This window comes from Urocitellus parryii, chromosome 11 (assembly GCF_045843805.1).
Source record: "Urocitellus parryii isolate mUroPar1 chromosome 11, mUroPar1.hap1, whole genome shotgun sequence".
Classification (NCBI taxonomy): Eukaryota; Metazoa; Chordata; class Mammalia; order Rodentia; family Sciuridae; genus Urocitellus; species Urocitellus parryii.
In genome coordinates this window covers 19,264,857-19,333,365 of record NC_135541.1, presented here as the reverse complement: position 1 = coordinate 19,333,365, position 68,509 = coordinate 19,264,857, and the positions used below count along the sequence as shown (strand labels likewise).

General features: G+C 56.6%; 2 protein-coding genes across 2 annotated transcripts in view; both read left to right on the top strand.

The window, feature by feature from the left end:
- Spocd1 (SPOC domain containing 1) overlaps nt 1–6,192 on the top strand; it is a 23,363-nt gene extending 17,171 nt beyond the window's left edge. Inside the window, exons 9-15 of the mRNA XM_026391585.2 lie at nt 396–521; nt 2,840–2,951; nt 3,150–3,300; nt 3,595–3,730; nt 4,191–4,280; nt 4,535–4,721; nt 5,534–6,192. Of these exons, the coding sequence (XP_026247370.2) occupies nt 396–521; nt 2,840–2,951; nt 3,150–3,300; nt 3,595–3,730; nt 4,191–4,280; nt 4,535–4,721; nt 5,534–6,192 (1,461 nt within the window). The remainder of the gene's footprint in view (nt 1–395; nt 522–2,839; nt 2,952–3,149; nt 3,301–3,594; nt 3,731–4,190; nt 4,281–4,534; nt 4,722–5,533) is intronic.
- Nucleotides 6,193–30,441: 24,249 nt separating this feature from the next.
- Adgrb2 (adhesion G protein-coupled receptor B2) lies at nt 30,442–65,390 on the top strand. The gene is made up of 30 exons (XM_026391689.2): nt 30,442–30,503; nt 37,167–37,980; nt 48,595–48,678; nt 48,971–49,135; nt 50,260–50,424; nt 51,057–51,221; nt 51,305–51,472; nt 51,549–51,650; nt 51,793–51,899; nt 52,608–52,802; nt 52,958–53,026; nt 53,111–53,219; nt 53,532–53,865; nt 54,125–54,230; nt 54,422–54,465; nt 54,726–54,852; nt 55,263–55,366; nt 55,456–55,558; nt 56,261–56,411; nt 56,560–56,629; nt 57,047–57,113; nt 57,271–57,356; nt 57,654–57,752; nt 59,783–59,954; nt 60,271–60,366; nt 60,687–60,726; nt 61,381–62,000; nt 64,161–64,196; nt 64,489–64,587; nt 65,144–65,390. Exons 2-30 carry the CDS (start codon nt 37,182–37,184, stop codon nt 65,327–65,329), a joined length of 4,668 nt encoding a protein of 1,555 aa, XP_026247474.1. The 5' UTR covers nt 30,442–30,503; nt 37,167–37,181; the 3' UTR covers nt 65,330–65,390.
- The last annotated feature ends 3,119 nt before the right edge of the window (nt 65,391–68,509 follow it).

Sequence of the window (68,509 nt, the reverse complement as noted above, 5' to 3'; positions counted from 1 at the left end):
AAACCAAGGTGTAGGGCAGCTTGGTGGTGGTCCCAGGCCACACTGCCTCATGAGTCTTTATTAACGGTCCAGCAGGGACTCGGCACCTGTGCTCTTTCTCTCCACCACAGCCTCCCCAGGGCAGTGAGAGGCAGAACTGACTGTGGGTGAAGGTGAAGTCTGGGAAGCCTTCCTGGAGGAGGCAGGATTAGCGTGGAGGGTGAATGAATGAGTGGAATCTGGAGAGGTGGGACTGAGGGTGGTGGGCTTTCCAGGTGAGGGGAACCAAGGAGCCAGTGTGGAGGCAGGGAGAGGCCTGGCTTGGAAGGGGAGCCACAGGAGAGGGCCCTTGAGGCGGGGAGGTGTGGCTGGGCCCTTGGTGGCCAGAGGCCCCTGACTGAGCTCATCCTCTTCAGGGCCTAGAGATCATTGAACAGCAACAGAAGGAGCCTCGTGGGCTTCCGGCCTCCAAGTTGACCCACAAGGGCGAGGTGGAGATCCCGAGGGATGTGGACCAGACGCTGACCCTGGAGGACCTGGTGGTAAGTTGGGGCCACTAGCTGTGTGGTCGAGAGCAAGTCACCTGTCTACTCTGAGGCCCGCCTTGTTCATTGTAAAGCAGGGACCGTGGTTCTGACTGCGCAGGGTCCAGGTGGGCACGGAGGCAGTGCCACCAGGCTGCGGTGTCCATGCTTTCTTGGTGCTGGTCTGCTTTCTTTTGGTCTCACTCCAAGGTGCCCAGGCGGGTGGCACCAAGGCCTAGCGACAGTCTGCCTCAGCCTTAGCCCTCCTGCCCAGGTCTGTGGCGGGGAGGCAGGAGGGCCACAGGGCCCCGGCAGTGTTTTCCGGATGTCAGGGACAGGGACATGCTCTACTTGGTGCTTTTGGAGATGCCCCAGGCAGGAAGCCACCCATGGCTCAGGGTGGTCAGGCCAGAGGGCCTCCTGGAACTTGCCCTGGCATCTGGAAAACCAGTAGGAGAGTCCAGAGTCTCAGCGCCTCCCGTCGCTGGGGACTGGCTTTCCCTCAGGCACACCCCACGCCTCCCTGCCCCGGCCTCCTCCGTCTTGCGCAGATCCGGCCCCAGGGGCTCAGCAGCTCCAGAACCTCTTACCTGGGCACCTCAGCCTCCTGCAGCCGAACAGAACTTCCCCTTGGCGCACATCAGTCACTCTCAGAAGAAGCCCACTGGCTTGGTTTGCTGTTCCCGTGGGGTCACTTGTCCCCTGGCTCTAATCAGCTGTGAGTCCAGGAGAGAGAGCTTCAGGGCTTCAGGCCTCTTGACCATGACCATTCACTCAGCACACACGTACTGAGCACCTACTGGGTGCCAGGCTCTGGGAGAAATGGCAGTGAGCCTGACAAGCTGAACCCCCAGCACCCCACCTGTCACCCCCAATGCTCAGGCCAAGGAGAGCCACAGCCCAGGTGGAGAGGAGCCCTGGGAGACGGTGGCTGCTCCCCCACCAGAGCCCAGCCCTCAGAGTAGGGGACTGAGGGAGCCATGTGTCTGCAGAGGAGAAGGTGGGAAGACCCAGCAGGAGTCCTCAGTCCCCAGAGAGAGGCAGAGAGAGGGGAGGTGGCGGAGTAGGGAAGGGAAACCACACACGGTACACTGAGCTGTGCCCCTTTACAAACAGCACCTCATTCAGCCTCGGACCTCGCAGTGACATACACGGTCTGTGCTATTCTGGGATGGAAAACCTGGAGCCATTGGTCTGAGGCCCCACGGTAGTGGTGGAGCCGAGGTTTGAACCTGGGCTGCCTCGCGCAAAACCCGAGCTTCGGCACTGCTCCCGAGGTGGCTATAAGACAAGGACAGAGTTTCAGAATCTTTTTTTTTTTTTTGTGCTGGGGATTGAACCCACTGAGCCACATCCCAGCCGTTTCTTATATTTTATGTAGACAGGGTCTGGACAAGTTGCTTAGGACCTCACTAAGTTGCTGAGGCTGACTTTGAACTTGGGATCCTCCTGCCTCAGCCTCCCAAGTTGCTAGGATTACAGGCATGTGCCACTGTGCCTGGCAGTTCAGAATTTTCTTAAACCCTCCTAAAGCAACATGTTCTTTTTAGGTGTGTATTTTAAAGGGAACAATAATTCGGCAGGGGACATCAGGAGTCCATGGAACGCCAGGTGCGGCGGAGCACACCTGTAATTGCAGTGACTCAGGAGGCTGGGCAGGAGGATCTCAAGTTTGAGGCCAGCTTTAGCAGGTTAGCAAGGCTCTATTTCAAAACAAAAAATAAAAAGGGCTGAGGGTGTAGCTCAGTAGAAAAGCACTCTGGGTTCAACTCCTAGTACCAAAATATAAAAAAAAAATTAAAATGTAAAAAAATTTAAAAATCCAATGAAGGTGGCTCATTCTCTCTGATTCTGCCCTCTGTTTCTGAGACTGGATCTAAGAATATAAAATTTAGGAAAATAACTTCTGCACAAAGATTTCCTCAGTGCTATTCAGAATAGTGCAAGCCAGCAAATGACCCAGACAGTAAGCAACAGAGGTGATGGGGACACTTCAGCTCAGTGCATCGAATGCCTCTGCTATAAAATGAGGATGTCAGGTTGAATGCTCCATCTCAGCTGTTTTAACAAAGGGCCCCAACCCCTATGTGTGGAAAAACTATGATAAAGGAATGACTGCCTGGAATATCACGAATTGTATGTGTGGTAGGATGGGGAAGGATGTTTCTTTTTTCAACATTTTTTTGTATTTTCAAATTTTTCTTTGAGTTCACAGTAATTAAAAAAAAAATGAGGAAAGTAAAATAAACCATCTCTCTGAGGCTCCCTGCCCATGGAGGGCCGCTGACTTCCCCAGCCACCTTTCCATTTGCCCCCTCTGCTCCTGTGCCTTCCAGGGACCCGTGGTGTCTAGAGAATGCAGCCCCCTGGCCCTGCCTGCTCCCCTGGAGGACACCACGGAGCAGCACCATCACCACTTCCTGGACCCCAACTGCCGCATCTGCACAGGTGGGGGTAGGTGGGGCACTGGGTGGGGTAGGGCTGGTGTGGGGATCAGCAGCAGGATGGCGACCTGGCGAGAAGGGGCAGAGTGGGGGTGCCTGTGCCCAGGTCACTGTGAAATGAACCTGGTGCAGCCGCGGCTCTCAAGCCCGAGTGGCCTCCTCTTCCGCCTGTGGTTTGAGCTCCTGCCTCTGCTGTTTGCAGACTGTGAGGCCTTGAGCGGGCTGCCAGGCTTCTCCAGAGCCACCAGAAACAGGGAAGACCAAGCCTCCCAGAGAGCTCCAAACCCAGCTTCTGTGTCCTCTCCAGAGATGTCCCAAACCAGGGACACCCCTGTTACAGAGCCCCAGGACAGGTGTGTGGGAGCTGGGAGGAACAGGCTGGGAGGGAGAGGCATACCCAGCATGGACTTGTCTTCCTGTATGGTCTTGGGCAAGTCTTCCCGCTCCATGAACCTCAGTTTTTCCACCTGTACAATGGAACTAATCATTCCAGCCTACTAGATTCCCCCTGCACGAGGCCACACTGGGACCAATGTTCCAGTCTCTGCCTTGGTGACCCAGCACCTGCTCTGAAAAGGAAGGAGTTGCTGGGGTTCAGTTCCGATGACCTGCTCTGCCTGGCCCAGTCTGTTTGTCCCTCCCTCTAGGCCACAGATACCTCCTGGGCCCACAAAGGCCTTGCCCAGCCCCCCGCCCTGGGAGGGTGCTCTTGACATGTTCTCCATCAAGCGGTTCCGAGTGAAGGCCCAGCTGGTCTCAGGACACAGCTGTCGGCTGGCCCAGGTACTCCCGCTCTGCTGGCTGGCCCTCCCTCACACGGCCCCTCGGCTGCTCGCCTCCCTTTCCTTCCTTCATCCATCGTTCTGTCACCCTTGCTAAAACAACATGGCATCCTGTCCGTGCCTGGCTGGGGGCAAATGAGACCCCAGCCCCCTCCCTACAGGGACACACAGGGTAAAGCACTCCCTGTGACCCCAGGCTTAAAGCAAAGGAGGGTTTTAGGAGGGATTGTCCAGTGACCCAGTGACCAGGGCGCGTGTTGGTGAGGGTGGGGAGGGGTTGTAAGAGATTGGCTGGGACAGGCTGGAGGCCTCCAGGGCAGGTAAGTCCTCTGGCAGCCCCTGAGGGTCCCTGTCCACTACCTGTCCACCTTCTTCACCCCAGGCCCTTTGGATGGCTGGGAACCAGTCTACCTATGGGGGTGGGCAGTTGGGGGGCTGACTGGCCTCCTCCCTGCCCCCAGGCTCTGCCTGAGGTGATCCGCTCAGCAAGCTGCATCCTGCCCAATGTTGTCTGGGACCTTCTGGCCCGCGTCTGCCCAGCGGAGGCCAAGGTGACTGCCCCTCTCGGTACCCCGGCTTCTCCTGCTACTTCACCCTCTTCCTGAGTTCCCTCCCCTCCTGCTCTGCTGCAGGAGCCTGCCCTGAGAAATTGGGTCTAGTTCCTGTGTGACTGAGCCTCATGGAGTGACCCTCAGCAAGTCCCTCTGTCTCCTTCCCTGGGTTCCCAGAGACTTGGATGAGACCAGGGGCATCTGCAGGCCCAGGGGACAACTGTTCCTCAGCTGCTCTCCTTCTGTGACTGCAGGACATCTGTGTGGTCAGACTGTGTCCCCTCGGGGCTCGGGACACCCAGAATTGCCGCCTGCTGTACTCCTACCTCAACAACAAGCAGCGCCATGGCCTGGCGGCTGTGGCGCACGTGGAGGTGGTCCTGCTCCCGCTGCCCGCCTTCCAGCCCCTGCCCGCCAGACTGCGCCCTCTGGGGGGCCCAGGTGAGAGCTCACGGCTCACACAGCACCTTGCCTCCCTCCCAGGGGACTGACTTGTTGGTACGGGTACCTCTGTCTCAGGAGAGGCAGGCACATCTCAGAAGGGAACTCCAGACTCGGGCAGATGGGAAAGGAAAACAGCCCTCTCAGGACGTACTGTTTGACAGATGAGGAGACCGAGGCAGTGAGAAGGCAAAGTGACCTGACCAAAGTCAACAGCAGAGCTGGGCTTCCCATCCAGGCAGCCTGGCTCCAGGAAGTGGGCTCCTAAGTACTACCCTGCACTGCCTGTGCCATTAGGTACCCCCTGAGTAGAAGCTTCTGGAACAGCCACATTTGACTCAGGTGCAGCAGGACAGAGGCAGGACCCACAGATAGCAGTCTGAAAACATCACTGAGGACAGGAGGAAGGGAGGGGTCCTTCTGCTGCAGCTGCGCTGGTCAAGTTTGGGTTCCATGCAGGGATCAATCCACAGTGTGCCTTCAGGAAAGCCCCTGGGGAGGAGGGCTGAGGACTCAGGGTTCCACTGTACCGGTTCCCTAGTAAAGTGTTTGAACTTTCTGGGCTTCATGTCCTGGGACAATGAGGTAGACTTTGAATTCACAGAGCCTTGAGGTCAAACATCCATGCCCCATCCTCAGGTGGACCTTGGTCAAGCCAAGACCAGCTCCTCCGAGACAGGCTCACCCTCCCATTTACTTTGGGGGGCTCTTCTTGGGACCTCATCTCCAGACCTGCTGTAGCCACAGTGAAGCTTTGGGGGCTCCGTGTTGTCCCCTACCAGGCCTTCCATAGCTCCCTATTCTTTTCCCAGGTCTGGAGGCTACTCACTCAAGTCTCTTGCTGGCTGTGCTGCTCCCCAAGAAAGGACTTCCAGACCCAGCTAAATCCAGCCCTGTGTGCAGGAAGGTTCGCAAGATGGTCTCCTTCAACAGGAAAGTGGAGATGCGGTGCTACCAGCAAGAGGACGGGAGGCAAGATGTGCCCCTGAGAGGCTCCCCTCCCCCAGGGAGTTCCCTGCAGCAGAGCCAGGGCAAGGGTAGCCCACCTCCAAGGGGAGCCTCTGCTTGGCAGGGGTTTCCCAGAGGCAGGGGGAGGCTGCTGGCAGAGCCTGAAACCTGGCATGGTCCTGGGCGAGGGCAGAGGGCCCCAGCACCAGGATGGTTCCAGTCCCAACATCCCTTTTCAGTTATACCAACTGTCCGTGGCTTTGGCCATGGGCAGCACCTCCACAGGGCCTCCTGTCCCCACCAAGCCCTGCTCCAGCACCTTGAGTCCCTGGTTACTATGACTCACCAGTTCCAAGCCTCATTGTGGCCCCCAGGCCAGAACCCCCACCCCCCATCCTCTGTAGCATCTGCCCAGCCCCCTACAGCCCCAGGGATTCTTGGCTTCCTCTGCCAGCCAGCTGCAGTTCCAGAACCCCCTGGCCCAGGCCCTGACCCCTCTTTGGGCCCTATAGATGGATCTTGATGAATCAACAGGGATCTTGATTCCCTTACTCCAGACAGAGACAGGGTGGAGGAAGAAGAGGGTCAGCTCTCCCCACCTCTCCTGTTTGTTTCCTGTCCTGCAATCTGTTTGGTGTTGGATTTTGGTTCAATAAAGAATTTGGAAAAGTTAGTTTTGCATCTGCTGACTGGTCAGGAGAGACCCTAGTTCCAACCAGATGTGGTTTGGTGTGTCTGGATTTTTGTGTATAGATTTTCAGCCTTGCTGACTGCTGGTCTGGAATTTGGAACCATCACTTTGCCCCAGGGAAAAGCTGTTGCCCTGGGTAGTTTCTAGAAGCATTCTGCAAGTATTCTGATTAGGGGGAAGAACAGGCAGTGGGAAAAGGCAGGACTGGGGTGGGGGGAGAGAAGTGGGCAGTGGCTTTTGAAGGTGCACAGACATGGAAATTGCTAAGGAGCAAAAGGAGAGCAAATTTCAATGTTTTTTTAAGCTTCTCAGTGACCAAGATTTCTTCCTTTGGATAGATGAGGGGTACCACAAAGTGCCACCATATTCCTGTGTGTATGTATCTTTGAGTGTCCCTGTGCATGCATGTGTGTCCTTATGCTCGTCTATATGTCTGATTGCCTAGCATTGGGCGGTGCTACCTTGCCTTGGCCCTGCAATGAGCTCGTCACAGCAGCTCTAATGATAAAGTGTCTCCGTGTGTGTAACTTGAGAGAATTGAGTCTGAAGACTGACCTCAGAACTAGCTGCCCTGGCTAGCCAGCCCAGTGTGGGGAAGCAGGGGCTGGCCAAGGGGAGAGAATTCTGCAGAACCCCCCCCCCACCCTTCGCTCCAGAGACTAAAGGTATGTATCCTCTACCCACGTTTCCACCTCGCTCTGGACCCTGATGGACTGGGAAGGAAGGGGCCACGGTGGTTTCCCTCTTCCCTGCCCCTTGAGCTCTGCGGCTGCCCTACCCGCGGCCGACAGCAGAGGGGGCTCTCGGCCTTGGGATGGAGGTCGGGGCTGGCAGGACAGAGGCTGAGCTGGGGGCGGGGTGAGTGAACTTAGTGGAAGGGGTTGGAAGCGTTGGCGCGGGGGTGGGGGGGAGGCTGTAGGTGGGGGGCAGGGAGAGGGGGATCGACAGGTGAACCAGGGAAGGTAGCAGGGCTCCTTGGAGAACTTATCTGGCTCTGAGGGACAAGGGAGCACCACAGCCTCCGCACTATATGCAAATGATGCAAATTACTATGCAAACCTGCAGCTCGATTTGGAGTCCGCAACTTGGGTGGTTTTCCTAACGCAGTGGGGCGGGGGAGACGGGCTGTGCACCCCTCCCCCAGGCCAGTGCTCCCCTCCGCCCCCCGGGAGACTCAGCGCTTGCTGCGCTCCCGGGAAGAACAAGCACTAGCCTCCAGACAGGGCCTTCGCTTCTGAGTTTTGGTTTGCCTCTCTGTAAAGGGGGGTACTAACGCGGCCCTCTTACGCCTCGCAGGCGGGGAGGGGGTCTATGTGAGGATCCCGTCGCCTGTCTGGAGGTGGCGACTGGGTGACGTGACCCCCACCCACCTTTTAGCCCTAGTCCACTGTCCCTTCCCTGTCTCTCTTTTGGTAGGGGCCGGGAGCGCGGCTTAGGCCTGACGTTGCTAGGGGGCGTGGCCGGGGTTGCTAGGCTCGAGGGATGTTGCTATGCAACGCTGGGCGGAGCTCGCGTTGCTAGGCCGGAGTAGGAGTCGTCCTTTACCCTAAGGGTTTGGGTGGATGGTGCCCCAGGCCCACAAGGATCGAGATGGTGCCCTTCCTGCGACTTTCCCCGGGTCTCAGCGTCCCCCGGCTGGACACAGTCTCTGAGGGTCCTTCCGGTTCACACCCTCTGCCACTCCGTGATCCTCTGGGCGCCAGAGCGAGGAACCCTGGGTCTTTGTGCACGTGTCTATGAACCTGCTGGTGCAGGAGGTGGGGGGGCATCATTTTTGGATTTCCATAGCAACTGCTCCTGTGTCACCCCATTGCTACTTAAGGTTTGAGCAGTTGCTTGTGCAAATTTGCATATCTGCATGTCATTAACATAGAGGCGGGGCCTGAGCTTGTTTGGGTAACTATCCCCAGGACGGTTCCCTTTGCTTCTTTCCCATTTTATCTGATGAGTACGTGGGAGGTGCATGCGTGAGTGTTTTGCACATCAGGGATCCCAGGTTTGGGGTGGGTGGCTTGAGTTGATAGTGACCACTGCCACCCAGTCAAGTATCCCTGAGGGAAGACAGCTCCCTAAGCAAAGCCAAGACTTGTTGGAACCCAAGTTCAGCCCTATCCTGCCTGTATGGTTTTTCCCTCTCTGTGGATCAGTTTCCTTCTTTGTAAAGAGGATTACTAATCCCTAACCCACTAGTTTATGTGAGGTGAAATAGGATGCCTCTTTTACACACATTTATTCCTGCTTCTGGCACACAGTAGGCACTCATGGTATCTTCCTCCCTCCCTTGCTGAGTCCATAGCCTTTCAGAACCCAGCTAAAGCAAATCAACTTCCTTTGCAGCTCAAGATATGACAACTAAACACCAGGAAGAACTTCCAGATGAGAGGACAGACTGGATTCCAGGCACAGGATGAGGATTATTGGTTTGCCTGTTTTTCCTTCTTGGAGGCTAGGGGCCAGGTTGGTGCAACATGGACCCTGTCCCCTCACCACTTACATCCTTACAGGGACACCAGTGTTTCCAAAAATCTTTCATTCTTAACCCAAAGACACTGGAGCCAGAAGCTGCTGCAGCGGTGACCGCTGAGGTGGGAGGCTTGAAGACTAAGCGGAAGAGATGGCGGCTGAGAAGGTACCCTCTGGGACTGAGATGTCTGGGATGGAGCAGGGCCACAGGGAAGGTGGAGGGCAGAAACATTGGAGAAGGCTTGAGCCTCTACCAGGGAGGACTGGGGAACCCTGGAGCCACTCCTTTACTCTTTCTGGGTCTCAGTTTCCCCATGATGACAATTGGGACTCCTTTGCTACAACAGTCTGGAGGGGAGAAGTCAACTCAGTGTGCAGAATTCACTTGCTGAGGAGCAGCTGTGCCGCAGGGCAGTGGAGGGAGGGAGTTCCCTATTCTTGGGGCTGTGTAAGCAGAAGTGTGGCCGGGATGGGACAGCAGAACTTCCTCCTGGAAGCTCTTACTCTTGTGTAGACTCCAGCTGCTCCAGATACCTCCTCAAAGGCTGGGAAGTGCTTCTTGGGTCTAACTTCAACTCCTCTTGCTCTGCTGGATGCTTCTTGCTCTCTTTTCTCCCAGTGTCTCCGTAACTTTTATGACCTTGATTGCTAGGGTCACATGGAAAAAGCAGAAGAGGTGTTAAAGGGCAAAAAATAGTTCCACTCTGTGTTGACGCTAGTTCTCAATTAGGTTCAGATAATTAAAATAAATGAGCTTGGCTCCTGTCCTGGTAGAATGTTGATGATGGAGAGGGAGTACAGGAGCTGGGTTCTGATTGGTCGGTTGGCTTCTGGGAAGAGTTAGGATTGCATAGGGGCTATACCTTGCAGTTGGCACCCTGACTCTTACTGTGTTTAGGACTGCTGACTGCTGGCAGTGGGCCAGCCCCTTCTCTGGTGCCACCTGTGCTCCACAGGTGAGAGTTCCAGGGACAGGCTGAGAGCCTGGCAGTGCCCGGTTGGCCCGCCTGTGTCCCACTCTGGGGGCCAATTAAATCTCTATCCCTAGCCGCGCCGATTAACAGTTAATAAGGCAGCAAACACCTGCAGCTATGGAGGCGAATTAAGAGCAACAGTCGGCATAATACACAACCCGATAAGTGAGCAATTAACAACCGGAGAAAGATTAATAGAAGCAATTATGTCCTACTCAGAGCTCGGTAAATACAACTGTCATTGGCTGGGGGATTTAGTCCAGTCTCACCTGACCCCACCCTGGCCATAGCCTCTGCTGGCAGTGAAGCCAGCTGAGTCAGCCTATGGAGCCTGGACCACAGAGCCAGGTATGCGTGGGACACTCACAGATATGCAAATGTGCACGTAGACAGGCATACACAGGCATGAAAGAGATGGCCTGCAAGGTGCAGTTACACAGAAATAAAAAATCCCCACTGTCACTCACTCCCATTCACACATGTGGGTACACATGGCCACACATAAGTCCTTCCAGGTATACACACAGACATGCACAGAAAAACATGCTCCTCGTCATAAAAGAGTCATCCCCTTGTTTTTCAAAGAGCTAGAACTATACAGACTATCAGACATTTTATCTGATGAGTACACACACAGACACAGACATAGGCACACACAGTTTCATGCTCATTGGGTCACATGCATATGACATTTGCCCTCCTTTGATGCCCTCCTTGCAAAGAGCATGCAAAGGGCTGCAGTGAGGCACTGGACTGAGAGAACTGGGGTGAGGGTGGGAAGAGACAGAAGTGACAGTGCATGTGAATACATATGCAAGCACGTCTGCATGCATGGGATTCTAAGTGTGTGCATCTTTGCAAGAATTTACTTTGTCAGTTTATGAGTATGAGCTGGGTGCAATGGCACATGCCTGTAATCCCAGTGACTCAGAAGACTGAGGCAGGAGGATTGAAAGTTCAAGGCCAGCCTGGGCAACTCAGTGAGACCCTGTCTCTAAATAAGATACAAAATAGGACTGAGGAGGTGGCTTAGTGGTTGAGTGTCCCTGAATTCATTCCCTAGTACCCCCTCCCAAAAAATCATTTTATGAGTGTGTTCCTATGTGTAAGCACACACATGTGGCCATATGAGTGTGTGCCTGCCATGCTGTATGCATGAGTGTGTACACATGCTTGTGTCTGGTGGATCTGTGACTACACATGTGAGTGTCTTTGTTCATGTGTCCAGGTCTGGGTAATCATGTGACTGTACTTCAGAGTGGCTTTGCTTGTGTCCTGTCTCTGGGCTGGGGCAGGTGAGGGGGTGCTTTCCTGGTGAACCTAGGATTTCTGATGATGCTCGAAGCCAAAGTCCACCTCCAGGGAATGGGACTCAAGGCCAGACAGGGATGCTTTAGGACTCCTCAGCTGGCTTGGTTTCCCTCACAGGAACTACCAACCCCTCTAAAGAAATGGGCCTGAGGTTAACTTGCCCCGACTGAGAGCTGAGCCAGGAATTCACAGAGCACCCCTGCCTCTACTCAGAGCTTCCCATAGAAAATGCCCAAGGCCAAGATCCACTGTTGGTGGGACGCACTGTCACGTACAGAAACTCCAGACCAAGAGGAGACCTTCACTCAGACACATACAGGTAGACAGTCATGAACGCTCCTCCCAGCCACACCTGGGCGAGCACAGGCTAGACAAACGTGCCCACACACCCTCCACTCTGAGGTTTGCCTATTGCCAGGCCCGAGAGCCCAAGGGGCATCCTTTGACAGGTCTCCCGCCTCCAACACCAGCCAGGCCAGATGGTGGAGCCCGGCTGGCCCCAAGAGAGCTCTCCATCACCACTAACCCGCCGGCTGACAGGCAGGCGCATTGAGGCCGGCTGTACCAGCGGGGCGGGGTGTAAATATGGAGGTAATGAGGCTCACCAACGTCTCCCTCCATCCTGCCGCAGATCTGGATGGGGCCTGTCCCAGGGCTTCTAACCTGGACACAGAGACATCCCTACACTCAGACACCTACAGGACACAAAAGGACCTAGGACACAAGTGGACACTCTAATTCTAGCAGAGATGAGCCACTTCCCAAAGCCAGGGCTGACTTGCAAAGAGCCCAGCCAGTCCCTTGCTTCCCCTGTCACCCATCAGCTAATGAAAATAGAAACAGTGATGGTCTGGGAAACAGATTTGAAGCTCCCACAGACAAAACATCTGCCTGGTGGGCTGTCCTGCTCAGTCCACGCACGGAGCCTTCAGTTTGATTTTTATTCATTTTAACTTTGTTTTTCATTCATTCATTTGTTCATTGATTCACTCAACCAATAAGGACATTAAATAAATCATTACACTCTGTCTAATGGCCTGGCTGCCCTCCTGGATCCCGGCCTGAGGTGCAGCTGCGGGAGAGGAAAAAGAGGAGGTTTGGGCTCTGAGAGTGGAGTGAGGAGTAGAAGGGAGATCCCCAGACTCCACTTCATCCTAAGTTTCTCAAAATGAAAGAGAAGGTGTTTCTTCTGCAACTGGAGGGAAAAAAGCCAAATCCCAGGATGATAGATAATAATAGCTAACACGTTCGTGCTCTTGCTCTGTGCCAGGCACAGTCCTAAGTGCTTTGCATGAATTAGCTCAGTACACCCTCACAGCAACAGAGGTGGCAGCAACTATTATTAACCCTACTTAGGAACACAGGGAGGTTAACTAACTTGACCAAGGTCAAACAGCTTTTCAGAGCCACCTCAAATGTTTAAGAACCCAGGGCAAGAATAGCAAAAGAGGGTCCTAGCCCTCTACCCATTTCCCCTCTCTGCCCACCCTGGGCTCAGTCATACAGCTTCAGGGGCTTCCTATGTGTGCCTTGGACACCCTGCATTCCAGTCCCTGCTCAGTCCACACTCCTGGCAAATGACCAGCCTTTGAAGATCCAAAGACCCTGGTGGCTGGCTTAGGGCTACTTGAACAGGGAATCCTGGTGTTCTGGGTTGAGGTACAGACTAGAAGGTGGACATAACTCTATGGGCATATGGATCTTTTTACTTTTGAATTCCTCACCCCATGCAGATGAGAGCCAAACTGGCATTATCTAAAGTGGGGGGTCCCCAGGGAAGAGACCCCTGTTTCCCAGGTCTCAGAGTCCTGGAGCTAGTAAGTGCAGGCCCCGGATATGACATGGCCAGTCTCTCTGGCCGGAGGATTCCTCTTGCAGAGGTGGGCAGGGGCAGAGGCTGCTGTGTGTTGCCTGTCCTCCTCCCACCTTAGCCCTCACTAAGTTCAGACCATTCCTACCCATGGGAATATTCTGAGCCCGCTCCTTGCTCTCAGGAGTTGGGGTGCTCTCCCGGAAGACTTAATTTTTAATTTTTTTTAAACTGTTTTATTCTTTAGTTGTAGTTGGACACAACACCTTTGTTTTATTTATTTTATTTTTTTATGTGGTGCTGAGGATCGAACCCAGGGCCTCGCATGTGCTAGGCAAGCGCTCTACTGCTGAGCCACAACCCCAGCCCTTAATTCTTAATCTTGTCGCCTCTCCCACTCCATCCTTGTAGCCATCCCACTCTCCTGCACCAGGGCTTAGGGAAGGAGTGGGGTATCCTAGAACTGGATGGGGACCTTCAGTGTCAACCCAGCAGCTTCCGGCCTCTGCTTCCCAGACCCCAGGATTCCTGCTTGGTCTCTAGAGACTTTTTCACACAATTACCCAGGCCAGGAATTTAGAACTCTGGTGCCAGCCAGGCCCTTGTCATGCAAATTTAAGCAAATGAGATGCAAACAGAGCAGTCCCACATTAACAGAGAAATCCCCAGCAGCTGGAGGAGTCACCAAAAGTCAGCTTGCTCCCTCTTCCAGGATCCCCGCTCACTCAGGCTAGGTCCACCTGGGTCTGTTTGGGCTCTTTCTGGCTTTTCCACCACCTCAGGAGCTGTGTGCTCAGATACAGGAAAGTTATGGACAGGCGGGTGTGTGGAGGCCACCACCCTTCCAGCCCGAGATCACTGTTCCGCCCCTGCCCCACCCCTCCTTTTTTGGGGGAGGCAGGGTACTGGGATTGAATCCAGGGGCACTTAACCACTAAGCCACACCCCCAGCCCCCTTTTTTTTAATTTAGAAATAGGGTCTCACTGAGTTGCTTAGCATCTCACTAAGTTGCTGAGGCTGGCTTTGAACTTGTGATCCTCTTGCCTCAGCCTCCGGAGGTGCCAGGATTATAGGTGTGCCCCACCACACCAGCTTCTTCCCCTCATTCTAAAGAGACCCAGGCATAAATGAAGGTTAGAGGTGGTGTTTTCCCTCTCTTTTTCCTTGTGGAAGAGGACATTAACATAGACACACACACACACACACACACACACACACACACGGAGTCCAGGGGGGAGCAGCCCCATTGATATACACTCGAATGCGCTCATGCAGATACTTACACACAGCCTCACACACCACCATACAAATTGGGCAGAGCCCCCGCCCCTTCCCTCTCCTGACACACTGTAAATTAAACCACAGCCATCCACAGGCTGCAGTGGGACAGTGGGCCCTGTCTCTACCCTGGGGCCTAGATGCAGAGGGTGTTTTGGTCAGTGTGAACACGGGGAGTAGGAGACCCTCCCTTGGGCATGACCCTGGGGAAGGGAGCCACAGGTTGTGGAAGAAGCTTAGCTGGGGCAGTGCCCACCTGAGCCTTGGGGCTTCCTTCTGGTATGGGTGCCCTGGGGCATGCCCGTGGGAGCCTGGCCCCTGGCCGAGCCAACCAGTCCAGACCCAACTTCTAAAAATAAGAGCCGGGAATCTCAGCCTCTGGTTGGTTCTGCAGGAGCCTGTTGCCGTGGCAACCCTTTCTCGGAGGCCTCCCTCCTCTGAGCTGGGCTGCCCCCTTTGGCTGCAGGTCCCTGTGCCAGTCCCCTGTGCTGGCCCCTCTGCCAGACGGCCCTCTGTCCTGTGCTCCTAGGGGAGGGAGGAGGGATGTAGAGTGGGGTGGCACAGGCAGGAGGACCTTGGGGACTCTGGCAGAGCACAATGGCCTGTGTGTGAGGCCCAGGCTGGAGCTGACTGGGAGGCTGTGGACTGTGGGGCGTGGGACTGTGTGGAGTGTCCTCTGTTGGGCTGTGTCCCTGGGTGTGCATCAATGCCTGGGACTTGACTCGGTCCCTGAGGGTGCCTGGGCTCTGTCTCTACAGATCCATGTCCCCGTGTGGCTGTGGCGTCTGTGTTCCAAGGGAGGGCCCTCTGTGGCCTTCCTGAGTGTGCCCCTCCCCGGCCTGTGCCCCTTACCTCCCCTGGCCTTTTCCCTACCCGATGGGCAGTGTGGAGGTGAGGAAGGTATAGAGGGGCCCAGGATAAGCCAGAGGTCAGCCCCACTGAGGCCATGGGGTCCATCTCTCCCAGGATTTTCTGCCGCCAAATAGCAAATAAGCCCCCAGTCTGCCCTTCTGGGGGCAACCGTGGGGGAAGCACTTCTGACACTGCGATCCACCCTCTGGGTGCCCACCACAGAGGCTCCCCTCCCCCACGCTGCCTCCCCTCTCCAATTAATCACCGAGTCCTGTCAAATCTCCCACAATCCCTGCTCCAACAGGCCCCTCCTCTCCTCCTCTTGGCCACCAAGGCCCAAACCAAGCCCACCCCTCTCACCCAGACCAGCTGCCTTAGGCTCCCTGCTGGTTCCTAGGTGGTCACATCTTGCCTCGCCCTGGGTCCCATGACCCTGTCCCCACCTCCATTCTTTGGTCATGAGGATCTTTCTAGAACACAGCTGAGGCCCCTCCATCACTCACTGCTGTAGAGGCAAAGTGCAGCCCCCAGCCTAGGCCTTCCCTGGCCTGGTTTCTGCCCCCTGCCTGCTCCACCTGTTGCCCTTTACCCCGGCCACACAGCTCCCGAGGATTTCGAGGCGTGGTGAGGATCTCTCTGGCCTCGCTGCCTTTGCTTGTAACCTTCCTGGCTTTGAACACCAGCCTCCTTCTGTTGGCCAGAGCTTCCTCACTCCGGGCTCAGAGCAGGCAAGGCCCGGGCAGGACACCTTCCCAGACTGCACCTGCGGAAGCTGGAGAAGAGCCTGCAAGCTCTGAGAGCACTCCGGCTTCTCCACATACACCCTGCATGCTTTCCTAAGGACTTTTTCGCTGAAAATCTGTAAGAAATAGAAAAGTATAAATTGAAACAAAAAACCACCCATAATCCTCTCAGATTAAGTCTCAGTTTATTTCCTTCCAGACTTTCTTTACATGAATTGATTAAATATTTTCTTGATAAAATTGAGACCATCCTGTATGTACAATTTTGTTTCCTGCTGTGTTTCACTTATTATATAGTGAGCATTTCCCCAGGTTATTAAAAATTCTTCAAGAACATGACTTTTAATGTCTGCATAATATTCTTATATACGGATGTATCATAATTTATTTTACCAGCCCTCTATTGCTAGACATTTATGTTGCTTGTGATTTTTCACAGTTATAAATAACAGCAATAAGCATCCTTGTACGTGGGTCTTTTTAACATCTTTGGATTTTTTTTTTTTTGATTTGAGTTCCTAAAAGTCGATTAATGGCACCAGAGTGTCTGTTTTTTAAGCTCTTGACACCACCACCCAATGGCCTTTCAGAAAAGTTGTTCTAATTTACCCTCCATCAACAGAGTCTGAGAGTGGCTCAGATTTTCAGTTCTCATCAACACAGTTGCTGTCTTTAAAAAACAAAACAAAACAAAACAGAAACCTGTATTAATTTCAATAGGTTAAAAAAAGGTATTGTATTGTTTTAATTTGCATTTCTTTGATTACTACTGAGGATAAGCCTTTTGTTCTCTTTTGTGTCATGCATGGATCACACTGAGCTATAATTATATTTGTACATCCTGCCTGTGCCTCACCCACCTCAGCTCTTGAAGACTGGAGCTGGGAAAAGAACCTGTTCCTGGAGAGCAGGGTGCATTGAACTGAGGACTATCTTTTTTTTTTTTTTTTTTTTGTACTGGGGATTGAACCCAGGGATGCTCTACCACTGAGCTATAGCCTCAGCCCTTTTGTTTTTTATTTTGAGACTGGGTCTCACTAAATTGCCCAAACTGGCCTTAAACTTAGGATCCTCCTGCCTGAGCCTCCCTAGTCACTGGGATTACAGGCGTGTATCACCATGCCTGACTTTTTTTTTTTTTTTTTTTTTCTTTTTGAGATGGGATCTTGCTATGTTGCTTAGGCTGGTCTTGAACTCCTGAGTTCAAGCTATCCTCCTGCCTCAGCTTCCTAAGTATCTAGGACTACAATCATGCCTGCCACTATACCTGGCTTCCTTATGTAAGTCCAAGAGCAGCTCTGACCATATCTCGCAAGGTTTGTGGGTTGTGGGCTCCTCATCCCTGCCTTTGGTTGGTATGTCCACTGAACAGAGACGGAGAGCACCTCTGCCTAGTGGCACAGCATATTTTCTGGAGATTGGCCCTCTGCCACATCGTGGGAGTATCTTGGAAACAAACCCCTGCCAGGGGGGGAGCGGGGGTTCCTTCACCCATTCTGGCTCAGGACATGTTCCAAGACAGACACGCACAATTTCTCCTCACATTACCGGCCTAATGATACTGTCACTTGGAGTCTGGAAATGAGGAGAAATCGACTTTCTCGGTAATTAACGTGAGTGATGGGCCTTGTGATGGAGTTGCAGCCCCCCGAGTGAGAACCAAGCTCCCAGGAACAGCAGCCAGGTCATCCCCCTGCCTCCGGGAAGGTTTGAGTTTCATCCTTGGCCTCTTCTTGGCTTCCTTTGCCTGGGTCATTCCTTTTGGGACCGCTGAGTGCTTACGATCAGGAGGTTCCTCCTTGAGCCTGCCCACAGTCCTTCATACTGCAGTTCAGTCTGCTCTGCCACTGCCCTCACAGAGCTGCCATTACTTCAGGGTACTCTGAGCTGTACGGACTTTCTCTGAAGGCAGAGATGAAAACCCCTCTTGGCATTGGTAGAGGTGGGCACCTTCGAGCTTTGTGTGGGTGTCCAGAAACCACAGGAGTGGGGCAGATCAGGGCTTGGCTCCAACGGGCAGAGGGCTGCAAGTGGACCTCACTCCTCCTTCTAAGAGAGATGCACCCCAGGTTGAATATTTCTCAGGATTTCTGCCTTACTGTCCCCACTGTCCTCAAGGGAAAATACTTTTATCTCATCCCTTTATCAGCTTTGTTCTTTCACGTTGGGTGCTGGATGGAGGAGACGTGGGGTAAATCCAGACCCTGCCCCAGAGCAGCTCCGGGTCTGCTGGGACAGGTGGAGCTGGATGCACACACCTGGCAGCAGAGTGACCAGTGCCATGAATTTACAGAGAACCCAGAGGAGGGAGGAGTGGATACCTTCCTGGAGGAATTGGGGAGGCAGCACACTTGGTAACAAGCAAGGGGTCTTGGGAGGGGGGATCCAGTCAAAGGGAACAGCATGGTCAGGGGCCAGGAGTTGTGAGAGAGCCTGGTGTCTAGTCCCTGGAGCACAGGGTACATGCAGAGGTGGAGAGCAGGGAAAGCTGGCAGGTCCCTAAAGGTCAGATGGTGAAGAGCAGTGATGTCAGGGGAGGGACCTTGACCTTTATTCTGAGAGCACTGGGGAGCCATGGAGGGTTGAAGCAAAGGAGGAACATGGTTGAGTTTGTACCTTGGGGCAATTTCTTGGGGAAAATATGGACAAGAAATGGTAGGGAGACACAACTGGCAGCTCTGCTGTGGTCCTTGGGGTCCTGAACAAGGCCGGTGGATTCCAGAGAAGTTAAAAGGGGAGACAGATCAGACCCCACAGCAGACTGAAGGTGCCTGTCAGTTCCAAGAGCAAGATCCCAAGATGCACCTCAGCAAGTCTCCTCCTCCCTCCAGTGGCTCCCAACAACTCCAGGAAAATGTTTGAATTCCCTTGAAGGACGGTCTCAGTCTGGCCCTCCATACCCTGTAGCCTTAACTCCTCACCCCATCCTGGGCGCTGACCCTACTGGTTTCTCCATTAGTTTTGAGCTCCTTTGACTCATTCTGGCACTCGGTCCTCCCTGCTCCAATGCCGGCTTCCCTTCTCCCTGCCTCTCCAGTTCCTCCCCACCAACTCTGTGAAGCCAGCCTGTTGTCTTCCTTATGCTCCTCCATCCACATTGGTTCCTTTCTTTTACTCTGGTCACTTAGCGCAGGCCTGGGCAGACCACGGAATCAGCATAGCAGCTGCTTAAAGATCCTACAAGGATTGCAGTCTCTGGCCCAGGTCAGGGCCAAAAGCGGCTTCCATCCTCCAGGAGCCCTAACAGGGCCAGGCCAGGGTGAACAGTCTTGTCTGCAGCTATCTTTCCTCGGCCAGTGGAGCTGTCGTTATTGCTCCAAATTAGACACCAATTTGCCTGTGTAATTGTTTGCTAATTGGCATGAAATCCTAATGTAATTAGTTGGGCCCCTTATCGGGGAGCCTGGGGAGCCAGAGGCAGTGGGGGGCCACTGGAGCAGTGAGGGTCTAGGAGGCTGGGGAAATGTCTTTGAAAGAAGAGGCTCTGAGCTGCCATCAGGGCTGAGATGGGGAGTGACAGTAAGTAATTGCAGAACATCACAGTTGAAAGGGCTGTTGGAGAGGCTGGCACTTCCCACCCATCTCACAGATGGGAAAGCTGAGGACACAGGAACCTCTTGGGAGTTGGTGGCAGAGCTGCGCCAGACATTCAGGTTACCTGTCTACAGTGACATAGCTGTGGGTCACAGTGACTTAGCCTGTGGCTTTCTGGTATCTGTTTTCTAAAGAGAGTAGGCAGAGAAAGTGGGTGGGGCTGTGGGTACCAGGCTGCCTTTTGAGTAGGGAATGCATTGGATAGAGGGTCTGAGCAGGGTGTCAAGTGGTTAGAGCCAGAGATGCAAGGGAGGCCTACAAGAAGCTAGAGGGTTTCTCCCTGGGGAGTGACTTGGGTGTTCAAGGGAAGATGGGGTTGGAAAGCCTGGCTTTTCTGCTTCCCCCACTGACAGGTAGACCCCCTACCCAAACTCCAAGCTCCCCGCCTCTTCCCATCTCTCTGGAAAAGAAGATGCTAGAGCGGCCTAAAAGAAGATGCTAGAGCGGCTTGTGAGAGCTGCTTGTTAAATTTTTAGGAATTGTGCCAGCCGGTGGGCTTCACATTGGTGATTTAAATTGGCTGTTGTGGGAGGATTTACACCTTGAGAATTGGCAGATGCTACAGATTAGGGCTGCACCTTCCCAGCCACCGAGCCAGTCTCTGAACAGACACCAGCACAGCACTGAACCCATCTGAGCGTGATGAAATCACCCCAGAGATTCTGGTCACATTCATGCTGGAGGGTCCTGCGTACATCTTTACCTCCAAATCCCAATGCAAAGGGAGACAGGCTCACAGGCCACCTGGGAGGTCTGTGGCCCAGACCCCCAGACTCTCTTTCCCAGGTTTGATAACTGTTAAGAGGGGCTGCGCAGTGATGAGGATCCAGCCTCAAGCTAGAGAGAGGAAGCACTAATGGTGGATAGATTGGCTGTGATGGCCAGGATGGGGGCGGTGGGAGCTCAGGGGGCCATAGGAGACCATCTAGAAAGGGGCTCTGGTCAACAACCTAGCCTGCTCCCCTGGCTCTCTCTCAGGCAGCAGGGTAGGATCAGGAGGAGGGGCAACTGGTACCAGAGCCATTCTGGGGGTACCATTTTAGTCACGTGGTTCCCCCCATTCTCCATCCCTAGCAGCCAGTGTCCTCAAAATTGACTCTTACACATCAAGTTGCCCCCATTCTCCTCCCTGCAATTCTCCTTTGATTCATTCCTAGAATTCCATTCTCTTTAATCCCTGTCTTTACCTAAATCACTCCTGTTTCCTGGTCACTCTCACCGGATGTCCTGAAGGCACCTTGGATGCAGCAAATCCAAAATAGAACTCTCGACTTCCCACAAGTCCTTCCCAATCTGAGTAAATGGCACACTCCCCCCAGGGCCTTTGCACTCGCAATTTCCCCTATTTGAACAGCTCTTCCTCTCAATGTCCTCACCTCCCTCAGGTGTCTGCTCAGTGTCACCTTCTCAGAGACATCTTTCTTGACCACCTTACCTAAAACATCCCCCTGTTCTCCTACCCCTGACCAGCGCGATTTCCTTCTGTGCACTTACCAACACAGATGTTCCATGTATGTATGTGTATATATATATATATATTTTTTTTCATCTGCCTGCACCGTCCCACTAGAAGGTAAACTCCGGGTAAGCACAGCAGTTTTGTGATCTAGTTCTAGAATTTTCTTGGGGTCTGAGATTGTATGTTTGACTCACTCCGTGCTAGACAGTTTTAGTAAGCTCTCAATAAATATTTGGTGAATGAGCGAATCAGCCTGTAGCCAGTCCCTTTGTCCTCAAATCCACCTTCCATTTGTCCCCATTGTTTCTTCTTTCTTTCTCTGTTTTTGGTATTGGGGATTGAATCCAGGGCCACATCCTGGGCCCTTTTTATTTTTTGAGTCAGGATCTCACTAAGTTGCTTAGGGCCTCCCTAAATGGCTGAGGCTGACCTTGGACTGGCCATCCTTGTGCCTCAGCCTCCCGAATCACTGGGATTACAAGCCTGTGCCACCACACCCATCTCCAGTTGGCTCTTAAACAAACTTGACTTTGATTCTTTGCTAAAACCCTTCATAGATCTTTTTTGCTTTCAGAATAAAACCTGCCTCTAGTTTTGCTTCCAAGGCCCTCAGTGATGTATTTCCAGCCTCACTTCCTGCTTCAAACGGCCACCCTCAAACTACCGCCTCACACACACACACACACACTCACACACACACTCACAGCCATGTCCAGAGCCTGTACTCTTTCTGCCTCTCCTGTCTAGTACTCTCTCACTTCTTAAGTGGTCCTGCACTCTATGGCTCATTTCTTTCTTTCCTTCAGTCAGCAAGTTTTTTGGAGTAAACCTTTAGTGCCAAGACCCTTGGGAGCCCTTGTGGGAGGAGTCAGCACCACCCCTTCCCCAAATGCTCCTGATGGGTCAGGAGAGGCGGCTCTGAACCAGCTTTCCCTCTCCAGTGCCTCCCTTACTGCCCATGCGCTCTTGGGTGTGCATTGGTGGCCTTCTCCCTGAGCTTCATGTCAGGGGCCTGTCCCAGACTCCTGTGCGTGTCAGAGGGAATTGGGGGCGCTGTGCCTCTGAGTTTAGGCGCTTGTGTGCACGTGCCTCCCTGCCTTTGGACAAGACAGTCCTCCGGGTGCTCTAGCTCGAGTCTCCGCACAGCCACCAGAAGATGCGAAGACCGCAAGGCAGCAAAGGCCCATTGCCCGAGACAGATGGGCTGCCCCTGCGACCTCCGCGGAGCAAGGTGGTGGAACAAGCGCCGCCGCGCCGCGCCCCTTGCGCTAACGGCCCATCCTCTCTGGCCATTGCCTCTAGAGAGCCCATCTAGCGCCGCGGGTCGCCGAACCGGCCACTGGAGAGGGCGGGTGTGCCGCCAGCGCCCTGTGTTCTGTTGCGGAGGGCAGTGGCAGCACTGACACAATATGGGGACAAGGAAGGCCTGGACCCTTCGGGCCACCCGTACCCTCCAGCCCATGGCCATGCTCTACCACACACTGGCACAGACACACCAACCCTGGCAGGCGCAAACACTTCCAGAGACACACGGTGACACAGACAGACAAGCACACAAAGGCACGGACTCTGCCAAAGACACACACAGCGGCCAGAACACGGACACACAAAGGCACAGACACACTCATAGGGACTCGTTCCTAAAAATATACACTCTCAGATGCAAAGGCTTGCCCAGAAGCAGCACACACACAGTGACAAGCCCTCAGGGTCATTCACACGGTGGCAGTCACCCATGAACCCTCAAGCCCACTGACACAGGACCCATGCAAGGGCTTGCACACGGCCTCACAAAGGTATAGTCACAAAACAAGTGTACCCAGACATGCCACACTCACAATCGCGCATTTGCCAACACACGCTATTGCATCACGCAGATGCACTTGGAGGCCCAGCTGCCTTTGGAATTCAGATCCACTTGCTCTCTTCTGCAGCTGAGTGCCCACCCTCAGCACCCCTGCCACTGCCACGGCCAGCACCAGCTCAAAGTTCACTATGCAGGCCTGCCAGCCCCAGCAAGTGGAATTTAAAATTCAGTCCAGGAGGACCCAGCAGGGCTCCATGAGTGGGTGGCCTCAGCCGTGAGGCCCTTTGTGAGCTGGGAGCTGTGCCAGACAACATAGGAAAAGGAGCCCCTGCTTTCCCCACTGTGTGACCTTGACCTGAAGTGATAGGCATTCTCAGGGTTCCTTCAGGAAGGGGAGGCAATGCAGGTACAGGGCTGTCCAAGCTGGTTGACAATGGAGGACATGGCCCAGGTTTTAGCCTGGGAGCAGGAGAGGTGTCCTGGATAAGCAGTTCCACAAGTCCCTGCAGATGAGAATCCCAAGGCCGCCCTGGCTCGCCTGCAGACCACCACACACTGACCCACACCCCCCCCTAGACACCCAGCCCCCCAGACACATGCCAAATAGTGTTGCCCAGAGACCTCACTGGAAGCTGAGAACCAGGCTGGTATTCCCCACAGCATGCAGGGAAACACACCAGAGACTGTCAAAGACGCTGACACACAGGGACACCTCCCACCCAGGCCAGCAAATGCCACATATCCTGACTCAGCAAAGACCAAACACACAGGTCTGAAAACATTTCCTCCATACATACACACACACACACACACACACACACACACACGAGCTTAAACACACATGAAACACAAGGAAGTACCACCCTCTGGCTGCACAGAAACTCCAGTGACACACCTCGTGTTCACCTAGACAAACCTCAGCCCCACACATGTGGCCGCATTCTACACATGCACACAAGCAGAAAAGGAAATGCAGACAGACGGACAGACATATGCGCGGAGCAGACATCCAGAGCCAGGTCCAGGCGCCTGACGTACAAGGCCTGGGCAGACATACACAAAACCTGCGCACAGGCACACCATACACACACAGACTCTCCCCCTACACATTGACGCACACAACCACCCACTCCTGTACCCGAGCTCAGCCCCACTCACTCCCACTCTGACACAGAACACTGGCTCAGCCAGGCTCCCAGGGCCCCTGCCCCCAACCACAACACTCAGGAAGCTCTTCCCCTCCCCATCCATCCCAGGCCTCACCCCCAAGTCCGGGGCACCCTGAGGTCCAGCCATGCCAAGGCTGGCAGTGACAGGAAGCCCACCCCCTCATCTAGCAGCAACTGCTTCCCTGCCAAAGCAAACCGCCCATATGCTGCGTGAACATCCAAGCAGGAGGGGTAGGTGTCCTTCTCAGGGGTCAGCGAGGAAAGGGGTCATGCCTGCAGGCATGTGGGTGTCAGTGGTCCTGTGCCTTGCTCTTCCCAACACCCTCAGCAACTCACATTGCCTCCCCCAAAATCTGGTGTCCAGCCTCTACCTGTTCTTAAAGGGCCAAGCCCAGGCAGTCAGGCCGCCCCACTTCTCTCACCCTCAGGGAGCTGGTCTTCTCTGGAAGCTCATCTCTAATCCTGAAATAAATTGTTTTCCACAGCTTGTCGTCCTCTGGGGGTGGAAGGGAGGATGAGGACGAGGCAGGACTGAGGCAGGGTCTTGCATAAACCCTGAATGAAGCCTGAGGCAGAGGCATGGGTCCTGGCTCTGCCTCTCTCTAAGCTAGTTTCCTCATCTGTGAAATGGGGGTGGCATACCAATTTTAGGGTTGTTCTGAGAGTTAATTTTAACAATAAGTGAAAGGCTGGCACAGTGTCTATCCATAAAGGGGTTTGGCAGCATGAGCTGGTCCCCCCAATCTCTAGGTCACCCCACCCTGCCTATTCTGCCCATTGTGTCCTGCTTGGCACAAGTCCAGTCCAGCAGGATCCAGGTGGCACAGAGCCCAGGGGAGAGGACTGGGACATCCCAGGCAGCTGGAATGCACTGGTCCTCCACTGCTGGTGTGCCCCATGCCTGGGAAAGTGTCCCCACCCTGCCCTTAAGGGACTGTCCTTCCTATCCCCCTGGCAGGAAGCTAGGAGCAGCTCTTCACAGGCACCTTCACCCTCTGCCTGTCCAGCAGGCACAGTGGCTTGTGTGGCTGGAGTGGCTGCCAGGGCTCCTTGTCCTTAAGATTTGCAGCAGGCAGGTGGGGATTAGGGTTCAGAAGCAAACTGTTGGCTTAGGCCAACCCTGAGAGGGAGTGCACCTGACCCCAGCCCAAAGCAAGAGGTGACAGAGCTGATAAATGAGGCAAACTGCTGCCCCCACCGGAAAAACGGTGGGTGCATGTTTGGGGTCATACGTGGTAACTGATGTACGTGTGAACCCCAGACAGCCAAGCGATTGGGACACTGGGCAGGATGAGGACATGCAGATGTGAGCTCCTGTGTGTTTACACAGACTGGAGGGCAGAAGGGGAAGGGAAGCCCCCAGTAAGGAGAGGAGGTGTCGCAGGGAAAGGGATCCGGATCCTGCTTCTCCATGCGCACTGTCTGGCCCTATGGGCAGAACCAGAACCCGGGGCTCTTACGGGGCTCCCGGTGTCCTTATCTGCGATGATCTCAGCAGACCCAGCTCCAGTGCCCCACCTCCACCCCACCCTGCACTGTGCTGTTATCTCTTCCTGTTGTTATGCCTCTCTCTTTTTGGGGAGTGTGGGAGAGTTGGGAAAGAGTAAAGCCTGAAACCCTAATTTGGAGTAATCTCCGTGTCCCCAGAACCTGGAATAGCCCTCCGCCTTGAGTGAGTCTGAAAGGGGCTCCCATTCAGGCCAGTGGCATGAATTTCTCTGGGTGAAGTTCCTTGCCTTTGTCATCTCATGTGACCCATGTCAGCTCTGCTAAGCTGGAATCATTATTTCCATTTTACAGAAGAGAAAACTGAGGCTTAGACCTCATAAGAGACCTGCCGAAGGTCTCTTATGTGGTCTCATGTGAGATACTGAGACACGCTTTTGCTGCTGAGCATCCATCAAGGGTCATGGGTTGAAAGCTCTGTGAGGGAAGGGTCTCTACTTGCCCTTTGACCCTGCATTCACTCAACAGAGACTGAGTACCTACCTGGTACCTGGCAATAGTGCTAGGTGCCCCGGGAATCCAGCTCTGAATAGATGGACAAGTCCCTGCCATAAGTTTTCAGAGTGACTACTCCTGTGACTGACTAGGACACAGTGTGGGGTGGGGGGGAGGTGGGGACTAGAGCTGGGTCTGGAGAGGCTGGTGTGGCCACGGCTGCAAGGTTTGGGAGGCCACAGTGCTTAGTGCTGTGGGGAGTCCCCGAGGGTTTAAGAGACACTCTGATTTACCCTTGAAAGAGTTGGCTCGGTGGCTCCTGGAGAATGGACTGGGGTCAGAGAGGTCTGGGTGGGAGCCCAGCAATTAAGTCAGGGAGAGTCTAGGCACTGGATAATGGAGGCTTGGACTCTGGTGTTGGCAGTGAGGATGTGAAGAGTAGATAGATTGGGGATATTTTGGGAGGTAGAAGCAACTGACGAACTTGCTGATGGACTAGATCCCAGTGCCTAGAACATAGCAAACACTCAGTAAATATTTGTTGAATGAATGAACCTTCTTGTTGCCAGACTCTGTAAACTCTTGTGCACATCCTCTGGTGTGTGATCACCCAGGACCTTAAAGTGTTTCTGAATCTTTTGCCCAAGGGGCCAAGGAACAGAGAACACCGGTACTGCATAAATGGGATACACACAAAACAAAACAAAACAAAACAAAAAAACTTTGGAATGATATGGGTAGGGAACAATGAATCCTCCATTCCCTCCCCAAAATACAGAACAAACACCCAACCCAGATTGTTTTTTTAGGTTGCTAATCCATCTGCAGCAGGAAGGATGGAAGCTAGACATGCAGAACTTCCTGTAGGTGAAGTGGGCACTTCACCTTTTCTAGCACAGCCCTCTAGGATTCATGACATTTACAGCAGTGAAGTATTGGTCCTATGAGCTCTGGGCAGACTTTGGTGAGAAGATTGTCACGTGGGTTTGTGTGTCTTTGGGGATATGAGTTCCTGATAGGTGTCCTGGAAGGATGTCTTGGTACCCAGGGCTTTGGTTGGTCCTGGATTATCTGGCTGAGTGGCAATGGTGGGGAGGGGCTGAAGGGGGGGCACTCCTAGGTCCCACTTGCTGGAGGGAAACCTGTCTAGGCTCTGGGCCAAATAAATCATTGGGAAGGAAAGAAGAACATTTTCTCATCTGTTTAAAGGGCAACGAAGCATAGCGGCACTGGTCCAGCGGGAGGCAAGGCTGAGGCCAGGCGGGTGAGGCCGGGGAGCTCCCTTCCTTGACCTACCGTCCTCTCGTGAATTGCCCCCTGGCTTGAGCTTTGCTGGCTCTGATGCCTCCCAGCTGGTGCATTGGTGGTTGTTACTGTTAATAAAAAATACTGATTAATTGATAATAAGATAGTTATTTTAAAAGGCCCCTATCCAGGGCCTAGCCCTTGCTAATCCATACCTTTTACCTTCCAGGAGCCAGGCTGAGATGGTTTACACCACTTCACAGATAAGGAAACAGAGGTCCAGAGAGCCAAAGGGACTTTCTCAAGGTCACCTAGCATGGCAGTGTGAGAGCAGGGTGGGGAGCCTGGCCTCTGGTTGCCCGGTGGGGTTGGTCCTCCATCCCATTAGAGGTTCCAGAGGGGGGCCCAATGGGGCTGTAGGGCTGAGGTCACTGTCCTTTGTCCACTATGTGGGGATAGGGCTATGTCTGCCCAAGCCCTCTGGGCTCAAGCTCACAGGCACCCCTTCGGGTGCCCAGACTGCCCCAGCCTCCCTGGAGGCCCCTGCTGGGGCTAAGACTTGTTCTTCCCACCCCCGCCTGGGCTGTTCGGAGAAGTAATTTCTCCTCAACCAGCTGGATTTGAATATGGAAGCGATTTGTAATTACTCCAAGTCCTCCCAGGCCGGCGGGCGGGCGGCATTATCACCAGAGTGAGTCTAGAAGGGCAGGGGCTCATGGGAAAGGAGGTGGGAAATCCTGATGCAGGAGGCACTTGCAGGGAGAGGCTTCCACAGGTCCGCCCTAGTTCACCGGCTTCTGCACAACCCTTGCAGGTCCTGTGTGTCCACCCAGCTCCCACAGCCCTCCCACTCCAGCCTGCCCTGAGAACTCCCCTTCCTTGGGGGTATGAGGTACCAACTGTGTCAGTCCCTCACTCTGTCCTACCACCTGTCTCTTCTAGGGCATCCATCCATCGATGTGGCTGAATGAATGGGGTCAAGAAGTCAGAGGGTTACCAAAAAACAAGAGAAACAGACAAAAACGCTGCTGTCTCTTTGCAGCCAGCCCCTCCTATTACCCCTCACCCAGCTGGATCCTGGAAACGGGGGAGGGGGGCCTTAGGGATCCAGCTGCATCACATCTGCAAGAGATCTGCCTGGGTTTCTCTGGGCTCTGGGTCTCTAGTATGCAAATGATCATGAATATTCATAAAGAAGGAGGCAGGCTCTCTGTAGAGGAGGAAAGGGCTGGAACTCTGGAGGACAGGGTCCTGGAGACTTCTAAGGGCCACTCCTTGGATTCTTGTGGGCAACCCATGTCCTGACCACTTTCCCCACTTTTGTCCACCTCCTTGAGACCCCAACCCCAGCAACCCTATTGTCTCTTACAGCAAGGAAGGGACCCAGTATCTCCTACTGCACTCGGGTGGTTCCCAACCTGTTTTGCAGCTGACCAGGCCCACCTGGCTCAGCTTTTGTAGTGCAGCTGGGCCTTCAGACCCAGATATGCTGGGGTGTGTTTGAGGGTGCTAGCAAGAACCCAGGAACCTTCCTGCCAGTGCTAGGCCAAGGCACTGTTTTCCCGGGGCTCCCACAGGGAAAGAGAAGATGTCTGCCCAGCCCTCCTCCCTGCTTCCTATAGCTCATAAATTACCTTAAGGTGACAGGTGAGATTCCTTCATCGCCCCTTATTACCTCCTTCCATTAAAGTCGATAATCTCTCACAACCGTTCACAACACCTGTCACTGACTGTTGAATGGGGAGGGACAGTGGAAAGGAACCAGGGAGAGTTCTCTGTCCCTTCCTGGTACCGCCCCTGGGGATATGTGAGCTCTTCCATCTTGCCCCAGTCTTGAGGGTGACAAAACTCCAGAGATAGTATTGGGAAAAGTGGGGTTGGGATTGGGAGGACCAAGGAGTCTCCTCCCTGCCCAGGATTGGTCCCCTCCTGGCTAGAGAGCCTTCAAGAAGTTTGCCCGGAAACCATCCCACCCTCATTGCAAAGCTGCCCCCTGCTGGCTTCTCAGACCAGAGCCATCAGATTAACCTACTTGTTCTGGCTACCGTGGTGTGTCCCTAGTCAGCCCACCTTCCTGGTGGCATGATGCCCAGGCCACAAACCGCCTGACCAGGGCCCTGAGCCATAGGCCTCTCCTGGGTACTTCCTGAACCATGTGGGCTCAGGCCCCACCCAATGGTTCCTGGGCACCGTGCCAGGATGGGGAAGGGGTGGGTCTGTGCAACTCTGCTGCTTTTACACAAACAGATGCAACATGGGGGCGCCCCTGGCACAGGGAAAGGCACTTGTGGGAATAGATAGGGACTCAGGAAAACATGTAATACACTGCACACGTGTAGCATCCCCGTGCCTAGGGACATGCAACATTGCAGCGTTTACGCCAGAGTATGCACTGAATATGCCACACTGCAGTGTACATATGTGGCTCCTTCGTGAGTTACCCACAGCATTCAGCACACATGTGGCACCTGTAAGCTTGTGCACGTATAGCATCCCACTGCACAGGAACAAGCAACACGCGATCAGAACCAAAGCCTATGTTAAAACACCGTGCATATGTGTAGCATTTGCATGCACCGAACCAAGCAATGTTGCAGTGCACACGTAGGGCACCTGTATGCATATGCAAAGTTCAGGGCACATGAGCGGCGCCTGCATGCACAAGGACATGCAATATGCGATGCACTCGGGGTGGTGGCGGGGGGAGCAAATGCCTCAGCTTCCAGGGCCCAAGAGACCCTTGGCTGCTCTAGATGCCTCTGGCCTGGGGTATCGCTGGAGGGGCCTCGCGGATCGCCTCACTCTGCGGTCCAGGAGGCCACGGGCGGGGCGGGGGCTTACCCGGGGCTTCTCCCGCGCCGGCGCCTGGGGCCCAGGGAGGGGAGGGGGAGGGCGCGCTGGGCTCGGCTGGCGCTGCTCCCCCTTTAACAGGAGGCGGCGCGCGTCGCCCCCGCCCCCCCGCCCCTTCTCCCGCGGCTCCTCGCGCCTGGCCCGGCGCGCGCCCCCTCCCGGGCCCGGCCCGCGCAGGCGCCGCGTCCCGTCTCGGCCGTCACTCGGCCCGGCGCGCGCTGCGGGCAGCGGCCGGAGCGGCCGGAGGAATCCGGTTCGTCGGCGGCGGCAGCGGTGGCGGTCGGAGACCGAAGAGGATGCGGCATGGGTTTTTAGAGCTTGGGGCTGCGGCCGCCGCCCGCGAATAGGAGGCGGCGCGCGGCGCGGGCGGTGCTCGGGGCGGGGGAACGGGGGGCGGCGCGGCGAGGAGGCGGCGGTGGCGGCGGCAGGAGCCCGCGCCCGGCCCGTCGCCCGCCCGCCCGCCCCGCGCTGTTCCACGGCGCCTTTCTGCACCCGCGGCTCCGCGGAGCGGGAGTCCCGGCCCTCCGCGCGGCTGCAGCGAGCTGCCCTGCGCCCGGCCCGGCCCCTGCCTTAGGGATGGCAAACTTGCGCCCCGTGGCCGCCTCCGCCAGCGCCGGCCCCCGCTCCTGCTGCTGACTGTGCCCAGGTGAGTGTTCGGCCCCAGACCCTCACCCGGCCCCGCACAGAACCCTCCCGGCGCGGTACTGAGTTTCCGCACCAGCCCGCACTCGGGGCGCTTTTCTAAACCCATCTCGGCTGAATTCTCCCTCCGCCTGAGAGTCTATTCAACGCTCACCCACCCGTCTTTTTGGGAACTCCCAAGCCTGGGGTCTAGGCCCCCTTCATTTCTGGTGAGTCCTTTTTCTGACCCCCTCCCCCAGCCTGGATCGACCCTTTATGGTCTATGTTAAACTCCCTCCCCCCGCCCCGCCTTTAGAATCCTGACCCAGACAGTCCCCACATCGCTGTCTCGAGTCTTTCCCTGTCTCGGCCCCGATCCGGGCAGCGCGCCCCTTCATCTTGATTAGAACCCCTCTCACCAACCTGCAGCTCCACTGTCTTCCCCCTCCAACTCCTCTCCTAGTCTGGATGCAGGACCCTGGTCCTCTCCTCCACTTCATCTCTGCTGAGAGTCGTTCCTGTACCCTGACCATGCTTCCCCTCTATTTCTGTCCCGAGTGCCCCCTCCCCCATATCTGTCCAGAGTCCCTCCTTCCCTCGCCAATCTCTGCTGCAAGTCCCCTCCCCCCAGCCTGGAATTGGGGCTGTGTCCCCCATGTTTTCCCCAAGACCTTTCCCTCTGGCCGAGATCTCAACTGGACCGGCATTCCTGACTCCCGTGTTCATCTTTGGCCGAACCCCTCATCCCTCTTCTCCCAATGCTGGGCAAAGAGCCGGGCACCAGACGCACCCTCCCGCAACCCCGGGGGCCGGCATGATTTGTGGATTGTAGGCTGTGAAGTTGGTGGCCACTCCCGCAATGGGCTCGGTCGGGGAGAGCACAGCCGCTGGAAGTCCTCCGCGCCGCGGCCGATGCAGAGCGGGCGACCGGGTCTGTTACCCGCGGGGGGAGGGGCGCCCGGGCCCAGAGATGCTGCCCGCCTGCCTGCCTCGCCAGCTGCCGGCCGGGCCCCTTGGAGTCCTCTGGCGCCCCCTGCCCGCAGCCCAGGACCCGCCGCCCCTTCTCCTCCCGCGGGCAACCCCGGGTTTCCGCAGCCGGAGCATTACAGCGGCTGCAGGACTGGCTCCGGGAAGTCCCTGGGGATGAGAGTGGTGGGCAATGCTGGGTATCCCCTGGTGCTAGCGCTGTCCAAACACTCCTGAGGTCAGGTTCTATGCTTTGAGGATGGGGAGGGGTGGCGGGTTCATCCCAGCATCAAGTCAGGAGCCCCTTGAACGTCAAGCACAGACCGGCTGGACTGGCCCCTGGCTTCAGGACTGTCTGGATGGGCTTGTGTGGGCTTAAACAGGGGTCTCCAGGGATATTCTGTCCGTCTACCTCATGCACTCCCCAGGGGTGGGGTAGAGGCAAAGGTGGGCTCTGTCTGATTTGGGCACAAAGTAGGCTTTTGGGGAATCCACCTGACCCTGGGACAGGGTAGGCATCTGGGGAGCGTCCAGAGCTGCACTGCCACAGGGGTGGGAGTCACTGTGGGCACTGCACAGGGTATGTCCTAGTGAAGGTGGTCGGGAGATGAGTGTCTTCCTCATCTCCCCACCAAGTGTGCTGAGATAAGGCAAGGGGTCTTCTCCTCTCCTGCCCTGCTTAGCCTGTGTTCCTCCTCCCTGATGCTCTTCCCCTGTCATTTTTCAGAAAGGGACTGGTGTTTGTGTGGGGTTGGGATGGGGGTAGGGAGGTTTGCCCCATGGGCACTTCCCTAATACAAAGGACTGTCCTAGCTGGTCTCTGCTCCCTTCTCTAACAATCAATCCCCATGTCATGAAGCTGAGAAAGCAGTGAGGAACTCCGCTTTTGGTCAGATGGCTGACTTGGGTTCAAAAGCTATGTGACCTGGGCAAGCTATTTAACCTTTCTGAGCCTCAGTTGACCCTCTGTAAAATGGGTCAGTGTTCGCTTTCTCATATACTTGTTGAGAGAATGAAATTAGATTGTTCGTATAGTGTGTGGCACCTATCAATTAATAATGGTAGGTGTGTTGGGCGGTTTGTCTTCACTCCAATCCCCAGGATAATAAAGACAGAAAACACCTTCAGCAACACCCTCCAGCCGCTATGAATCCATGGGGCCTGTGACTGTTAGTTACCCATCTCTCCTCAATAGTTCTGCAGCATTCCACTGGATCTCTCTGGCATCAGCTCTGGCCATAGAGGCAACCATGAATACCAGGCCAAGGTCTCTGAGGTCTAGGTTCAAGTGTAAAGGCTGGGAAGGTGGCATCAGTACAGAGAAGAAACCCATCAGGACTCCCAAAGGCCCACTGTGGGAAATCAGCCACTCTGGGGCCAACAGGAGCCTCTACTTCCTCCAAGACGATCAGACACTACCAGGAAACTTTGCAGGGCGGTTAGCATCGCAGGTCGGAGTTAGGGAACCTGGCCTGAGGGTTCAAGGAGTTTGAAGAGACCTGGCTTTGGCCTGAGTGCACAGTGAACAACCGGCAAGGGAAAGGGAGGGACGGAGGGGGGCGAACCCGTGGCGTTCTGCTCCACTGGAAGTCCTCTGGGCAGTGTGGTCGGACCTGGGTCCCACCGGGGAGTGGCAGCCTCCCAGCCACCCGCCCGCCCGGGGCAGCCCTGACACAGGGAACAAAAGCTTTCGGTTCCTGTAGCAACGGCGGCTCCAGCTGCTGCAAAGTTCCGGGGAGGCGGGCGGAGGGCGGCTGAGTCACCGCCCCCTCCCCTGCCTCCCGTGCAGCACCGCCCCCCGGGGTCGCGGCCACCCCTCGTCCCCTCGGTCAGTTTGCCTTTCAAAACCTCCTTAAGGCGTTCAGGAGGCCCCCCCGCTGGAGTCCCGCTCCTCGTGGCAGGCGGACCCCGAGAGTGGTGCGGAGCGACCCTCGGTGCCAGTCAGGGACAGAGGGCCGCACCGAGGGCACCAGCTCCCCGCGGTCCCGCCCACCAGCTCCAAGGCAGGATGGTGGGTGCGCGCCTTCCTGCATGCCACAGCTTCGGGAGAGGAGTCCCTGAGCACCCTGCCCTCCGGTCGGTGCTTGGGCAGGGGACCAGGAGGACCCGAATGGGGGTCCCCGCCTGTGTAGTGGCCCGGGGTCCGCCGGGCAGCAAGAGCATGAGAGGCGGAGGGTGAGTGACCGGCGGGCGAATTGGAGCTGCCAGGTGGATAAACGCGACGGATGTGTGCGTCGCCGTGCCCCTCCCCCGCCCCTCCCCCTCCCCCCGCCCGCGGCCAGGGCTTGGGGTTCCCGGCCGCCCAGCGTCCCGGTTCACAACTGGCCTGGCAGACCCGAGTCAATCTCGGGGATCCCGGACCCCGAGGCGCCCCTTCCCTGCCGCTTTATGCAACATCCCCCCTCCCGCCCCAGCCTTATCTTGGCCATTTAAAGCTGTTGCGAAGCCTAGGATTCCTTTTTTGGTACAGAAGGGGAATTTAAGGCTGGGCGGGCCTGTGGGGTCTGAGAGGAAGGGGACCCGAGTGTACTTGGACAGAGTGGGATTCTGAGCTTGCTGGGGTTCCTGAACTGGAGGACAGGGTTCTTGAGATTGAGATTGCTGCAGGTAACTCCTCACCCATGTCAGCCCGAGAGGTCCCAAAGGAGGAGGCCTTTTGACCCTTTCCATCAGGAAGTTCTTCCTTGTACCTCAGGAAGTTCTTCCTTGTAGCCGACTTCCCTGCTTCTCCTCTCTAGCTCTTGTGCCTTGGGTGTTTGTTGTCTTCCTGGGCTCAAAGTTGGCAAAGCCACTGTTAGGGTTCAACCCAATGAGCCTTCCCAGAGGCAGTGACTTGGACCTCAGCAGGCAAGAGGGGCGCTTCTGTGAGGTTCTGAGAATAGGGGTGGGGCAGGAAGGGAACTCCCTTCTGGGGGTGGCTTAGGGGGAGGACTCTGGGCCAGTTGCCCCAGGTCAGGCCCTTGCCACACACACACATCCTGGAGGGTCTTCAGTGAATCAATGGCTGTCTTTGACTCAACTTGGAATTGGATCTTTGTCTTATTTTGAGGGGTGGGAAGAGACATATAAGAAGCCAGCCCAGCACCCCCCACCCCCGCAGCAGGATGAGGGCCATACACACCCAGGGTGAGGTCTCAAAATGCTGGAAGGAGACTGAGTGGATGAGGAGGCTTGGGCAGCGTTTACAGGTGGCTCAGTTCTGGAGAAGCCCGGCGGTGGCTCTGGAGGTGTGGATCTCATGCTTCCTGATGGGTTGGCGGCAGCAGAGGTACCAGGCTTCAGAACACCGGGAGGGGCAGATCCCACCTGATCCTTAGCTGTCATATGCTGAACCTGTGTGTGTTCACACTTGGGAGTATGTGTACATCTCTCTTTATGTGTGCAGGTGTGTGTCTCTACATTGGCACATGTGTGAGCATTCCTGTGAAGTGTGAGATCACGCATCTGTGGTTTTCACCAATCTGTGTATGTCTGTGTGTGCTCATCCATTACAGCACCTATGAACGCCTGCCTACACACATGCCTGTGCTTGCATGCTTTTGTGTGTGTCTTTAGGGCACAAGGATGTTCAAGCTCACGTCTGCTAAGGTGCGGGTGCGGAGTGGGGGAGGTTCCCTGCCCTGTGGGAGAGGGGAGGTCAGTTATAATGAGCCCCCACCTCTTCTCTGCTGAGCTGTAGCCATGGCCTGAATTTTGCAGCCTGCTTAAAAATAATTGGGGGCAGTGGGGGGGATTGGATGTCACTCATCATCAGCTGCTGGCTTTGCTGGTGCCACAGTATGCTGGGTGGGTTGAACAGTTTGGGACAGGCGTGATGTGGGATAGGGAAGGTCATGGTTCCCTTTTTTTTAAAGCTCTGATGAGGAGTGTTGGGGAGACCCCAGACTATTCTGGTTGCTGGTGGCCTTTGGAGGAGGGTGGTGCTGCTTCTCCTTAGTGCCCTAAGCTGGCCTCCACCACCCTCCTCCCACCTCCTGCATGGCTGGGGAGGGGCAGGTGGCTTGTTTGTGTTTGTGACTGGGCTTAGGCCTGGCTCAGAGGAGCAGCATGTGGGGATCTGGGATCTGGGGCATGGAGGAGTGTCGTGGATGCTGCAGCAAGGGTTGGAATGATAATTGCTGCCCCCCCTTCCTGCTGCTTAGAACTGCCAAGGGGAAATCTGTCCCCAGGGAGCAGCTGTGTCTTGGGAAAATCTCCCATACCTGTGTATTATCCTATGCCTGCCACTCAGTTCCCAGAGTGCATAGCTTGTCCGTTTGGCTTGAATTGTGAGCAACAAGCAAAGGGAGGGAGCAAGGGACTCCTGGTGGGAGAAATAAGGGCTGGAGCCTCAGGTCCTGAATTCCAGGCCCAACTGGCCCATTCTTGTGTCATCTTGAGCAGGTGGCCTTCCTTCTCCAAGCCTCATCTTTTCTCCTTTGATGTGGAAGAGCTGGGCTCTAGGGACCCATTCAGGGCTCTGAGCTGTGCTGTGGCTGGGAACAGGGAGCTCTGTGGGTCACTTGTGGGGTAGGCCTGGAAATGAGGCACATTCAGACCTCACTCCAGGCTGCATTTGCCAGTCAGTGGGGAGGAGCCTGGGAGACTGTGGGCAGTGGTTCGGCCTGGCCTGGTGGGTGGGAGGGCACCTGCATCTCTCTCCTGCTCAGCTCCTATCCCCTCTGGCCTGACTGCCCTGGGATAGGGTCCTGGACACCTAGAGCCTAGAGTACAGTCCCACCTGCTGGCAGCTCAGCTTAGTGCAGCCCCTTTAAGGGAAGGTACAAGTCTATAAACTCTGGTCCCCACTCAGTAGATTGAAGACTATGAGGTGAACCCCAGGGAAATAGCAAAGGATAGGGGTCATGGTGAGCTGGTGGCTTTAACAGGGGTAGCAGTCCTTTGCCAAGCCTTGGAGGATAATCCCATGGAACAGGAGGGGAAGAGAGAGGCTAGAGGGGAATTCCTGTGCCCATTGTGCAGATGAAGAAACTGAGGCTTGTCTGGTCAGTAGGTGGCTGGTTGGGCTGTGGCTTAAGCTCAGCATGCCTTTGCTGGATGTCTGTCCGCCATGTTCCAACCAGGAAACCCACAACAATGACATGCTTGATTTTCACGCTGCCTCCCATGGGCTTGGCTGCGTTGGGCATGGCCCCTGCATGTTGGCTAACTCCACCCCTTTCTTCCCACTCAGTGAAGCATGAGTGAGAATGACATCGTTCCGGGAATAACCTTGAATTGCTCTGATTTATAAAAAAGCAAATCGTTGTCAAACATCAGCACTTTGACAATTACTGTTGGATTACGAATGACACTCCTCACAGCTGATCACGACACGCTGTGACTGAGAGCAACAGTCATGGGGGATAAAGGTTCGGTGGTGGGGATAGCACTGGAGCCCAACGTCTGGCCCAGATGCTTGTGGTTGATGAGCTCCATGGGAGGAACCGCAGGATGACAGTGACAACACTAAAGCCTTAGGTGTTAAGGTCTGACAAGGTCCCAACATTCTCCTGAGCCCGCCCTCATCTATCTTACTTCACCCTTGTAGGAAACCTGTGAGGTAGGTACTGCCACCACTCCATTCTACAGGTAAGGAACTGAGGCTCAGAGAGGTCAAGTCCTTTGTCTGAGATCACACAGGTGGACCTGAGTGACTGACCAGATGCCCTCTGTGTTCGATGGCCAGGGAGGTTCAGAGCCGGCTATGTGGGGACCCACTGACCTTTGTCTTTCTCCACAGGGCAAGGGACATAGGATGACCCCAGCCTGTCCCCTCTTACTGTCTGTGATTCTGTCCCTGCGCCTGGCCACCGCCTTCGACCCTGCCCCCAGTGCCTGCTCCGCCCTGGCCTCGGGTGTACTCTACGGGGCCTTCTCGCTGCAGGACCTCTTTCCCACCATCGCCTCGGGCTGCTCCTGGACCCTGGAGAACCCTGACCCCACCAAGTACTCCCTCTACCTGCGCTTCAACCGCCAGGAGCAGGTGTGCGCCCACTTTGCCCCCCGCCTGCTGCCCCTGGACCACTATCTGGTCAACTTTACCTGCCTGCGGCCTAGCCCTGAGGAGGTGGTGGCCCAGGCAGAGTCAGAGGTGGGGCGGCCAGAGGAGGAGGAGGAGGCAGCGGCGGGGTTGGAGCTGTGTGGCGGCTCAGGCCCCTTCACCTTCCTGCACTTCGACAAGAACTTCGTGCAGCTGTGCCTGTCAGCAGAGCCCTCCGAGGCCCCGCGCCTGCTGGCGCCCGCCGCCCTGGCTTTCCGCTTTGTTGAGGTCTTACTCATCAACAACAACAACTCCAGCCAGTTCACCTGCGGTGTGCTCTGCCGCTGGAGTGAGGAGTGTGGCCGTGCTGCAGGCAGGGCCTGTGGCTTTGCCCAGCCAGGCTGCAGCTGCCCTGGGGAGGCGGGGGCTGGCCCCAGCACGACCACGCCTCCTGGTCCTCCGGCTGCCCACACCCTGTCCAATGCTCTGGTGCCTGGGGGCCCAGCCCCACCTGCCGAGGCCGACTTGCACTCGGGAAGCAGCAATGACCTATTCACCACCGAGATGAGATATGGTGAGTCTGAGCAAGGGCTGATGGGATGGGGTGCCTAGGGTGCGTATGGTGTCTGTTGGTGTTCATCCTGGCAGATCCCAGGCCATTTGTGCAGTCATTCACAGATGTCACCTTTGCTCAGCCTTGTCTGGATGTTGGGGTCATCAGAATGGATCAGGGTCAGACCTCAGTCTGGAAGAGTGTGCAGTCTGGGTGGATGAATGGGTACAGATGAGACAGTGCAGTGATGTTGGAACCCAGGAAGGGACCCCCTAGCTGGGCAGCCAGGGGCGGCTTCCTAAAGGAAGTGGAGCAGGAACAAAAACCCAAAGGACAAGTGGGGGGAGATGGCAAAGGAGTAGTGAGGGCATTCCAGGCCCCAAGCTCGGAGTGGCCGTGGCAGGCCCTGGCACTGCAAGGTGACAAGTTTGCCTGAAGGCTGGAGTAGGCAGGAGCAGAGATGTACTCCTGCCCACACGGGTCGGTGATTTTTGGCAGTGTCCCAGGGTCAGGGCAGAAGGAAACGAGGAAGAGTGTGCTTGGGTGAAGAGGCCTGAGCTTCCAGGCTGCCTTAGAGGGCTGGGCTGGCTCTGCTCCCAGCATCCCCTCTCCCCTTGTGGGCCCATGTCTTCTGGGATGGAGGCCGCCAGCTGCTGGAACTTCCTGCTGACTGGGCAAAAGCTCTGCAAGCCCTTGAGTCCTGCCTGCTCCCGCACCACCCCAGCTCCTATGGCCATGACCACTGACCTGCTTCCTGAAGCTTCAAAATCCCCAAGCCCCTTGTCTGGATCCTGCATGCCTGCTGAACAGTGCTGGGCTGGGGACTGGTCAGGGGGCCTGGCAGGGAACAGGGGTCAAGGACATGGGGCGGGAGGGAGGCAAATCTGGGAGCTGGTCCACATAGAGGGTGCCCCTCTCCACCCTTAGCCTCAGTTTCCCCATTTGGATAACAAGTGCTGGTCTACCTGCGAGGGGACACAAGGGTGGAAGTCAGGAGGGGCATCTGGGTTTCATGAGGGGTCAGGGACTTCATGTGAGGGCTGCAGGGAGGTTTGGAGGGTGTGGCCTGTCCCTATCCCTGCTTTGGAGGCTAGAGCCCTGGAGCTGGGCACTGCTTTTAACTCTTGCCTTGAGTAACAAAGACATCAGTTTTTTTGTCTGTAAAATGGGGAGATATTCCTGAATTAGAGGAGGTGTTATAATGACAGTAGCCTCTCCCAGTGCTTTGGAAGGGGGACTTCTTGGTTACCCCATGAGACATCTGGCATTATGCCCATGAATGGTGAGTGCCCAGTGGCCTTGCTGTGGCCTTTCCCAGGCCAGCTTGGCCTCTTAACAGCAGTCGATGAAGCCGTCTGAGTGACAGCCAGCCTGTGGGCAGGTTACGGGCCCTGGAGGCTGGCCTGGGATTTAGTGCCTGCAGGAAGAAATTGAATTTTGCTTCTTTGTCGAACATCGGTGGAGAGCGCCAGGCGTATATCAGGAGGTTTATGGCTCTTCCTGAGTGGCCGCCACTGCCCGTCACTCTTGGGGGCCTTCCCCATTCTGCTTGGCAGAGGGCAGGTTCTTTTGTCTGCCTCTCCCTGTGGTCCACTGGTCCAGTGGTTTGCAGTGGATGAAGCAGGGCTCTGCCCTCATGGGCAGGCACCTCTGGGCAGGCTGCCATGTGGAGCCTGAGCCAGGAGCCGCCAGCTGGGTTTGGTTAAAGCCGGAAGCAGGAGTTGGTTGGAAACTGGGGTACCACGAGGGGTCAGAAGGGCTGGTGGTGGGAAGGCCATCATCAGAGCCTCTGCAGGGACCTTGGGGACTGGAGGTAGATGGAGACTAGATGGCCGACTGCTCTTGGGCATGAGGACTGGTGTCATCTCTGAGCAGGGAGCCCTGAGCTGGTGCTCCAAGCTGTTCCCAAGCCTGACCTGTGCTCTTTCCCCGTCCTACTTGGCATGTCTCCATGTGGTTGCTCTTAAGGAGGGCTCCTCTCAGGAGTTGGCATGGGACAAAGTGGCATCAGCCGGCATAAGTGACCTCAAATTGCACCCTGGTCCCAAGAGCTGGCTGGCTTAGCCCCTTCCTCTCCCCTGCAAGCAGGAGGCTCTTCTGCTCCGCCACCTCCTCCCTCCTGTCCAACCTTCCTGATGGAGAGACGGCAGGCACATGACTCAGTTTGTTGCCCATGTCAGGGTGTGTCTGCAGGTCTGAGGCATCCTCAGGACCTGGAGGATCCTGTGTTGGTGGCAGTGCCACCTTTGCCAAGCCCTTGGACCCTCTCCACATCCTCCGTCCATGTCTTTTACGAAGCTCCCTGAGAGTTGCCTGGCTCATGGAGCTGCCAGATAGTGAGACTTGTGGGAACGGTGGTGACAGAAAGAGCGAGACCTCCACGCTACCCCTCTTCCAGCCAGGGGCAGGGGAGCTGGGTTTACCTACCTGGCACACCTGGGAGCTGCTCAATAGCAAGACCACAGAGGGTGAGCTTGGGTTGGTACTGAAAGAGCAAAGAGGCTGGGGACTACTGGCAGTGACCAAGTGAGGTGCTTGGCCCTCCTCAGAGCTGAGTGCGTTTGACAAGAGGGTACAGGCGCCTGTTAATTTCACGCAAACTGCCTTTGATAGATCTCTTGTTATTTTTGGTGAGTTGAGCCATAAATTTGTGCCATCTTGCTGCCGCAATCTGTTAAGTGTGGGGAGAGGAAGAAAAGGAAGGCAGGCAGGAAGGAGCTCGCGCAGCACTGGCACAGAGGCTGGCTGAGGCTGAGGCTGGAAGGCGGGTCACAGAGGTGGCACCAGCTGCGGAGCCCAGCTCCTGAGGACTGGCCACCAGCCTGTAGTTCCGTTCCAGGCTTGAGGAGGCACCAGCTCCTGGGGATGGCTGTGCTGAATGACACTTGGAGGAAGAGCCCCCATGTGCCTCCCTTTCTTCCTCAGCTGTCCTCTCTGTCCCCTTGGGGCACTCTCCCATCCGTGACTGGGTGCTGCTGGCCCATCTGCTCCATCATCCAGGTTCTATTCTTGAGGTGTGGTTGTCAGGTGAGCCTGGGGTCTCCTGGGAGGTAAGAGTGGGTTCAGACCCCTACTCTGCCTCTGTTGGTGTGTGACCTGGACAAGGTGCTACTCGCCTTGGGACGTCAGGATCCCCTGTTCTCTGTGCATCATTTCCCTGGTCCAGCGTCCCAGGCCTTCCCAGCTCTGCCAGAGCTCTGCTCAGCCAGATGTTTTAGCCCCATCCTGGACCCAGCCTTCCCTCTACTCTCCTACCCTTCCAACCTGACGCTCCTCCTTGTCCCCTGAGCCCCTACTTTCCAGTCTCCTTGCTTTTGCTGGGGCTGTTCCCCACCCTGGAGTGCCCTCTGCCCTTAGTTTTTCAGAATGCCTCATCCTTTAAGCCCAGCTCAACTACTGTCCCCTGCAGGACAGGTTCCATTGCTCCTTTTGGCCAGTCTGGTCTGGTGCAGGAGGTGGGGTCCCCTGCCTATTCAGGGGACAGGCCTGATAGTGAGGAGACAGGCCCCCTCTCAGGACAGGGTGGGGGAGGCCTAGCACATGGTGGCAGCGGTGTTTCCTGGAAGGTCCTATTTGCCCAGGTGTGTGCCACCCGAGCACTGCGTTCTACCTGAGAACGAGCAGCGCGGCTCAGACTCCCCCAGGCCTCTCAGTGGGGACTGAGTTCCAGCCAGTCCTCACACACGTGGTCATGTCTTGATCAGCATGGAGGCACACTTTAAGCCCTGCAGTGCAGTGGAGTGACCGCTAGTGTACACAGATTTGAAGTGGCCCAGCCCTGGGTTCAATTCCTGACCTCGCCACGGCCTTGCTTTGTGTCCACGGGCAAGTTATATTTCACCACCTGTAAAATGGCGATAGTGAGAGGCATTCCGCCATCAGGAATAGTGAATGGAGAGAATTACGCGCAGGAGCGTGGGGAGTGCTTAGCACAGTGTCTGGCTGCCCCGGTCTGTCTTCTGTTGCTAATGACAATACCACGGAATGGGTAAGCTGGAAAGAAAAGAGGTTTTTGGCTCACAGTTCTGTTCCAAGGTCAAGGGCTTACATCTGGTGATGGACATCTGGCTGGCAGAGTCCCTAGGTAGTGCAGGGTATCACATGGCAAGAGACAGGGTGTGCACAGGTATAGAAAGCCACCAAGATTTAATCCTGGGGGCTTCACCCTGATGGCCTTTCCTAACCCAAATCACCTCCTAAAGGCCCCACCTCTGAACACCATAGTGAGATTAAGTTCCCATCCTCTTACAACCTCCCAATGGGGATTGAACATCAACACACAAAGCCTTGGGAGACATGCGAACCCCAGCACTGGGCACGTGGTAGATCCCTGACAAATGGCTGCTGTGTCATCATCATTTAGTGTAATAGGTCCAACAGTGCATGGGCCAGATGTCAAGGGAGGATCAATGGGGGACTGGGCCCCAAAGGGGCGAGAAGGCAGTCTACAGGAGGTGACTCTGAGGTGGGTTTTGAGGAATGAATAGGAACTCACTAGCCTGTGACATTTCTCCCTAAATTTAATTACTTTGTAAATTTAACATATTAGAAAGAAATTTCATATCGTTAATGGAAAGAGAATCACTTATCTGAAATAGAAGATAACCAAAGAAGCAACCACAGTGAAAACAAAGAGAGTTATTCAATTTTAGCTGGCTGTTCTTCCTGACTTTCCATTTGTTAGAAAGAGAAATTCGCATGGGGTGGGGATGTGTGAGAGTCTGGGATTACACAGAGACTTTATCTGTCGTGGAGTTGGAAGGATTAGAATCAAGGTGCCTGTATAACAGGTCATCTCAGCTGTGTACCTGAGGGTTTGACGGAGGGGTGGGCACTATTTATTACATCTGGACAACAGGCACAAACCCCACCATCCAGACAGATCAGCCACTTGTCACCCTGATTCAGAGACCTGGGAAGGGGCTAACTTCCCCAGTCTGGATATGGCGTATCTTCATGGCTCGCGTGTAAGCCGTCCCACGTCCCCGCCCCAGGCTTCGGGAAGCCTCACTCCGGAGGGCTTAGAGGCAGAGGAGGCAGCCTGTGCAAGGGTGTGGGGGTACCAAACTTGCGGGTAGGAGCTATAAGAAGACGAGTTGCTGGGTGACATCCCGAGTGCTGGAGACAGGGCCAAAGGCTAGGACTGCCATCTCAAGACACTGGGACCGCATCCTGGTGACCCGGGGCTTGAGGCAGTGAGAGAAAACTGGGCACTGTGGAGGAGGCCGACTGAGTCAGATGGTCCCTGTTCTCCAGGGGCTTCTGGCCACATGGGTGGGGGACTGGGGGTAGGTTCATGGCCTGAAGAAGAAGAGTCATTGGAAGGGGACTGGTTTTCTGGCTGGGTGCCTGGTCTCGCAGGGATTCCCAGTTACACTAGACTGCAGTGGGGGAGCCTGGAGATTTCAAAAGCCACCTCCCTCCCTCTCCCGTGTTTCAGGGGACCGGTTGGTGCCCGCGCAGGGCTCTGTGGCTAGCCTCAGGGAGGATGTGAAGAGCCTTGGGAAGGGAGTGGTGCTTCGTAAATCGCCACGCTCTCTTCCCGTGGAAGTGGTGATTATTGTGGTTATTTTTAACACATTCATGACATGGGAGGCTGAGGGGGCTGGACTGCATGGAGTTGGGGGAGCACAGCATGGCAGGTATCTACTGTCCTGCTCAAGTGGCAAAGAGCCTGCACACCCTGCCTGCTGATACCAGTGGTGAGTCGAGGGTGGCCCCTGTTGGCTGGGGTGGAGGAATCCCCAGGAATATCTGGCCACGGATGTCTGTGTCATGCCTGGCCGCCCAGAATCTAGGCCCTCTGCACAAGAGGGGCACTGGAGATGGAGGCCCTCCCTCAGGGAGGAACCCAGGATACGTAGAGCTGTCACAGGAGCCAAACTGGGGACGAGGCTACAGAAGAGGGGGTCAGCATACCCAGACCCCTGTGTGGCTCCAGTCTGCCCTCCCCTGTCCACACGGCCTTGCAGAGTGCCTGGTGCCTGGCAGACAGGGGAGGACAAGGGCTGGAGGGTGGCTGCTGGCTGTAGCAGCAGGGAGCCACTGAATGCTCCTCAGCAGGGAAGTCTTGTGGCCAGGGCTGGGATCCCAGAGGATCATTTTAGGCCACAGAAAAGATTCAGGCTCACGTGGGAAGAGAGGGGAGCAGATGCACAGAGGAAAAATTAGACACTGTATGAAAGCAAGCAGGGTAATGGAGGCAAGGACCAGGGTCCAGCGGGGTGGGAGCTCAAGATGCGCTGCGTCGGTCAGTCAGAGCCGGTCAGGCCTGCAGAGTCAGCAAGCCCACCCCGCCTCTCCCCCATGTGAGACCCTGTGCCTTGTTCCTCCTGAGTGAAATGGCGGCACTGCTTCTCACGAGGACCAGACAGGGTGCCGGCGCGTGCGTGCGTGGTGACTGGCACCTGGAGTTGTTTAATCAACGTTACCTTACCCAAATCAACAAAAGAGGGCGTCAGGTGTCGAGTAAGGACACGTGTCCCAGGCAGCGGATCTGCCTGGGCCTGGGCCTGGCAGCTGTGGGGATGGCTGATAGATTGCAGGTCTGTGAGCGCCAGGGCCCTGGTCCAGCGAGCCTGCCGAGCAGAGGGGCTGGGTGGGCCACTCAGGGTCCTTGGGTGCTCATACCCTGCTGGGCCCTGCTGGTCCTCCGGGACTCTGCCTGCCTCAGCTCCTCCACAGGCTCATCCCGATCCAGGCGAGTTGCCTGGGGCCTGTGCCTACGTGTGAATGAGTGTTTGCTGCGGCAGATGCCACCTGGCCTTATCTGTCTTCTTCCCCTTGAGGGAGAGCTGGCTTTCCCCTCTGGGGGAGTAAATGGCTGGCTTCAGCTGAGGGAGCTAGGGTGGCGGGTCGGGGAGCCAGCCTGTGTAGGCCTGGATTGTGCCTTCCCCTCTCTGACCCAGCCCCAACGGCTGGGAGAGGGACCCAAACCCTGGGCCTGGGGCAGTTTTCAAGTAGGGTAAATTCTGGAAACCACCAGTCCTACTTCTGGGCATATCGTGGGGCTGATCAGCAAGTGGTCGGGACTGGAGGACGTGAAGGCCACAGGGAGCAGGGCACACCGTGACAGGCAGGTCAGGCTGGTCTCTGGCATGTCCTAGTTCAGTGGGCTGTGGAAGGGGTGACATCTAGATCTGGTGAAGGGCGGGACACCTAACAGGAGCCGAAGGAGAGGAGGGTGCCACATGGTCACAGGCTGAACAGTCTCTAGAGCGCCTACTGATGATTGGGTGTCGCCTCAAAGGTGTTCTGGGTGGAGGGCTTGGGGCCCTACCCGGAGCCTGTCTTAGACTCCCTTCAGTAAAGGCTGGCATGTCAGGCTGTGACGCTCCTCCGCCATGGAGCTTTGTAGGGGAGTCGAAATTACAAATATCCGTTTCTAGTGACCCCTGCTGGGGGGAGCCAGGGGCAGGGCATTCGTTGGTGTTTGTTTATTGACATTTTCCTGGGCCAGGCTCTATTCATGAGGTTAGGGAGATGAATCACAGACAGCTTCTCTCAAAGGGCTCATGGTGGGGAGAGGGGGCTACTCAGACAGTCAGAAAATGGAACCAACTGTGACGAAAGGGCAGGTAGAAGGGGCAGCAGGCAGGCTTCATAGAGGTCATCTGAGGTGGGTTTTGAAGGCTGAGTAGGAGTTTTCCAGGCAGAGAAGGTCGGGAGCAGAAGTGGAGATTGGAGAGGAGATGAGGGTCCTACTCTGGACGAGCTGAGTTTGAGGGTTAGGACAGCAGTGGTGCCTGGGCGAGGCTGGGCTGGCCCTGGTGACGGGGAGCGTTGGTTCAGAGGGGTGCTTTGAGCTGTGGGGGTGAACATGCAGTGAGAACAGGACAAGTGTGGCTGCCTGCTGTGGGAAGTGGCAGGAAAGTAGACTGGCCCAGGAGACCAGAGCAGAGTGGTCTCCATAGAGAGGCGAGAGGGAGCTGGAAGAGTCTGGGAGGTGAGCATCGGAGGGCAGGAAGGGTCGACAGGGTCCAGCGAGAGGAGGCCTGTGAGGTGTCCACGGAAGTCGGCAGTGAGGAGGGCGTTGATGACTCTGTCAAGAATGGTTTCAGCAGAAAGATGTGGGCAGCAGCCAGACTGCAGAGGATCGACAGGGGAGGTGACATTTGAGCCAGGAAGTGAGTGGCAGGTGAGAAACTGGTGTGCCAGCTGGGGACCACTCACGGGTGGTGGAGGGAAGCCAGTGGACAGGAGTCAGAGGTGGAAGGAGGGTGCAGGGAGGGCCTTCCAGGACGGGGGAGGCTGGGTGGGGTCGTGGGCTGCCATAGGGAAAGGACGGGAGGGAAGCTGAGAGAGGAGACAATGGAGGAGCCCTCCCAAGAAGGTGGATGTGCAGGGGCAGGCCAGGCACAGGTACTGGCCTTTGCAGGGGGTGGGCTGCAGCAGAGATGGGAGGCGGAGAGGTGTGGCGGGAGATCAGGGCTCCTACTCTATGGCGTCATGGCTGAGGGAGTGGGAGGAGGGGACTTGAGGGAGGTCACCATGGCTGCAGAGGGGAATGAGGAGGGGACAAAGAAGGAACGAAGCCGAGAAGGGTGGCCGAGAAATCCTGGGCACCCAGAAGACGTGAAGCCCCTGAATCTGTCGCGGTGCCAGTTGGCACAGCTGTAGATCCTTCAGCCAGCCTGGGAGTGGGAGTGGAGGAGGTGGCTTGTCACAGGCTCCAGGCTGGGGACTGCTGAGCAGGCGTGGTAGAAGAGCTGGATGGGGGAACTGAGGAGCTGGCAGGCGTGGCCCGGCACCTTCTCTGTGGTCTGGTAGAGGCAGGGTTCACAGTGAAGCCGGGGGGACCACAGATGCTGTTCTAAAGGAGACCTGGTGACCTGGTGGGGGCGGAGGGGGCTCAGTGAGAAGAGGGGAGATGACAAAGATACACCAATATTCCTGCCTTCTGGGCATTGGCCACATGCAGGGCGTGGGACCAAGCACTTCACAGCCTTCTGTCAGAGGGCCCCTAAGGTGGGGCACTATGAGCACTGGTTTCCAGAGAAGGCAGGGTCAGAGAGGTGAAAAGACTTGCCCAAGGCCACACAGCTGGTTAATGTCCATGCCAGACAGGATCCAGTGTCGCTACCCTGAGGGGTCTGGGCTTCAGGGGTGGTGGAGAAGTTTCAGGGATGAAGTGGCTCAGGTCCTGGGACGGGTGGTTAAAGTGAAGAGAAAGGCCCTGATGAGACTGGAAGCAGGGCTAGGGGCCCAGAGCTCCCTGGAGTTTGCTGGAGGGCGGGTGGTCATGCTGCAGGGCTTTCTCTCGGCTGTAGAGCCTGGTCTGAACAGCAGGGGGCAGGAGGAGTCCAGCCCTCTGGGGTCCCTTCAAACTCTGGTGCCCATTCTGTGCCCATCTAGTTTTCAGAAATAGGTGAAAGCCTGGGGTGGGGAGGGCAGTACCTTCGAGTCTGGGAACAGCATCAGCTGAGTCCTGTCCCCAGGTTCCAATCCCACCTGCCCCGCAGTCTACTCGGGCTGGATCTTTCCCCTGCACTCCTGTCTGTCCCTCACCTCCACTCCCTGGTCTGAGGCTATGTTAGTCATCTTCCCGTTACTGTAACACATACCTGAGATGATCATTGTATAAAGAGGGAAGGCTTATTTTGGCTCACAGTTTTGGAGTTTGGGGGCACAGCACATCCTGGTGGGAGTGTGTGGTGGAGGAAGCCCAGGTGCCTCGTGTCCAAGAAGGAAACAGGAAGAGGAAGGAGCAGGAATCCCATCATCCCCAATTACCTCCTTCTATGCACACCTCTTAAAGTCCCAACAGCACCAAACCTAGTACTACATTTTTAACACGTGGGCCTTTGGGGGACATAGATCTAAATTTCAGCAGAGAGAGAGGCCTGGAGGAGCCCCTGTTCTGCAGGCTGGGAGAACTTGGTGGTACTGCCAAGGCCTAGACCAGACACACAAATCCAGGCCACCTGGAGCTCGGCCGAGGCAGCAGCAGGCTCCTGGAGCACCTGCTGTTCTCCTGGCTGCGGGGGCAATGGGAAGAGGGTCTGTTGGGTATAGGCCCCTGCCCCAGGCCCTTTGGGTCTCAGGGGAGTGGCATTCTGACCTGTGCCTCCAGGTCATGGCCCATTACTGCTCTGGGAGAGACTGGGTCCTGGGCCCAGCCTCAGACCCAGTGTGAGTTGCAGGTGCAGGGGAGAGTTGCATCAGCCCCTGAAGGGAGAAGGCCTGAGCTTCAGGCTCACTGGACCCTGTGCTCTTTGATAAGTCACTTCCTCTCTGTGGTCCTCAGTTTCCACATCTCTCAGCAGAGATGAGAGTCCCCTCGTCCCACCAAGAGGCTTAAAGGGGATAGGTGCGGGCAAGATTTGACACAGGCACCTCCCCCCACCTCCTTAATTTGGGCAACCGCTCTCCTCCAACCTCCCTGTCTGGCTGAGGTGAGAGGTGGATGAGATGATTGTGAGGCTCTGGGTGAGTCTTGGGTGGCCTTCTGAGCTTCAGTTTCTTTATCTGTAAAATGGTGGAGTGGGGCAGGGGGCAGGATATGATGCTCTCTGCATTGCCCGCCATTGGCTCCAGAACCTCAGGCTGAGGACCAGCAAGGCTGCCCTCTCTGTGCCACTGTGGCAGGACCAAGCTGGCTTCTGCTGAGCCCCTGCCACTGCCTCCGTGTTCCAGGTGAGGAGCCGGAAGAGGAACCGAAGGTGAAAACCCAGTGGCCAAGGTCTGCAGATGAGCCTGGGCTATACATGGCGCAGACAGGTAACTCGGGCCCGCCTCCCTTGCTCCTTGGCGGGGGCCCGACTGTGTGGCGTCTGGTGGCATGTGTGCTTGGCGTGTGCCCGTCTGTGTCTATGTCCTGGAGCTCAGTCTCGTCTCTGCCATGTGAGGCCTGTGGGCAGGGCTGGGTTGCCTTCCAAAGAGCCTGCTACTTGGGGTCAGGGTAGGAAGGTCCCTCTGATGCCTGCCCCCATCTTGCTGGTAGTCCCCCAATCCCGTGAAACTGAGTGCCTGGGAGGTACCCCCTGCCGCCGACGCTGTCCCTCTCTCGTAGGCGACCCAGCGGCTGAGGAGTGGTCCCCGTGGAGCGTGTGTTCCCTGACGTGTGGGCAGGGTCTGCAGGTGCGGACCCGCTCCTGCGTGTCCTCCCCCTATGGGACCCTGTGCAGCGGGCCCCTGCGGGAGACCCGGCCCTGCAACAATTCAGCCACCTGCCCAGGTAGGCCCATCCCCCTCCCTTACCCATCTGCCTGCAGGGTTAGGTCCTGCCTGGGACTCAGGCACATGAATCTTCCAAAAATGCTTGATTGCCCCCTCATTCCATTCAACTAACTTGCCTGTCCCCACACCATGCCTTAGGCCCCACATGCTATGCCAGTCCAGTGCAGGGCACTGGGGTCACAGCAGAATCCCACCACACCTGGCTGGGCTCAGTTCTGGGCACCTCCCTCCCCCGATGCCTGCATCCTGGTAGGCAAGGCTCATCCTCACCTGCACTGCCCCCTGTGTCTCCCCAGTCCTGGCCTCGCAGCATCCCCTATACTTACTACCTCCCTGCATTTGCTTATTCAGCCCATCCTGCAGGGACTAAGATGAATGCTACTTTTACTTTAAAATGATTCCTCTCTGACTGGTCCCTTCTCTCTGGACTCTGCATCCCACTCCCCAGAGAGGTTTCATAGACCCTTAAGCCTTCTTCAGTTGAGCATGTAGTTGTTGAGGAAATGCATGTGCCTGCCTGGGACAGGTGGTGACTGTGAGGGGCAGAGCCCGATAGTCCTGTTCCTTGCTTCCTGATGGAGAGAAGTGGTGCCTGGCTGTGATTTAGAGTAGGGCTTATTTGGGGAGGGCTCCTGGTACTGGGTTGTGGCAGGTGCTTGGGCTGGGGCAAAGCTGTGTCCAGCGTGTGAGCTTTGTGTCGGTGTCCTTGTAGAGGTTCGTGTCTATTTGTATGTCCATGAGGTTGGGGCTGGGAAGGGCACTTCTGTTGCCCTAGGCCTGCCATGTTGGATTCAGGCTGTGATCTGGGGGTGGGGAGGCCCGATGGAGTGGATCTTGGGTCCCTTCCTGAGTTTTCCTGAACTCATGGTTCTTGGGTTGGTCCTGCTCTCCCTAAGTGTCTACTGGGGCTGTCCTGTGTGAGTGGGGACCAGAAGCCTGTGTTCCCTCAAAGGGCGGAGTCCTGGGGCCCTGAGAGCATACCCTGGCAACAAAACCCAGGGCAGAGCCAATAAGGAGCTGCCGCTGAGTTGCGGAGCTCCTGATTGGTGGGCGGATGGGCAGGCGCTGGCAGTGGGCGGGGCCAAGGTGCGGCCCAGCCACCAGCCACGTGCTTCCTTGCAGTGCACGGCGTGTGGGAGGAGTGGGGGTCCTGGAGCCTGTGCTCCCGCAGCTGCGGGCGGGGGTCCCGGAGCCGGATGCGGACCTGCGTGCCCCCCCAGCACGGCGGCAAGGCCTGCGAGGGTCCCGAGCTGCAGACTAAGCTCTGCAGTATGGCCGCCTGCCCGGGTCAGTAGCACCCAGGGGCTTCTAGGCAGGCACTGCCCAGCCTGGGGGCGGTGGTGGTGGTGGGGGGGACCCAGGGGGAGGCAGTCAGGACCAACACTCTGCGCCTGGGGGCCCTATGAACTTGACCAAGCATGAGGAGACTGGAGAAGTATGCCTGCCAGTGTGGGAGGTGAGCCCCAGTTCTGACTTGGGGTTGGCAGTGTGACCCTATCAAAAGGGAGCTGCTAGCCCCTTCCTCTAAGTCCTGGGCTGCCCTTTTTGATAATAGCACTTTGGTGCCAGTGGCCCGCAGAAATGGGAGAGGACAGACACTAAATTGGGCTTAAGTGTACGCAGAGATCAGAAGGCACCCATGCCCTCAGCAGCCCATGCCCTCAGCCAGAAGAGCACTCACACTTGGGTGCTGAGTGGAGAGGTGTCCTATGTTCCTGGAGCTTGTGACAGGCAGGCAGGGTGAGGCCCAAGCACCACCTGCTCACTGCAGTCCCCTTCACACACCCTGCTCTAGTGGGTCTGGCCTGGCACAGGTCTGAGTGCCTAGCAGGCTCTGCGGTTTCCCAGTGGTACCCTGTCCTCACCAGCCCGCCCATGCTCTGCTCAACGGCCACCCCTGCTTGTGTCTCCCCATGCAGTGGAAGGCCAGTGGCTAGAATGGGGTCCCTGGGGCCCATGCTCCTCGTCCTGTGCCAATGGGACCCAGCAGCGTAGCCGGAAGTGCAGCGTGGCAGGCCCTGCCTGGGCTACATGCACGGGTGCCCTCACGGACACCCGAGAGTGCAGCAACCTTCAGTGTCCGGGTGAGTGCTCAGCGTGAGGGTGGCAGGTGGCAGCTCTGTTCCTGGGGGCTCCTGCAGATTTTCACACTCCCCCTTTCCCACAGCCTCTGATGGCAAGTGGGGGCCATGGAATGCATGGAGCCTGTGCTCCAAGACGTGTGACACAGGCTGGCAGCGGCGCTTCCGCATGTGCCAGGCCACGGGCTCACAGGGCTATCCCTGTGAGGGCACTGGAGAGGAGGTGAAGCCCTGCAGTGAGAAGAAATGTCCAGGTACCACTGCCTGCACAGCCCTGGGGACCTGGGGGCACATGTGTGAGCCTGGCTGAGCCCCCCACTGTACCCACAGCCTTCCATGAGATGTGCAGGGATGAGGATGTGATGCTGATGACGTGGAAGAAGGCAGCAGCTGGCGAGATCATCTACAACAAGTGTCCCCCCAATGCCTCTGGTAAGGGGGACAGCTCTCCTTGCAGACCACCCCCCACCCTTCTTGCTACCCACTTCTGGGCCCCCAGCCCCCATCCTAAGGTATGAAGGGAGTGGGTGAGACTTGGCCCCCATCCTCAGCCCTCTGTCTTGTCCCCCTGCAGGGTCTGCCAGCCGCCGCTGTCTCCTCAGTGCCCAGGGTGTGGCATACTGGGGACTGCCCAGCTTTGCTCGCTGCATCTCTCATGAATACCGCTACCTGTATCTGTCAGTGAGTGTGCCCTGCTGGGTCGGGGTGCCAAACATCTGTCCCAGACCCTGGTAGGGAGTGGAGGGAGCTTGAGGCTCACTCATTCCACACGCCTTGGAGTATGCTGTGCCCACACTTCTGCCTGGCTACACCTCTCCTTGTCTGGCAAACTCCCAACTCAGACCTCAGTGCCTGACTCTCCCTTAGGATGCTCATCTAAGTGTCTGTGTACTCCACTAGACTTGAAGGCAGGGGTGAAGTTGAATTTTTGTGTGTGTCCCCAGTGCCCAACCCAGGGCCTGCCATGGTTAAGGGTGGTATCAGTGCTGTGTGTACGTGTTTCTGGCTGTTTCGGGTATTGGTTGTGTGTGTGTTTTAAAGAGCATGGGTGACAGAGCACACACGCATTGCACTTTAGGATACATGTGACCCCTTTGGGGTAGAAGGTGCCCTGCCCCGTACTGGCTTGTCAGCTTTTATACGCACATCTGAGCACTTTCCTTCTCCAGGTGTTTCTACTACAGTCTTTTTAAAGTATCTTGGGGATTCTCACTCTCTGGGTCTCTTTCTTGGACTCTGTCTTCACTGGGAGCCCCTTTGAGCCTCTCTGTCTGACCCCACATGCCTCCTCTCCTGGATGCAGGCAGTGGGTGTATGGGAGTGGGATAGGCCAGCATCTAGTCCCAGCTCCCAGTGCTCCAGTGACAGGGGCTTTCCTGTCCCCTGCAGCTTCGAGAGCACCTGGCCAAGGGGCAGCGCATGCTGGCAGGTGAGGGCATGTCACAGGTGGTGCGCAGCCTACAGGAGCTACTGGCCCGGCGCACCTACTATAGTGGGGACCTGCTCTTCTCCGTGGACATTCTGAGGAATGTCACTGACACCTTCAAGAGGGCCACCTATGTGCCCTCAGCTGATGATGTGCAGGTACCACCCTGTACCCCTGAGGGAGGAGGGCTGGGGATGGAGAAGCCTCAAACAGAAGGGGGAGTCAGTACCTTGGCAGGTCTCAAGTGTGGCTGTACTGGGAAGCCCCCATTCCCCGGGGCCGGGATTCCTGACCCTCATTGTTCTTTCCCCAGCGCTTCTTCCAAGTGGTGAGCTTCATGGTGGATGCAGAGAATAAGGACAAGTGGGACGATGCTCAGCAGGTGAGGGCCCGGCTTTCCGGCTCCCCCCCTCAGGTCCAATCACCACCTTGGACCTTTACACCTTCAGTGCTCTTCTGTCTCCAGGTGTCCCCTGGCTCTGTGCACTTGCTCCGCGTTGTGGAGGACTTCATTCACCTGGTGGGCGATGCCCTCAAGGCCTTCCAAAGCTCTCTGATTGTCACGGACAATCTGGGTACAAGGAGGCAGGCCGGGGAGGGTGTGATAGAACCCAGACCACTGTGGCTGGGAAGGGTTCCCAGGGGCTCTTCCCTTTTTCCTCTCGTTTCTGGGCCCCATCTTTCCCCCATTTAATCCCATGCTTGTGTCTTTCTCTCCACATTTCTTCCTCTCTCCATTTCTTCCTCTCTCCATCTCCATGTTGTCGGTACCAACCTCCGTGTCTGCATCTGCCTTCCCTGGTGTGTGTCTTCCCCGTGTCTGCCTCTTCCCCTGGGTCTCTCTGTTCTATCTCTGGTGCTGTCTGCCCACCCTCATCCTCCTGCAGTGATCAGCATTCAGCGAGAGCCTATCTCTGCTGTGTCCAGCGACATCACATTTCCCATGCGGGGCCGGCGGGGCATGAAGGACTGGGTACGGCACTCAGAGGACCGCCTCTTCCTGCCCAAGGAGGTGCTCAGCCTCTCCACCCCAGGGAAGCCACCCGCACCTGGGGCAGCAGGCAGTAGCCCTAGCAGGGGGAAAGGCCCAGGAACGGTGCCCCCAGGCCCAGGCCACTCCCACCAGCGCCTCCTCCCAGCAGACCCTGAAGAATCCTCCTCTTACTTTGTGATCGGTGCTGTGCTCTACCGCACCCTTGGCCTCATCCTGCCACCCCCCAGGTAAGTCCACCTGAGCAGAGAGATCTGCCTGTAGTCCTATGCTCTCAGGAACCCCTTGCTTGGCTCTGTTTCTCAAAAACATCCATGTAGCTTTCAGAGGCTTGGCAGATCCCCAGCTCTAGACCTCACCCCAAATCCTGGGCCCACTGAGCCTCAGGGCTTTCCCTGGTAACCCCTACCCCATCCAAGGCAGCTTCAGAGTTTCTGACTGGGTCTGGGCACCTGCTGGCAGGAGCTGACCTCAGTGCCTGTCCCCCAGGCCTCCACTAGCTGTCACCTCCAGGGTGATGACAGTGACTGTGCGGCCTCCCACCCAACCTCCAGCTGAGCCCCTCATCACAGTGGAACTCTCCTACATCATCAATGTGAGTAGGGGCCCAGCAGGGGCCTCAGGTATCCTCCATCATGGGTGGCCAGAGACCTGTCTGATGGGGAGGTGGTCCGTCCCCAGTGACAGGGAGAACCTCTGCCCTGGGTGGATGGCAGCTGCCATGGCAGGATGGTCAGGGGTGGGAGCTTCCCACCCTGGACTGCATGCATGTCTTCTGCTCCCCAGGGCACCACGGATCCCCATTGCGCCAGCTGGGACTACTCCAAAGTGTGAGTTGGGTGGCAGTCCTGGGTGAGGAAGGGTGCAGCCCCAGAACCCCTCTTCAGAAAGGGTCTCCTGCCTGGAAGGCAAGAAGGTTCCTTGTGCCATCCTTGGTCTGAGGTGTCAAGAGCATATTCTGGGACTCCCTGCTGTCACCTCATGGATGTAGTTTTGCCCTGGATTTCACCTGTCCCTGGGCTATGGCCAGCACTGGGGGCAGGGCTGTGGAGCTGGGCCCAGGGCTCACGCCACCTCTCCCCCACCCAAGAGATGCCAGCTCAGGGGACTGGGACACTGAGAGCTGCCAGACCTTGGAGACCCAGGCAGCCCACACCCGATGTCAGTGTCAGCACCCGTCCACCTTTGCTGTCCTGGCCCAGCCACCGAAGGACCTGGTGAGTGGGGGAGAGGTGCCTGGGCTGGGCAGAGGAGGATGGCCCTGGGCTGCCAGGGGCTCTCTGTGACAGTGCTTGTCAGGAGCCTGGATGATCCTGAATGTGTCTCTGTGCAGGTGCACTTGTGGGATTGCTCACAGAATCCTGTGCCCCTGGGATAGTGCTCAGCCATGACACCTGCCTGGGGGTGTGGCCATGGGCGCCATGTGCGTGTATGTGCACACATGTGTCTGGTTGTATGTGGAAGAACATGGGTGACTGAGTGTAAACGTGTCTGAGTGTGGGACTGAGTTTGGACTGTGCACATGTGAGAACAACAGAGCCGCCTGCACGTGGGTGTGCCAATCTGCACTAGACAGCAAGGCCAGGTGCCCCGCTGCTGCCCTCTCTCAGCAACTCATCTCCCACAGACCCTGGAACTGGCGGGGGCCCCTTCAGTCCCCCTGGTGATCGGTTGCGCAGTGTCCTGCATGGCCCTGCTCACGCTGCTGGCCATCTATGCCGCCTTCTGGAGGTAGGTTGAATGTTGTGGGGGGTGGTGGCCAGCCACCCGGCTCGGGCAGGCAGCCAGCGTCTCTGCCTCTGCCCACTGTGCCCTGTCAGGTTCATCAAATCTGAACGCTCCATCATCTTGCTGAACTTCTGTCTGTCCATCCTGGCTTCCAACATTCTGATCCTCGTGGGCCAGTCCCGGGTGCTGAGCAAGGCAGGTGCAGGCTCCAGGGGGTGCAGGGGTGGGTGTCTGCCGGGAATGGGAGGGGGCGTGGGGGTGGAGAGCGTCTGCAGGGGAGGGGGAGTGTGTTCCTGTGGATATCCGTCAGGGACGGATACGAGTACAATGCAGCTGGGTGTTGGGGTGGGTGTGTGTGTGTGAAGTGGTGTGTGAGCCTACGTGAGGGTGCTGGGGGTGTGTGTGTACTCAGTGATGAGTGTTTATGTACATCAGTGAATGTGTGCGTGAGCTGAGTGCCTGGGTGCACGTGTTGGGCGGGTGGCATTGGGCCTCCTCCTGTCTGTGAGGCCACCTTTGCCACCTACTTGTGGATGACCTGTGCTGACTGTCCCCTATGCCCTGTCTTCCTTCTCTGTACTGTGAGGGCCAGGCATGGGGTTTACTTGGCCTTGACATGGCAGGTGCTCTTGTCTGTCCCCAACCTGCCAGCCCAGTCTATGTGGGGGTGGCCTGCCCGCCCGCCTTCCCGGATGCCGAGTGCTGTGTGCATGTCACCAGGCCTGTGTCGTGCTGTGTGTGGGTGCAGGAAGGCGGGGGTGCCTGGCAGGGCTCTGTGGGAGGCGGGGCTCAGGTGGGCGGCTGGCCGCTGCAGCGCCCAGCACAGTGTGGGGAGCCTGGCCCCTCCCGCCCTGGCTGCTGCTCAGGGCCACTCCCTCCTGTTCCCTCTCCCTGCAGGGCGTGTGTACCATGACTGCTGCCTTCCTGCACTTCTTCTTTCTGTCCTCCTTTTGCTGGGTGCTTACTGAGGCCTGGCAGTCCTACCTGGCTGTCATCGGGCGGATGCGCACCCGCCTCGTTCGCAAGCGCTTCCTCTGCCTGGGCTGGGGTGAGCAGGGCCAGTGCTAGACTCTGCTGGTGGGCACTGGGGGCAGGGGAAGCAGAGAGGCTCAGCTCCGACCCAGCCCTCTGAGCACCCAGGTCAGCTGGGCCCTGAGCCCCAGCAGCCATCTCACTGCTCTCCTTCGTTCCCCCAGGTCTGCCTGCCCTGGTAGTGGCCGTGTCTGTGGGCTTCACCCGCACCAAGGGATACGGTACATCCAGCTAGTACGTGGGCCTCCCACGGCAGCTTGGGGTATCGGTGGGTCTTTTGGGGAACAGCCCTGGGCATTAGGCCTTCTCAGGCTGAGACTGTGGCTCATACCTGTTGTGGGTCTTGGGGCGAATTCTTTCCTATCTCTGAGCTTCAGTGCCCCCGACTATAACAGGACTTGCTGGGCTTGGACAGTCTCTCAGAACTCTTGAGCTCGGGGGTTGGCCTTTGTTCATTCCTACGGTAGCCCCAGGGGCTAGGCCTAATGTCCTTGACCTTTATTGGAAGGGAGGTGGCTCATCTCCCTCTGTCTAGGGCTCAGTCCCCACTGGTGATGTAGGCATAGCAGCCAGGGGGGTTGGGGGTACTAGGGACGGTGAGGGTGGGGAGGGAGTTGCGAGTGTCTGATGCCCTGTTCTTCCCCGTCCCAGCTGCTGGCTCTCCCTGGAGGGTGGCCTGCTATACGCCTTTGTTGGTCCAGCAGCTGTCATTGTCCTGGTATGTGTCCCTTTCGTTGTCCTGGGAGGGATGTGGCCCCAGAGGGTCATCTTGTCACCTGTGCCACCTCCTTGCCCACCGGCTCCCACCAGGGTGCTTCCCTGCCCAGAGGGCAGCTGGTGACCCTGTCTTCCCCGCCCACTCGACTGGGCCCCAGGTGAACATGCTCATCGGGATCATCGTCTTCAACAAGCTCATGGCACGTGATGGCATCTCGGACAAATCCAAGAAGCAGAGGGCCGGGTAAGGGGAGGGTCTCTGCGACTTGGCCTTCCTGGGAAACGTGCAGGGAGGGAGGGCTGAGGGCACTCTTGGAGGTTCAGGGCTTCAGGGTGCCAACTGGGACTCCCCAACCTTGGTGCATCAAGGGTGCAGGCAAGGTGGGCCCCGGAGTGCTCAGCTGCAGCCCCTCGCCCACCCTAACCCAGCTCTCTCTCTCTCATCTGCCCTCCCTCCCCACCCCTCTCGGGGCTCATTTTGCCCCTATCTCCCGGCTTCCCGTGTGTTTCCCCCTTCTCCCATGTCTGTGCCGCCCCCGAGGTCGGAGCGGTGCCCCTGGGCCAGCCTGCTCCTCCCCTGCTCAGCGTGTGGAGCGGTCCCCAGCCCCCTGCTCAGCTCAGCCTCGGCCAGGAACGCCATGTTAGTCGTGCCCCCTGGGGGGCGGTTGGGGTGGGTTGGGGCAAAGGAATGGGGGGGCAGTGCCCATGGTTGGGGGGAGGAGGGACTGTCAGCCCAGTGCCCTGGAGAGCTTGCCCTGCCCGCCAGCCGCCACTCAGTCTCTAGGGCTTGGGATGAGGTGGCAGAGGATGATGGGGAGTGACTGTCCTCCCCCAAGGTGCTGGGTTCATTCGCCCACCCTTCCCTCTCACCCCTCCCCCAGTTCTCTCTAGGCCCAGCCATAGACGACTCCTCCTCACACCGCCAACCTCCAAAGGCTCAGAGAGTCTTGGGCCCTTAGAATTTTTGAGCTATAGAACCTTGAAATTAGAATGATAGGATCTTAGAATAAGACAATCAGAAGCTAAGAATTAGAATGAGTGAATCATAGTCTTATCATCTGTCATAGAATCTGAGACTTAGAATTCCAGAGGCATTGAAATCTCACAATCAGAGACAGAATCATGGAGGTGGACAATTATTTCACCCAGGACCCCCCCCCCCCCGGCCCCCCGCCCCAAGCAGCTGAGAATCCTAAAATCCTGGCTCCATAGGAGTGAATCTGCTAGAACCTCAGGGTCAGCCTCCCACCCGGGCTGGAAATCCAGCTGAGCCTCCCTGACCTGTGAGGTCCAGCTTTATCTCGCACACCCCCAGACGCCCCCGGAGGTGGCTGGTGCCATCACTGTGAAGCTCTGAGGAGCAGAGAGCTCCCTCTTCCTTGGGCTGCCATCTGCCTCTGCCCAAGTCTGCTGAGCCAGCAGTTAGAAGCTTGGCCTTCAGAGTCGGCCAAGCTGGATTTGTGTCCCAGCTCTCCTCTCTGCCCAGCTGGGTGCACTCCAGTCTCCTCATCTGTGAATTGGGATACTAGCCCCCAGTTTTGTTTATTGGAGTTGTTTTGATCACAATTTGAAATAATGTATGTAAAGTGTTCAGTGCAGGGCCTGGCAGAGAATTGATGGTTAATCAATGGTAGCTCTTATTACTGTGATTAGACACTCTTGATCTTGGCTTCGCCTCCGGGGGCGACAGAGACCACAGTGCCCGCCCCCTGCTGGGCTGAACAGCCCTGACCCACTCTTTCTAGGACAGGTCTTGGCCCCCTGCCCATATCTCTGCCTTGGCCTTTCTGGCTGTCTCTGCAGAATGGTGCCATACTCTGCCCTGTCTGGAGCTGTGCCTGACTCTCCGTGGGGGGTATTGTGGGTCGCCGTGGGCTGAGTGTGGTGGCCCACCCAGTAGGGCAAGGCCGCCCTTCTCTCCATAGTGGGCTGTAGCAGGTGTGGAGGGCAGACCTGAAGGCCAGGGCCCACCTGCCTTTTTTCTCTGCCTTCCCCAGGCAATGAGGCTGGGGAGATGGAGATTTGGCCCCGACCCCAGCTTTCACCCCCAGCACCAGCTAGGATCCTAGGACTCTGAGCAGCCACTGGGAGCCTGGCAGCTCCTCTGTGGGGAGCTGGGGGACAGCCTCTGCCTCACAGTCCTGGCCCCATCTCCTCCCCAAGGATTTGTGCTCTGGCGTCCCCCCATGCGCTGCCTGTTTAATCTTTCTGTCTGGTGTGTCTGTCTGTCTCGTGCTCTCTCACTGTGGCTGTCTCTCCTGGTCTTTCTTCCTCTCCTCCTCTCCTCAGCCTACCCAGCTGGACTCTGTGGATGTGGCCGGGCCCTGTGTATTTTAAAACTCCAGTTGCTTCTGTGCCTGCCTCTGTCTGCCTCAGCCTCTCTCCCCTATCCCCTTTCCCTTCCTCAGTCTCTGTCCCCTGACATTGCCTCTGGCTCAGTCCCACTGTGTCTGTGTGTCTGTCCCCCGCCCCCCCCTGTTCCCGCTCTGGCCTGCAGCTCTCTGTTCGGTCTCTCTGGCTCCAGCTCCTCGGCCCCTCTCTTCTTGGGGAAACTATGGAGGTCCTAGAGTTTGAGACCCTGTGGGTCCCTGAGCCCAGTGGAGGCCTAGGCTTCTACCACCTGTCCCCTGGAGTGTCACTCTGACAGACTCTCTGCCACTGTCCCCTCAGGGCCTCGCTCTGGAGCTCTTGCGTGGTGCTGCCTCTCCTGGCACTCACCTGGATGTCTGCTGTCCTGGCCATGACAGACCGCCGCTCGGTCCTCTTTCAGGCGCTCTTTGCCGTCTTCAACTCCGCGCAGGGCTTCGTCATCACTGCCGTGCACTGCTTCCTGCGCCGAGAGGTGGGCTGAACCTCCCACCCCGTCCAACCGCCCTGCCGGGCTCTGGCTTCTCCCTGCTGTGCAGGCCAGGGGAATTGGGGACAGCCCCCTGGGGGTAACTCTTGGTGTGGATGCTGTTAGCCTGGGCAGCCGTGTCCTCAGCCTCCTGGCCAACTGGGGGTCCTTCTCCCCTCTGGCCCAGGCTGGGTGTCCTCATCTTCCCAGAGGCCAGATGCGCATCTTCCCTTTCACACCTGCCTAGGTGCCTGGGGTGGGAGACACAGCCAGTGGTTGTCAGGGCCCTGTGGCAGGCCCAGCAGGTGCCCTCTGCCTGCAGGTCCAGGATGTGGTGAAGTGCCAGATGGGCGTGTGTCGGGCCGATGAGAGTGAAGACTCCCCTGACTCCTGTAAGAATGGGCAGCTGCAGATCCTGGTGAGTGAGGAGGCCTGAGCGGTCTCCCTCCTCGTCCTCCTGCCCTGAACTACTTGGTTTCCCTGTCCACCACAAGGAGTGGGCAGAAGCTGGGTTTAAGTCAGGCTCAGCCACTGATAGTGGGGTGGCATTGGACGAGTTCTTCCTCCTTTTGGTTTCCCACCAGTCCCGTGGGGCTCTGTTGGGCAGTACAGAGGGGGTGGGGCAGTGCCTCTGGTACACAGACCAAGCAGAGCTGGGCAGGAAGGGGCCTGGATCCCCTCCCACCTGATGCACCGATCCTCTCTCTGCCTACCTGCTCTTTCCCTCTCGGCCTATAGTCAGACTTTGAAAAGGACGTGGATCTGGCTTGTCAAACAGGTGAGTCTGCTGGGCTAGGGCTGAGGACGGCCCCAGGGATGGGCATAAAGGGAGACCCCACTTCCTGTCTGGGAGGCCCTGATGGGGGCCTGGCTGCTAGAGTCCATGTTAGACATCAGACAGCTCTAAGTTGGATTCGAGTTTGTGATGGCCACCTATTGTATGCCTTTGGGTCGATACCTTCCCTCTCTGGGCCTCCCCTCGAATCTCTGCACAGGAGACAATGCTGCCTCCCAGGGAAGCCCCAGGACTTGGGGCCTGGTGGCTCAGGGGACATGTGTGCCAGCAGGAGCCTGGGCACCTACTGGCTGTTACTTTATTCTATCACTTCTGTGATTCTTACCAGAACCTTTTTTTATTCCTGTTTCCTGGGGAGATGCTGCCCAGGACACAGGGAGAAGCAAGGCTCTGTGACAGACCTGGGGCTGTGGGCTAGAGGTCAGGACATGCACAGAGCACCGAGCGGCTGCACCTTGGCTTTGTTTCTTGCCCTGCCTCCCTGTAGGCCTCTGAGCCAGTTGTCTTCTCATCCCCTCTGGTGACAGCTTCCTTCTCTGTCCAAGCTTAGGGGCTTGGTACCTGCCCAGCTGGGGCAAGAGCCTCTGGGGCACCTCCTTCTCAGGACTCACCCCTTCCTCCCACTCCTGCCCCCAGTTCTGTTCAAGGAGGTCAACACTTGCAACCCATCTACCATCACGGGCACACTATCCCGCCTGTCCCTGGATGAGGACGAGGAGCCCAAGTCCTGCCTCGTGGGTCCTGAGGGCGGCCTCAGCTTCTCACCACTGCCTGGGAACATCCTGGTGCCCATGGCAGCCTCACCAGGGCTGGGGGAGCCGCCGCCCCCACAGGAGGCGAACCCTGTGTACATGTGTGGGGAGGGCGGTCTGCGGCAGCTGGACCTTACGTGGCTGCGGCCGGCAGAGCCAGGCTCCGAGGGGGACTACATGGTGCTGCCCCGGCGGACTTTGAGCCTGCAGCCTGGTGGTGGGGGCGGAGGGGGTGAGGATGCCCCCAGGGCCCGGCCTGAGGGGACCCCCCGGCGGGCTGCCAAGGCACTGGCCCACACTGAAGGCTACCCCAGCTTTCTGCCCGTGGACCACTCGGGCCTGGGGCTGGGCCCTGCCTATGGGTCTCTACAGAACCCCTATGGAATGACCTTCCAACCACCACCTCCAACACCCAGCGCCCGACAAGTGCCCGAGCCAGGGGAGCGCAGCCGGACCATGCCCCGCACAGTGCCCGGCTCCACCATGAAGCTGGGTTCCCTGGAGGTGAGGAGCTGTAGGAAAGGGGGAGAGGGGTCTGCCCACTGTGTGCCTGAGGCCAGGCCTAAGTCACAGGCTGCAGTCAGGAAGGGGCATTCCCCTCCCCAGAGCAGTACCTACAGCTGGTCTTTGTGCATTTCTTCCTCTATCTGGCCTCAGGCAGCTCCAGGGAAATCCTGGTGTCTGAATTCTTCCGATGGCCGTGGACTTCGTGCACTGAGGGCACACTTCTGGAGTCATTCACTTTTGCTCTAGTACCTACTGGTTAGGATGAGTCCTCCTTCAAGGAGACTGGCTAGGGCCAGGGGCTGTGTTTTTAGGGAAGCTGCAGAGTAGGGCTGAGCCTGGGCCTCCACGTCCTGTGGATTCGAGTTCCAGTTCGCGATCTGCTGATCAGCAATGAGAGATTGAGCATGTGGCTTAATCTCCCAGTGCCTCTGTTTTCTGTGTGTGAAGTGGGGGTAACATTTGAGTCTCTTGGTAGAATAGTTTGGCGGATTGAGTGATGTAAGGCATTTATTTCTGTGTGGAGCAGTAGAAAGTGCCACAAAATTTGGGTTTACTGCTGTTATCATCCCCAAAATCAGCCCCAGGCACTGCCCATGGCCTATGACAAGGGACCCTCTGTTCCCCTCGGTAATCCTGCCAGATATATCCATTTGATGGTCCTCCTTTCCTGCAGAGTTTCTGGGACAAGCAATTGGTAGAACTCTAGAATATTCTAGAACTTGTTGGAAGAATGAGAGAATGTAGATAAAGAAAGGGCCTGGAGTCACAGCACAGACGTGATTGACTGCTCACGTTTGGCCTCAGAAATCGCTCCCAGTGCTCTGCACAAAGGGAATTGAGTTAGTGACTAGAGGGGGCTTCAAGTTTAGCTTTTTCCTAAAATGTTTCTTGAACATTTGGTGCCTGCTCCTGCCACAGATGGGGAAAAAAAAAAAAAGGAAAAAAGGGAAGGCCTAACTAAGAAAATGCGACAGTGACGTTAGAGAGGGTTACACTTAGCATTGTGGCAGGTTTGCTCTGTGGACACCTGCCCATGGTTGGGCCACTGTGGGAGGTAGGAATAAATGTGGTAGCAGTTGGAGGGGTCAGCGATGACGTACAGAATTGTGTGGGCAACTACTGCGGTGGGCGGCAGTGGAGGTGGCGTTGTGGGGCAGGGCAGAGAATTCCAAGCGTATTCCACTGGTCGCAGCTGTGTGTGCAGTGCCTCTGAGGCATCAGGGGTCAAGGAGAGGTATCCTGATGTCTCCAGAAGGAGCTGTGGCCAGGAAGGGAGGACACACCTGTGCACAGTAAAGGGCAGTAGAAGGTCCAGGGCAGAGGGCAGGCCTAATGGCAGAGAAACTAGGGTTGGGCGTGGAGGCAGAGCAGGCAGCAAAGAATGAAGATTGAGTGATGTCATGAGCCAGTGGGCCCTGGGAGGGCCTTAAGGCAAGTGGAAAATCTCTTTCCCTCCCTGGGCCTCAATTTCCCTGTTGAACCTGAGAAAGTTGGCCTTGGTCTCAAGAGTCCTCCCCTGCCAACGTTCTAAGACACTCAGGTGTCCTCCTGATTGGCATTGAACGTTGCGTAGCTTGTCAGGACCTTGAGGAGGTCTTGGGCATGAGGAGTCAGGGAGGCAGGGCCTGTTTGGGCAGGAAGAAGCAAGCCCAGATCAGAGGCAGGTTTTCGAAAGCCTGAATCCCTGTTTGCAGGATGAATACAGGGTTCCAGATCAGAGGCAGGTTTTCGAAAGCCTGAATCCCTGTTTGCAGGATGAATACAGGGTTCCAGAGAGAGGGGAGCCTATGCCTTACAGAAGGAAAGGGGCAAGATGGGGCAGGAGAGGTGGGGCCTGGGGCACAGAGGACCAGTGTCGGCTCTGTGGGAGTCATCGTCCCTGTGGCATTGGAAATCTGCTGCATGTTGACCTGTGTGCGTGCCTCAGCGTGCTCCCTGGGAGCGTCTATCCTCGTGTCCTAGCCTGTGTGTGCATGACAGGCCTCAGCTCCTGTTCCCACAACCCCACGGGCTGGCCCATAAGGATTCCATCTCCTGGGCCTGGGTTGGGGAGGGTGCTGCAGCCAGACCCCAGGGACCAGGTTTCCTGTCCCTGAAGTCCTGCCTGCGGTAAAGAGGTCTGCTTTCCTTCATTGTCCCCCTGTTGCTCCCCACCAGCGAAAGAAGTTGCGGTATTCAGACCTGGACTTTGAGGTAAGTGCTGTGTGTGTGTTGGCAGGTGGGTCATCTGTCCCTAAAGGGTCCACTCTTAAAGTGGCCAAGCTCCTTTGAAAAGCCTGACCGCCCGCCCCCCCAGGATGTCAAGCCTGTAGTTTCTGTGGGATCTTCCCACTATCCTCTCCTGTCCAAGCAGAGCTCTGAGGCAATGGAGAGCCAGCCTTGTCACAGAGGGGCCCAGAGTACTGAGTGGTCTGGGCAGGGGAGACCAAGGTGGGTCCCAGGGCTGCCCCAGGGGAGCATTCCCCTGATGCCCAACGGCTCCTAGAAGGTGATGCACACCCGGAAACGGCACTCGGAACTCTACCACGAGCTCAACCAGAAGTTCCACACTTTCGACCGCTACCGCAGCCAGTCCTCCGCCAAGGTGAGGGCTCCTCAGGGCCGGCTCCTGACTCAAGCGCAGGGCCTGACCTGGTGCGGTGGTCCAGGGGTCAGACCCCAGGGTCCCAGCGGCAGAAGGAGATCCAGTGGGTGTGTCCTCTGGCAGGGTAGCCCGAAGGAACATCGGCAGCCCTTGGGCTAGGGGTGGGGTAAGGCCAGCTGAGGGACTCCTGTCCTCCTGCCCTGCTTCACTGCCTGGCAACCTCAGCCGGCTGCCCTGATGACCTGCCCATGGCATGAGCAAAAGTCCTGGAGCTGCACAAGGGGTGGGAAGGCTCCGTGGACAGTGACCATTGACAGGGTCCACCAGGATCAAGAGGGACATGAAGCAGATCAAGGACGTGCTTTTAGGGCGGCCTGAGCACAGGGGTCAGGAGCCTCAACTCTGGAATCGGGCAAATCTACATTTGAACTCTCTTTGACACCTGATCACTGTCACTTTGGGCAGTACTGGCTGTCTCTGGGCCGCCTCAGTTTATGCTGTGCACGGGGTGAGAAGGCCCTGGCCCATTGCCATGGCTCTTCTGCTCCCTCCACAGGAAAAGCCCAGCCCCGGGGAGCGTCCCAGCCTGTCCCAACATCGGCGGCATCAGAGCTGGAGCACCTTCAAATCCATGACCCTGGGCTCGCTGCCTCCCAAGCCCCGAGAACGGCTGGCCCTGCACCGGGCAGCAGCCTGGGAGCCCACGGAACCTCCGGATGGTGACTTCCAGACAGAGGTGTGAGTGCCACTCCGGACTGCCCACTGCACAGAAATATATATCTCTCTATTTTCACACTCCGCTTTGGAACTACCCAGGAGCCAGCGCCCCCTCCCCCTCCCGAGGGCTGGGCAGGAGGCGCAGAGGACTCAGCTGGGCTGGGGGAGCCAGATATGGCGCAGCCTGGGAGCCAGGGCCCCTCCTTGTTTCTCAGAGGCCCCTCAGCCACCAGAGCCCCATCTTCGCCCCGGGCCTGTCTGTCCCTGTCCCGGGCTGGGGAGGGGGGAGGGGAACTTTGTTGAGAATAAACTTCAATCTGTGGACTTGTCTGCTAAGCTGTTTGCTGTCCCCCATCCCCACCCCCGGTGAAGGCCCAGCCCTGGCCCCCACTTTGTTCTTCCATCTCCTTGGTCCGCTTCACTTGGTCTTGGCAGATGGTATGGTGGGTGCAGGTCAGCCCTGGCTGGGCAGGCCTGGCTGGCTCTGACGCTAGCTGCTCACAGCAACCTTGCCAGAAGTTTGTAGGTTTTCCATTTTATGTAGAAAAATGATGCCAGGGCTGGGGATGTGGCTCAAGCGGTAGCGCGCTCGCCTGGCATGCGTGCGGCCCGGGTTCGATCCTCAGCACCACATACCAACAAAGATGTTGTGTCCGCCGAGAACTAAAAAATAAATATTAAGATTCTCTCTCTCAAAAAAAAAAAAAAAGAAAAATGATGCCAGAGATAGGAAGTGACTTGCTCAAGGCCACATTCAGAGGCAGAGCTGGGACTTCAGACCCAAGCACTCCAGCCAGGCTCCTTGGGACTTGACTTTCATGGCTGCAGGGAGCCGGGTTGTGGTGGAGCCTCGGGGTCAGCCCAGGGCAGGGCTTGGAGTAGGTGGGGTTGGCCTGAGAGCTCTCTCATTTGGGCTGATTTCTAATGACCGTTTATTCCCTGGGCATAGCTTTCTCACCTCTTAGTCCTCCTTGTGTCTTCTGCTTCCAGCCTTAGTCCCTTGTCCACCTGGCCCGAGTAGGATCTTTCCAAAATGCAGATCTGGTGGGGCCACCGCCCTGCTCAGATGCTTTCTGTGGGTCCTAGAATTAGCCTAGAAGGCCAGACCCTTAATGACATGGCCCTTGTCGTCTTCCTCTCCTGGCCCACCTCTCACCTCTGTGCCTGTGTGCCCATGCTTCCCTCGGCCTGAACTCCCTCCTGATGAAGACCCTCGTCCCTCCAGGCCCAGCCCAGGCAGCCCTCTCTGTGATGCTGACCCTGAATCCTCTCAGCCCAGCTGTTAGCACTCATTGGGCCCCCACAGCCCTTGGTACAGATGTCACTGCCATGATCAGAGTGGCTGCCATCTGCGACCAACTGGTTCAGGCGGGCATTCAGCTGGGTCACATGCAGCAGGCATCAGTGACCCAGCTGATCACCTCTACAGAGTGAAATGGAATAAAGCTCTTTGAGCCTTGGTTTTCTCATCTGCAAGATGGGGATAATGATAATACCTACCTAGTGTTCCTCACTGGGTATCTGGAGCATGACTCAAGATGATTCTTGTGCGTGCTAGGCAAGGGTTCTGCCAGCTGGGGATGCAGCTCTGGGGTAGGGCCCTTGCCTGGTATGTGTGAGGCTCTGGATTCTAGCCCTAGCACTGGGGTTGGGGGTGGGGAAGGTTGGGAAACACTTGTTGGGTTCTGTTTACTCCTCTGCAGTTAATTATTACCTGCCCCAGCCTCAGGGCTAATGCAGGTCCCCCTGTGGGGTGCTGTCCAGGGTGCTGAAAAATGGCTGATCCTCTCCCAAGAGATGAGGTTAAACTCCAAGACCTACCCAAGGTCAGGTGCAGTCTCTCCTTGCCTTCCAGACTATGGCATCCTGGGTCCCTGCCTTCACAAGGCCAGCAGGCCCTGAGGGATGTCCAAAAAATGTAATGTAATCCACATACATAATTGAAAATTTCCTAGTAGCCATTTTCTTTTAATTTTTAAAAATTGAAATTAATTTTAATAATATATTTAACCCAATATATTAAAAATATGATCATTTTGACATGTAATCAATATAAAAAATTACCAAGATGGTTTACATTCTTTTTTTGTATTAAGTCCTTGAAATTGAGTGTGTGTGTATGTGTGGGTATGGGAGTGTGTTGTGCAGTCCTAGGTATTTAATGGAGGGCCTTGTACATGCTAGGCCACTGAGCCACATCTCTGGCCCTTTGTGTGCGTGTTTTTCTTTCTTCTTATTTTTTTTTTTTTTTTTGTTCTGGGATTGAACCCAGGACGCTTAATCACTGAGCCTCATCCCCTGGCCTTCCTATTTTTATTTTGAGACGGGGCCTCACCAAGTTGTTGAGGTTGGCCTTCTAACTTGTGATCCTCCTACCTCAGCCTCCCAAGGAACTGGGATTACAGGTGTGTGCCACCGTGCCTGGCCATGTGTATTTTACACATACAACACAGCTCAATTCTGTCTCATCACATTATGTGTGCTCAGTCCACTTGTGGGCTGGTGGCTACCGTACTGGACAACACAGCTCTAGGCAGAACAAAGGCAGTGCCTTTGGGCAAGTTCATTCAGTGTCACCTGTGAAAAGGAGGCATCTCTCTACAACCTACCTCACCTGAGTCACAGAGAGGGCCCCAGGGGGTGATATAGGAAAAGCTCCCCACAGTGACAGCTTGAAGGAGGTCCTGAGTCAGTGATCCTGGAACCTAGATATTCTGGGGCTACAGGTGGACATGGAAGGGGCGTGGGGAAGCAGAGGACAGTCCTGAGGAGTCCTGAAGGCTGATAACAGGCCTGTCTCAGCAGGACTGGGAGAAGGGTATGCTGCCCACCTGACCCCCAAAGCCTGCTTCTTCCCTCCCACCTACAGCCCCAGACCCAGGGAGAAGGGGAGCAGATTGGGGCAGGCACTCGAACACACACATTGAAACTCAATTGGGTTTAATTCACTTTCATTAAGCACCAATTAAAAGGAAATTAGGTGACCTGGGTGTCCTCAGGGAGGACCTGGGGTGGGAAGTTGCTGGCTCCTGCCTCACTGGGCTCATTTCTCTCTGGCTTCCTCATGCCCACCCTGGCAGCCGCCCAGGGGCCCACAGTTGGGATTTTCTAGGGCCAGTGACTAGGACGCCCCCATATTCCTTCCACTCCTCCAAGGCCACCTACTCCAGGAAGACTGCCACCCTCTCAGGCCCTCAAGGCACAT

Bases quoted from the DNA above. Each gene is read 5' to 3' on its own strand.
- Adgrb2 (XM_026391689.2), top strand. From the start codon at position 37,182: ATGACCCCAGCCTGTCCCCTCTTACTGTCTGTGATTCTGTCCCTGCGC. The intron at 50,425-51,056 runs GTCAGTAGCACC...CTCCCCATGCAG, and splicing joins CAGTATGGCCGCCTGCCCGG to TGGAAGGCCAGTGGCTAGAA. The intron at 51,473-51,548 runs GTACCACTGCCT...CTGTACCCACAG, and splicing joins CAGTGAGAAGAAATGTCCAG to CCTTCCATGAGATGTGCAGG.